The sequence below is a fragment of the Alexandromys fortis genome, unplaced genomic scaffold, assembly GCF_014885135.2.
Source record: "Alexandromys fortis isolate MF-2015 unplaced genomic scaffold, M_Fortis_MF-2015_v1.1 scaffold_68, whole genome shotgun sequence".
NCBI lineage: Eukaryota > Metazoa > Chordata > Mammalia > Rodentia > Cricetidae > Alexandromys > Alexandromys fortis.
This window is the reverse complement of record NW_026067948.1, coordinates 1182219-1254307: the sequence shown is the minus strand read 5'-3', so window position 1 is coordinate 1254307 and position 72089 is coordinate 1182219. Positions and strand designations below refer to the sequence as shown.

The 72089-nt window shown below is 43.6% G+C and overlaps 1 protein-coding gene across 1 annotated transcript; it reads right to left on the bottom strand.

Moving 5' to 3' along the window:
* Nucleotides 1-43405: 43405 nt before the first annotated feature.
* Nucleotides 43406-66206, bottom strand: Cth (cystathionine gamma-lyase). Its single transcript, XM_050149479.1, has 12 exons — nt 65986-66206; nt 62472-62553; nt 61801-61896; nt 60048-60157; nt 56554-56685; nt 55787-55844; nt 54815-54892; nt 53125-53277; nt 51881-52002; nt 49849-49901; nt 46870-47008; nt 43406-43982 (listed from the first exon to the last, which is right to left on the bottom strand). Exons 1-12 carry the CDS (start codon nt 66148-66150, stop codon nt 43974-43976), a joined length of 1197 nt encoding a protein of 398 aa, XP_050005436.1. The 5' UTR covers nt 66151-66206; the 3' UTR covers nt 43406-43973.
* Nucleotides 66207-72089: the final 5883 nt, after the last annotated feature.

The following is a 72089-nucleotide window of genomic DNA, read 5'->3' as shown; positions in this document are numbered from 1 at the left end:
CGGCCTCAGCTGCTTCTACCAAGCACATTTGAAATATTCCAAAGTCATGACTCACTACTAAATTAAAACATAAGTGCACAAGAAATGCATACAGTTATGGTGTCAATCAAAAAGAATACTAGCTATAAAAAATGATTTTTAGAAAGAATTACGAGTAAAAGTGTTGCCAAGAAAAGAGTCATGGAGTTTTTAAACATCTTATTTCAGTGTGCGTCCCTGGGTTGAAACCACTAATGGAAACAGATCACTTTAACCTTACTTTTTTGGAATTTTTCCCAGAGGTGATTCTACTCACCTGATTTGATTAATCACCAAATCAGAAGAGGAGTCTTGCTCATTTCATTCACCAGCCTTCACCACCTCACCGACAAACCATCTGACTGCCATATGTTTGAGCTCTGTAATGTATACGCCCCCATGCCTGCCGCCCACCACTGTGGTACAGCCATCAACAAGGCAGTACTAGTTGAGCATCGACTTTGTTACATGCTAGAGTGGCATATTATTTGTGTTTTAATAAATAAAGCAAAGCTTGCCTGATGATCAGAGGGCAAAGCAGCCATACTAGTCAGCATACAGGCCAGGCAGTGGTGGTACACACCTTTAATCCCAAATCACAAGAGTCAGAGGCAGCTGGATCTCTGTGAGTTCAAGGCCACCTTGGGCTACACAAGACTGAATCTTTCTAAAAGAGAAACCGAGCTCACACAAAAGTGATCCCAGCATTTGGGATCACACGCCTTTAATCCCAGACTAGGGAGGTGGGACAGGAGCAATATGGCTGGGGGAGAAAGGACTATAAAGGGGAAGAGAGAGGAGCTCAATGGAGTGTGGAGTTTGAGGATTCATAGAGACAGGATCTCACCCTTTCAGTCTGAAGATTTGGTAGAGGTAAAAGGTCTCTCTAGTGGTTCTTATCTTCATGTTGAATCCCAATATCTATCTCTGGGTTTTTACTATTCATGCTACAACATGAATAATAAAGGACTCCCAGTCTTTGAAAAACAAAAGGTTAACTGGATAGAGAGTGGGAAGTATATATGGGGATGTGTGAATACCAGGACAGGAAGTCAAGGAGACAGGTACAAATAAAGGGACCAATATCTCGGGCTTCCCATGGAAATGATGCCTACCAAGAGCATGGTAAAGTAAACATGAATTATCAACTGTCATCTTTTTAAGCATTTACCAGAAGTAGCCACAGATGAAGCTGATTCTCAGACTTCCTGCCATGAGCTAACATACCGTGGCAAAACCTTACCAATGTCTAGGAAAAACAAGAATGATGAAGGCAGCCCCAGGAAGGCTGCTTTAAGGCGGGTCTATTGGTAGATTCTGGACGGTACCAACTGATGACGACAAATGGTGACACTACAGAGGGCTAGTCTGACCAGTCCAGACGGTGAACATAAGACAACCCAAAATATAACTAGATCCTTCAACATCCAAGTGAGACTTTGCACAATAACAATGAGGCTAAGGGCCTGATTAAACATCCGGGGTCCTACCTTAGGAAGATTCTCTATTACCTTTAATTTCTCTGCTTCCTTGGACATCACCTTCATAGTTATTAGTGCTCAATAAAAACTAGCGTTTATTATACACTTTGCACTTGACATGGCACATGCCAGCCATGCCCATCACTTGTCTTGGGGGCCACCAGCAGGACTCTGCCTCAGAAAGGGCCCATGCAGCAAGCGTTTTCTCATACTTAACTCTGCTAGGCAGGGGTTTCATGAGAAATCGCACCTTGACATCTTAGCTAATTTGTGTGTGCCCTCAGATTCATTGCCCTCTGAAACCCAACCGTAAGCTTCAGTCAGTGGTCACATGCTAGTCAGTTTTACATATCATGCTGCTCAGATTGGTATTTTTTAATTTAACAGGATCACTTTGCTTTGTTAGATTTCTCTAGTCCATGAACTGTGTTGGGGATTACAGGAGACAGAAAGCAAAACAAAGTCCCTGTTATCAGGTTAAAAAAAAAAAAAAAGATACCTCTGACACATGCCCCGAAACTCAAGTGAACATGGTACACACAATAACATGTTTGTGTATGCCATGGCACTGGGAAAATTCTTAAGCAGAATTTTTAGCTTTATTGGGGAGACATTTCAGAGCAAGAGGGAGAGAGGACCTGATGTGTTTTTTTCTTCACAGGATATTTGATGAGCAACTGACAACAGCTGAAGCAAGCAGCCAGCTAAGAGCCCCAATAACTGTAAATGAGCATTACAGCTATAGGTAAACTGTCCACAGAAGTTCTGTTGAGAGCCCTTATACAACAGGCAGGATCCAAGGAAACTCAACAGAAAGCATGTCACTATAGACGCAGCCCTAGGACCAAACTCACAAGATGGAAAACTGGAGTAATGGCATTGCCCTTCTATATATGAAAGGCATCCTCTTGCTAAAAATTACTTAAAATTGCTCTACTCTTTCTGTACTCTTTCTACTTTTTATTCCCACAAGGCGCTGGAGAAAGCTATTGCTACAGGCCACTTTGCACAAATGGTTATCCAGAAGCTGTTGGCACAGCTCCACCAAAGATATGCAAAGCAAGTACTAACGCTAGGCAGCAAAGGGCCACTGAAGCACAGGAGTGACTCTGTTAAAAGGATGAGCACAGCCTAGACGTGAGGTTGTGCTGGCCACGGGGCACATAGAAGCCATCTCCACCAGACCTTCCAAACACACAACATATCTCAGACTTTCACTCTTCCCTCCCTTCAGTCATCACCATCACTGACGCCTGAGCTAAGGTCTGGTGCTCTGTGGTGCTCTTGCCTTATTGGAAGAAGTGTCACTGTGGAGGCAAGCTTTGAGATCTCATATACGCGCAAGCCACACCCAATGTCTCAGACCACTTCCTGTTGCCTGTGGGACAAAGAGGCAAAACTTTCAGCTACATCTCCAGCAGCATATCTGCCTGAAAGCTACCATGTCCCACTGTGATGATAATGAACTAAATCTCTGAAAATGTAAACCACCCCAATTAAATGCCTTTCTTTTATAAGAGTTGCCATGGTCATGGTGTCTCTTCACAGCAATAGAAACCCTAACTAAGACACCTAAGACACACACACTTTTTGTCAGAACAATTCCAAGTTCTTATTGTGATTCCCATTAAGCAACTGGAAAACACTCAGTCTTCAAAAGTTAACTTCCCTGAAAATACACAAAGAATGACACAAAAATTAGATGCCTGCCCACAGTCCCATCAGCTCATCTTCTTGTGTACGCACAGGACAATCTACTATTCCACAACCAGCTTATTCCACACAAGGGCCTATAGCAAAGAGAAATGGTGGATGGCAAACAAAAACCACTAAATAACATTGCAATAAAAGCCTCATGAATATGCATAAGCCATTTAGGAATGCTGGCTTAGCACAGGAGCGGCTGTGCATTATCTGCTGTCATCCCATTAGTGGCGAGCTGTTGACTCTTTGATCTCCACAAGGGAACTAACTGAGTCTCCAGCAAATCCCCATGAACACCACTCAGAAATCCAGCCTGAAAAAGATCAGTTTAGGGATAGACTGTCTTCCAAACAGTTATGCCATAGTCATTCTTATTTTATAGCTGATATTATTTTTCTAGTAGGTTATGAAAGGGAGAAGTTTCTATGCTTTTATTGAGCAATCTCAATATGCTTTTAAGCACTGGTTGAAGGTTAATGTCTAAACAAAGCATCTTCTGGTTTATCGGCTATTTCAGCTGCTGCAAACAAGAAAGATTTCTGGGCTTCCCTCAGGAACAAAAATGATAAAGTACGGCAAGAACTGTGGTTCAAAGAGACGCTCAAAGGACACACTGAGACAGAGAAACCCTGTCTCGAAAAACCAAAAAATAAAAGAAAAGAAAAGAAAAAAGAAAAAAAAAGGACACACTGAGAACAACATCCAGGAGTTGGGTCAGTTCTTCTGCAACTTTGAAGTCTCATTTGGGGAAACTAATAAGAAAGGCCAGGGGCAGCAAGAGAAATGAGAATCTGGGAGTTGGTGTTTGATGATCTACCTCAATCAATGCAGTTTAGAACAGTAGCTAACCTTTGCCAAAAGATAATCTAAAATCTTTATTCCGAGTGACAAGATACTCACAGCAGGTAGGTCGTTTTGTGTTACATGTGCTAGTGGTGCAGAAAAGGGAGTTATTTCATTGTATATTAATAAAGCCTCAAGGTTTCCTCTCATAAAATATGCCTGAAAGTAAACCTAGTTAGGCAGTAGGAAACTTCAATATGGTCAGCTCTCATGGCACCTCCCATTTATCAATGATCAGAAGGAATAAAATGCTCAATTCCTTGGCTTTTACTTGTTTTTGGATCTCTCTTCCTTGAGGGCATTCCACTTGCTTTTGTGCTTCTACCACATCCATTTCTCAGTTTCTGGAGGAACTACAAGGTTGCACCAGATATGATTGCCAGCGTGCTAGATTATCAAAAGTTAAGGCCCCTCGAGTTTTGTTCTACCTTCCTCTCCCAGAAGCTTATTAGTAAAATAATTCAAAAGTAGTGGGGGGCTGGAGAGATGGCTCAGAGGCTGAGAGCACTGGTGTTCTTCCAAGGGTCCTGAGTTCAACTTCCAGTAACCACATGGTGGCTCACAACCATCTATAATGAGATCTGGTGCCCTCTTCTGGCCTGCAGGCATACATGCAGGCAGAACACTATATACATAACAAAGAAATATTTTTTAAAAAACAGTGGACCTTGAAACCAGCAATTTCATGAACACCAGAATTATGCCACTAACAAAAAGCCTTGGAGGGAAATTACTGCATCTAGCTGTAATCTACTGTATCTAATTTCCAAGGCCCCAGCTTTCCCCTCACAGGTGGATAAAGAGAAGCCTTCCTTTCAGTGAGGCATTGCCTCCAAACACAGTCTCCAGAAGCCTCCGTCAGGATTTCATTCTCCACATGTCAGGAAGGCTTTCAACTGATCTGGGAAATTTTCCCATGCACTTTCATCATCCTGAATGTGTTATATATACATTCTGGATCGGCTCAAAGCTAAATTATTATTCCTAATTAATAATCACCTAATGAGGACAGTTACCAAAAATTAGCTCAGTGACTCATCCCTCACCTACTCATGATTTTGTTCAAATGCCACACTTTTCCAATAAGGCTCCCTGATGACACACTTTAACAACAGAACCACTCAGCACACACAATATCTCTTCCCGTATTTTCCCTCGTGACATTTGTCACATTCTAAGAGCATACTGTCATTTTTCCCTCCTCTCCGTCTGTGTCACTGAACTACAACACGACTCTGCCTGTTCACTGTTAAAATTCAAACCCAGAGCAGGGTTTGTCGCAAATCAGATGTCTGGTAGATATTTGCTTTGTCAAATAATAAGTGAAAAAAAGATTGACTTTCTATCCAGAAAGCTTGGTAGAAAAGGATAGGTTCTCGAGACCACATAGGTTCTCGATCAGCTTAACCACAGAAGCCCAGATGACCTGGCATGCTTCTCAGATCATTCCATACAAACCCCAACAGGAAGCAACCCAGATACCAGCAACGCTGGGCCGATAATACCAGAGAACTGCTTCTTGAGATGAGGAGAAATGGCAGGCTAGCCACAACCTCCTCGACACTGTATCTACTGAACACCAAGGAATCCCTACCCAGAATTTGACAAAGGACCCCAGTTTATAACGTGCAGTCCTTCTTTCTCAAAGAAAAAAAAATACATCAGGAATTTTCCTAGTCAGCAGTCGATGTAAATTCTTTGGCTAACTTTACCATGAGGTTAGTGTGTTAAAACTGCTGATCTATGGAGCTCTCAAAGAAATAAAAGAGGGGAATGAGGACGAGCAGACTTAAAATGACCTCCTTTGCGTGAGCAATCTCCCAGGGCCTGTTTAAGGTCACTGGCAAAAATCAATAAATTAGTATAAGACTTTGGTCTTCACCAACATTTAAATTATAATGGATTAGTTACATCTAATGATTAGTTTGTGTTACTGCTTTTAGAAACTAGAAGAAGGTGATTTAATTCAAGCCATTTATTCAGAATCGAAAGATTTAGGGTGAGCATAGAATTCAAACAACAAAGTCTAAATACATAAAAAAAACAAATAACATAAAAACCTAATATAGAAGCACTGCAATCTCAAGAAGGAAAATTGGAATTTATAAAACATATTTTAAAATCTCCATTCATGTATTCATTCGAGAAATATTTATGTAGTTCTTTCATGTTCTATATCCTGGCCATCTAGTAGGTAAGTCACCTGCTTCTTAGAAAATAATCCCAACAGATAATCGTAACTAGTGGTCAAGTTAAAAACCCCATAGGTAAGTCCCATAAGTGTCAGCCAATCCAAAAGCAGAAGTCAATATATCAGAAGGTAGTTTTATGATTCAAAGCAAAATGAATAATGGCAACCTTGTCCCTAAATTAAGTGAAAATGATTTAAAGCAAAGTAACTCAAATTATTAGTGCAAAAGTGCTATATAGAATAAGACTAAAAACAGTGCATATCTCCCACAAACACAATAACATGATTCCTTGTGAGTCATTACTAACATTTCTTGGCCTGTAGCTCTGTCATCAGTTCAAAACTCTCTTCACCATGTGTGAAGAGGCATTCCGAGAGGAGGGGTCAGCACGGAAAGCAGCACCGAAGTCCTCAGACCTTTCTGGCCCTTCTCCTCCCTACCTACACCCTGATCTATTCTGCACACGCCCTATGGGAGCAGGGAGCAGAATCCACGATTTCCAGTTCTGGACTACACTTAGTTCACTGCTAATTACCATTACAAACTGGCTGTGAACTGTGGCACTTAATACTTTGGCTTCCTAGTATGCAAAGTAGGATGACATCTGGCCAGCTATTATCTACATTTACATAAAGAAAAATGACCTAAGGTACGTGGTAATCACCCGCTGAATTACTACAGGAGCAATGTAAGTCCATTGCCCATGTTTTCCTTCCCGACAGTCAAAGGTGCCAGCAAGCGGAATGTTGTTAATGAAGTGTCACCAAATATAAATAGAATCTCAATTATTTTTACCTAATTATAGTGAATTTGAACAAAACAAATTTTCAGTTGGCATTGTGTCAAGACCTCTAGAAATTAAGGATTATTTAGAGCAGGGTTACTCAACTTGTAGGTCGTGACCCTTTTGAGGGTCAAACAACCCTTTCACGGGGATTTCATATCAGGTATCCTGCATATCAGGTATTTAAATTACAATTCATAACTAGCAAATTTGTAGTTATGAAATAGCAACAAAATAATTTTATGGTTGGGAGGGGTCACCACAACATGAGGAACTGTATTAAAGGTTCGCAGCCTTAGGAAGGTTAAGAACCACCAATTTAATGATCTGTAGAAAAATGCTTCATGGGTGGAGATAAAGCTCAGGGGCAGAACACTTGCCTAGCATGAATGAGGTCCTAGGTTCATTCCCAGCATCTAAAAAACTCTGTTCATACGCTACATTTTGTTTGCTATTTGAGCTGACACGGAGTAGACAACCTAACCCATGCCCGTTCTAGTCCATGTAACCTCTCCTTTGATTCAACACTGAATTTACATATGTGCAAAGCATGTCCATTGGCTTCGCAAGATCAGTGCATGCAATCTATGCATCGTGGTTTATAATTTGGTATCCACTTGGGGCTGGAGGGATGGCTCAATGTTCTGGTCTTCCTGAATTTGACTCCCAGCACCCACATCAGAAGGTTCACAACCAGCTCCAGGGGAAACTGACGCCTCTGTGGGTACCTGCACTCACGGACGGACACATACAGTTAAATATATATTATAATATATATATATAATATATATTTTAGATGATTTGGTATATCTTTTAAAAGTGCGTTTTGAGTCCCAACTAGTGGTGTGAGGCCAACTCACTCTACAACGCTTGTAGCATCTGAGGCAGGGAACCTGCTTACCCTTCAACAGCCTGCCATCATCTGAGGATGGGAATCCGCCAAGACTTCCGCTCGAACTCCTGGTGGCATCTGAGAGAGGGCGCCACCTCCGCGTCTGGCGTCAAGGATGGTGAGCCCGCCCAGCAACTGCAGCCAACTGAGGTAGGAGCGCCGAGATGCGCAGCAACTTCCGGTTGCTGGAAGGAACAACAAGACTTCCGGGTCAGCGGTCAGCGCCAGAGGCTTCGCCCCAAATCGCTATCCCTGTAGGGATTGCAGGAAGACTTCATGCCTAGCTCCTCCATCTCCATCTGAGGTAGGAACAATATCTAGATTTCCACCCCATCGGGAGGAAGCCTTTGGAGACTTGTTGCCCAGCTCCGACTATGATTCAGAAGGTGTCATACGTAGGTAAGTGGGTCCTACTTACATTTCCCATCATGGCCTCGGTTGTGCTGGAACTCACTCTATAGACTAGGCTGGCCTCAGACATCCCCCTGCCTCTGCATCCTGAGTGATGGAATTAAAGGTGTGTGCCACCACGCCCAGGTTAAAATAAACCTTAAATAAAATGAATTTAAAATGCCTCGTCTGCTTTAATGAAATGCAGACAAAAGCCAGAATAAATTCTTCCTTCTTTAAGCTGTTCTTGTCCAGTTGTAACGTCACAGCTGCATCAAGACAAGTCACTACTGCCTCTGTGTAATTGAAGTAAATTTGTGAGAAAGATGAACACCAGTGTCGATTGTGAACTGTGGACATCACGGGAAGCAACATTCACAGAGACCAGTTATAACCTGCAGAGTAGAACTTCTGGACTCTGATTATCTACCCACCAGGCAAGGGAAAACCCAAGTTCAGCTCTTCCCAAAGCCCTTCATTCTAAGATTACAGTGAGCAGATAAGGGAGGGTGAAAGCGTAAACAAATGATGTTCTCTACAAATCAGAGATGATTTTCTCAATTTAAAACAAAGGTAACTGTCAAACAAAAACCCGTGATTTTGAATGTAAAGCATTCCAGAAACTTCTACAAGATAACTTCATAGTGCAAGCCATTTAGACTCATCTCTGACAAAGAACACATAAATACAGCCTGTAATCTCTCTTCTTTATGAGCCTTCAAGATGTTTCTCCAAGTAAGTGCACTCCCTTGCTCCGATCCAACCTCCCCAGCTCTTTCCCAATTGCACATTTCTCAGGCTTAGCATCATGACATCTTGGTAACCAAACTCACAATAGAGAGAAATAAAAGTGGGGTTTTTTTCACTTCTCTAAATATTTTTTCTTTATTATTATTTTATAGATGTTTTGCCTGCATGTATATCATGTACTTGCAGTACCCTTGCAGGCTAGAAAAGGGTGTCAAATCCCCATGACTGGCGTTAAAACTGATTGTGAACTTCCATATGGATGTTTGGAATTGAACCCAAGTCCTCTGGAAGAGAAGTCAGTGCTCTTAACAGCTAAGCCATCTCTCGAACTTGAAGTAAAAGTTTTTAAAAAGATTTATATTCATTGCTTTGTAATTTCATTTCAACTGGAGTTCTCTACTGACAACCATGCATAGAAGCCAAGTGAAATACACTTAGTCATGTCTTGACTCTTGCTTTGGGGTTCAAAAAAAAAATGAAAAGATTGTGTTCTTTCTCACTTCTTATAACTTTCCATCCCAAATAAAAGCAAGAGTTCATGTGCATTGAAAGTTATGTTAAAGAGTTATTTATGACCAAGACTCGGCACTTACTAAAGTGGCAGAGGCAGGTGGATCTCTTGAGTTCACGGCCAGTTTGGGCAACATATCAGGATCAAGACCAGCCAGGGCTACCTAGTGAGATCATGTTTTAAAAAAGAAAAATACAAAAGCAACAACAGAAACAATGAATTATCCAGCAACAACAACAATGAATTATCTATATCTTCATTATCCACTTCTACCACAAAATGTTAATGAGCCAGAAGGAATGTCAGTCCCATAGTGAAAGCAATGTTTATTTGGGGTGTGGGAGTTCAAAGACTGGACTGAGAACCAAACTCCTCCATATAATGTACAGCCACATAACCTTAGGCTAAATTCTTAATTTCTGAGTCTTAAGTTCTCTATATTAAATATACTGTTGTGCAATTAAATAAAATGTGTGAAGCTTCTGAAAGAATTGCTGATAAATTTTTCCTACAGTGTCCATTAAAGAGTGTTGAGGTTTTGTCTTAACCCAACCACACTAGGTGTTTTTTCTTATAACAGCAAAGATGGAGGCACAAAGTCTGGGAATGCAGAACATGAGATATTTAGCTAAGAGCTAAGGAGTTTGCATGCTTAAGACCACAAGATGGCTTCTCTACTTCCAGACATTTTTGGTTTCCATTTCCTAAGGTCTATTTTTCTCTATCCCTTTATTCTTCATGAGTGTCTTTCCTTTTAAAGCTGGTTCTTTTTAGACAGCCTACAATTGAATCTTGTTGTTTTTTTTCATCTATTCAAAGCCATCAATCATCTCTTAACTGGTGTATCTGGAAGGTTGGTGTTTAAGGAGATTACTGATGTAGTTAGATTATGTACTGGTCAATCTTCATTGCCAACTTGGCTGTATTTGGAATCAACTAGAAGGTGGTATACCCTACATGGTACCCATGTGAGTACTTTTAGAGAGGTTTAACTGAGGAGAGAAGATACATCTTGAAGGTGAGTTGAACTATCATAGTGTCTGAGGTTCCAGATGGAATAAAAGGAAGGAAAGAAGGAAGCGAGCTGGGCACCAGCGTTCTCCTTCCTCCCCTTTCTGGCTACCTAAACTATAACCAACTGTCTCCTCAAGCTCTCACCACTATGGCTTCCCTATCAAGACTCACCATATTCCCTTGAACTGGGAGCCAAAAAAAAAAAAAAAATCTTTCTTTAAATTGCTTTTGCCAGGTTTTTTTTTTGTTTTTGGTTTTTTTGGTTTTTGTTTGTTTGTTTGTTTGTTTTGTTTGTTTGTTTGTTTGTTTTTTTCAGCAATGAGCTGTAAAAATCTGTAGCTAATACAGACTGCTATCTACCAGTATCTCTGTGATACTTTCTGTCACTGTGCTGGGTACTGCAGGTTTTGTTGTTTCTGTGATAGTTGTGTTTTTGTTTTGTACTGTTTTTGCTTCTCTTGCTAACTGAACATTTTATATGATTCTGTTTTTCTTCTTGGTTTACTATATTGATTATACTTTTTAAGAATTTTTTTTTACAACTGCTCTCCTTGAATCTTTAGGATACATTTACAGCTGGTCTGCACCCTTTTTCAAATAGTTCAAGTGACCTATAACATCTTAGCTCTTCCTTATGTCCCTTCCAACACTGTCATCCATGTACATATTTATAAACTATAATGTCTGAGCACACTATTGGATTACTCATTTCATCATCATCTGCTTGGTCAACTAAGAATAAGAAATTTGGGGATTGAAGAAATGGCTTGGTGCTTAAGAACTCTGACTGTTCTTTCAGAGGCCTTGAATTTAATTCCCACCAACCACATGGTGGCTCACAATATCTACAGTGGGATCCAATGACCTTTTCTGGCATGTAGATGTACATGTAGATAGAGCACTCATACATAAACAAATGAATCTTTTTTTAAAAAAAATTAAAACAAAAATTTTAAATTAAAAAAGAAATTTTCAAAATTATGCTATCTTCATTTATTCTCTAATACTTTTGTTTAATTATATCCAAGTTCCTTATCTAAATAATGTGCTGCTGATGGTTTTATTTTACCATTTCTTACAAAACAGATCTAATGTCCACAGTTACTCCCAGTTTGTCTGACAATGTCTTTTATTTGTCCTTTGATTTTTAAAGGGTAATTTCACCGCCTCCATCTCACCCCCAACACTTTATTTCTTTCAACTCCTTGTTTCTATAGTTTCTAAAGAGTGGGGCAACTAACTGGAAATAACTTAAGGTTATGAGGGAGTTTGGAGCTATTTATTTATTTATTTATAGTTCTTTTTGTTTTTCTTGTCTGACTTTGTTCAAGATGTTTTCTATCTTTGGTTTTCAGAGTCTTCTTTTTCCATTTGGATTTGAGATGCCTCAAAGGAGATATTTTTGGTATTTTTCCTGTTTCCTGTTCTCTGAGCTTCCTAGATCTATGGTTAAGTGCTTATATTTCACTTTGAAAAATTCTCAGTTCTTCTTTCTTCAGATCCTTGCCAGTATCTTTCTCCTTCTTATAGAAGCGTATCTCTGCTTGGTGCCAGTTCATGCACATCACAGGTGTTAATGTTTTTACGTGTTGAGGCAGACAAGTCTAGCAGTATCGTTTTCCCAACAGTGCATACTCTCTTCATATCCTGGTGTAGGATTTTTGTCGTTGTTATTCTAGCAAATGTGCTGATCTAAAACTAAATCTTTGATGTGACTACTGCAGTTGTTTTGGAGGCACCAAGCTCAGTGAGATTAGCTTTGTTTAGCTAATTAGCATGTCTGTAACCCAACAACGGATATTCCGCAGCCCAAGAGAAAGGAAGAAACTCTCACTGTCGAGAGTTACTTAAGTCTTTTGTAAGGTCATAGCTGCCAGAGGTTGTGATTCCTCTCCACTGAAACTCTTCTGGAAAGAATTTATCATTCTGAATGGTATTTAGAGCATTAATGATTCACGAGAGGTGGTCAAGATACCTATGATGATTTTGGAAAAAGCTGCCTTCAAATCGGATGCGTGGCCTGGGGGTTTCCAAACTTCAGTGGAGCAAACAGCTGCAGAGGTGGTGGAAATAACAAAAGAGTGAGAACTAGACGTGAAGCCTGGAGTTGACACTGAGTTGCCGGGAGACACTGCAGTCAATAAAGCTTCTTTAAGATTTAGTATTTTATTTTTATTTACATGTATGTGTCTATGTGGGTATTTTGCTCATGAGTATAGGTGCCTGCAGAGACCAAAAGAGGGCATCAGATACCCTGGAGCTGGTGTGATAGGAGATTGTGAGCCTTTTGACATGGGGACTGAAAAACGAACAGTCCTCTACCAAGGCATCATAAGGCTTTAACTCCGAGGCCATCCCTCCAGCCCCCACACATGTATCCATCCCGAGTCATAGGTGCTCCCCAAGCATTTGTCATGTGACTGAGTCAAATCCAGCCTTTCCATTGCTGACACTGTTGAAATGTCCATTGTGACTCTTGGCTTTTGCATCATCAGTCACTCATGATTTCAGTAGGCAAAATCACTTTTCTGGTTATATTTCCTTCACACAGGGAAACATACAGCCAGGTGGTGGTGGCACAGGCCTTTCATGTCAGCACTTAGGAAGCAGACACAGCAGAACTCCAAGTTTGACGCCAACTTGGTCTGCAAAGTGAGTTCCAGGCGTCTCCTCAGAGAAGTGCTGTCTAAAAAAAAAGAAAAGGAAATAGAAAAACAACATAGATGTTCAATAAATATTTACTAACTAAACATAAGTCTTGCCCACTTCTTTTTGACGAAGATCAGCAAAACCAATTTTACCCTATTGTGACTTAAATACTTGCCCTTGAAGACAAAAGGCCAACTCAAGGAGAGCAAAGCTAACTCTAAAAGGAAAAAAAAGCATATGCTTTTGAGTTGAAAAAGAACAAAAACATTACTATTCTACAGTCAAATTTTAAGACTATTTTTCCTTAACCACAAAGCATGGATGAGGAGACAGAGCCTATCTGATTTAGCATCTAAAACAGTTGCCTTAAATTAGGCCACAACATAATCAGACTGAAAAATTCTCTTCATTACTCATTTTACAGCATCTGAGAGCAACCTGTTTTGAGCAACTTGGACAAGGAAATTAGACCGTGGAGGATAAAAATAGTAGAAACTGCAGCTATATAAATGTAACTACTCAATAAAATACAGGCTTTTCTCTAGCCTTTGTTAGTGCTTCAAATAAAAAGTCTATGCAAACAGTTCACAAGTAACTAATAAAACAGGAGGCACCATCCTGAATAGGGACAGAGTCGACTATGAAAGAGTAGACACAGCTGCAGAATATTAAACCAAAACTAAACAAAGCCTGAACCCTGAAATTTTGAGAGAGACATACAACCCCCCCAGATCTCCTGTGTGTCTGAAGCAAGCCCCTCACTCACACTATTTAGGGACTCTGATTTTCCCACACATGCTGTCTACTCTGTTGTGGTATATTACTTTAACTATGTAAAGGTGTGCTACATTTGTTTAGGCTGCCTTTGTTTAACTAGATAAAGATGTGCTACATTTGTCTTTGCTGTATTTGGTTAATGATGTAAAAATGTGTTGCTGTTTTACCTTGCCTGCCTAGGAGACCTAATTGGTCTTATAAAAAGCTGAATGGCCAATAGCTAGGCAGAGGAGGGATAGGCATGACGGATGGGCAGAGAGAATAAAGTAGGAGGATGAATCTAGACTAGAAAGGAGAGACCGAGGGAGAAAGAGAGGGAGATGCTTGGGGCCAGCCGGTTACACAGAGTAGGACATACAGAATGAAAGAAAGGTAAAAAGTCCTGAGGCAAAATATAGATGAAGAGAAACAGGCTAATTTAAGTTATAACAGGTAGTAAGACAAGCATAGGCAGAGCATTCATAACTAATAATAAGTCTCCATGTCGGGATTTGAGAGCTGGTCAGCAGCCCAAAGAAAGCCTGCTACACTACTCCACTTTCCTGTGAGAAGTGAAGTTATTTCCGTCTTGAGTGTGCACTTGTGTTTAATTTTGCCTCAGATATTTCTGCTTTGAAGGCTGTGAGAGTGACCCCATGGTATGGTGCTGGCCTCGCATGCGTGAGGTCCTGGGTTTGATCTCTAGCACCATACAAACAAGAAAACTGCTTCACATGTATAACAGGACTGTCATGCTTTAGAACACATGTTAGGAAATTTATTATTATGTGAATTTTAAAAGACAATATTTTCTTGTTTCTCAGAATATAAGCAGGCAGTGAAAGCTAAAGAAAGTATGGCATCTATACATTGTAATAATATGGCAGACTACACATTCTAAAGAGTGTAAGTACATTTCTCTCCCTTTCTTATCTGGCAGAATTCAGGAGACAGAATTTCACATATACAAAAATTTATAGGTGCCTAAGATCTTAATAAGTAACCAGATTTTAGGGTTTCAGAGATAACTCAGTCACCTTATAAGCGTGAGAACCTGAGTTTAACCCCTAGGACCCACCTAAAAATCTAGGCTGAAGAGATGTCATCAGTTAAGAGCACTGGATGCTCTTCCAGGGGATCCCAGTCCAATTCCAAGCACGTGGTGGGTCATGGCATCTGTAGCTCCAGTCCCAGAAGATCTGACACCCTCTTTGATCTCCAAGAGTACTATATGTGCATGGTGCATAAATCCAAGCAGAACACCCACACATGTTAAATTAATTTAAAAAAATAGGCATGGTGGCACCTACTTACTTTTTATAATTAATTTTATTTTTTTTACATAACTGTCACACCACCTCCTGTGGAGTCTGCATGATCTCTCATGTAGGCTGTGGCACAAGCTTCAAGGAAGAGTGACCGCAGAGAAGGGGTGTGTGTGTGTGTGTGTGTGTGTGTGTGTGTGTGTGTGTGCTGTGCTTCCTGCATCGGAGCCCTCACACTTTTGGCATTACCTGCTTATGTTCTAGGGAATAGTTTCTTCTGGAAGGGAAGATAGTTTAAGTTTTCAGAGTCTACTGATGAGCCACTGCCATACCCAGGAGGATATGATGTTAGTGGGGGAAGATGGGTTAACATTCAAGGGAAAAAGATTCCAGGTTTAATCTGGTGCTTAGTAAATGAAGAACAAAAGGCAAACTTAATTATACAATTAAGACAGATTCAGCAAAGATGGGGTAAGGATAGAAGAGAGATAAATGCCTATAATGTCTTGAGATTGGTTTGGGGGGAGGTTTGAAAAGGAATTAGAAATATGGAGAAGAAAAGAAGAAGCTCTTCTCCATAGATTGCAGAAATATAAAAAGACTGTAGACTGTGTGACTGTTAACCACAACCACTTGCCCTTAGCTCAAAATGCCATGAACTCATAGCCTAGTTAAAAATTTCTATCAAAACTAATGCCAAGCCATGTCTAGCATGGTCAACCACAGTCTCACACCGAGGACATCTGTCTGATGAAATTCTATTCTCATGTATCTGATATAATGATTCTAAGAATAATCTGTACCTCATGAAAAAACAATACATGCTGTTAATCGATCTTTTCTGTATAAAGGATGAGCCTCGTGCCTAGCAAAGATGCATTCAGATGCAATTCCTTTGAGTCTTGTGTCTGTTTGTCATTCGCCTAGCCCACCTGTCCTGAGACCCTGTCCCATCGGTCTCAGTGCCCAGGCTGAGCTGCTCCATCCCACATAACAATCCCAGTTCCCCCTCCCTCCTCTCCTCCAACTCTCCCCTCCCTTCATCCTGCTCCCCAGAGAGGGTAAGGCCTCCCCCGAAAGTCAACTAAGTCTATCCCATCACCTCACTGAGACAGGACCCAGGACCTCCCCACCCCCAGGGGCCACCCACTTCTAATTGCAGCACTGTGGAGGTAGAGACTGGAATCCCTGGGGCTTATGGGCCAGCCTAGTCTGCTTGGTGAGTTCCAGGCAGGCAGCACCCAAGAAACTACACCCGATGTTGACCCCTGGGCCCCACACACATGTCCACATGTGTACCTGAATACACACACACACAATAAATTTCTAAAATTCTGATTTTTGCTTTCATTGATTTCTACTATTTCTATTTTATTCTTTTTTCCTGTCCTCAACCTTTCTTTCATCAATTTTATCAGCTCTGTGAGTTGGCACATAGCCCAATTATCTTCAAATTGACCTATGCTCATTTTTTCAGCAGTTTTGGTAAGTAGGGCTTCCATTATCATCCAGCTCTAAAGAGGTTGTTATCTCCATGGTGACCGCCTCTGGACACTTACGTAACCGTTTTTTTTCTTAATTTACAACTGCATGGAGTCTTTCCAAATGATTTCTGCTTTGATTTTTTTGTTTTATGTTCTACATTCGGATGATTCATTTTAGCCTTCATTGACTTCTTTGAGACCAAATACCTGGCCAGTGTTTATGTTCCCATACCCTTGAAAAAGAATACATGTTTTCTTACTTGGAATGCAGATCAAGGCATTCGTATCATTCAGAAGCATTTCATTATTCCTTGGTCTATCAAGTATGTTTATGAACTTACCAAATTTATCTAATTGGGAGAGTTTTGTATTTTTTATTGTTTTTATTGAGCTATACATTTTTCTCCTCTTTTCTCCCTTTCTCCCCTCCAGTTTGGTATTTTTTATATTTTAAAACAGCACTGGGTACATGAGAGCCCATCATTTCCTTTCCTATTAAAATACGTGGAAAAGCTGTGGACAATGGCCAAAGTATCATCAAGAAAAAGAGAAAGGTCTGGGCAGTGATGGCACAAGCCTTTAATCCCAGCACTTGGGAGACTGAGGCAGATGGATCTCTGTGAGTTCGAGACCAGCCTGGACTGTTATACAGAGAAACCCTATCTAAAAAGTGTGTGTGTGTGTGTGTGTGTGTGTGTGTGTGTGTGAGAGAGAGAGAGAGAGAGAGAGAGAGAGAGGGGGGGGGGAGGAGATAAGGAAAAGCACCATCCATTCAATTATCAGGTACAAAAATGGCAACTGGCCTTACAGTAACCACGCCTGCCACTCATATATAGGGATAATTGCAGGCTCCAGGTGGGAAGCGGCTGCTTACAAGAATCACATGAACATCTAAATGATTATTTCCATACATCTCTCTTAGTGTGATTTATACTTTCTACAATGTACATTAAATGTGCTGTCAGTTAAAAACATCACTAGTCATAAAAGTACAAAACCTTTGTGAGTCTCTATTTCATCAAAGGTTTTTATTTGTTTGTTTGTTTTCTTGAGTATTTACTAAGTCAAAACTTTAAGTGTTTCAGTGAGTATTTAGGCAATCGTGGTGGCACACCTTTGTCTCAACACTTAGGAGACAAGGGCAGGTCTCTGTGAGTTCGAGGCCAACCTGGTCTACAAGAGCTAGTTCCAGGGCAGGCTCCAAAGCCACAGAGAAAAACTGTCTTGAAAAACAAAACAAAACAAAAATCTAAATTAAAAATTTTTTTAGAATATTAGTAGATAACCGTTACAGGAATTTTGTCTTAAGTTGTGGTCTGACGTTCAATGGAGTCAGTCGTGGGTTTAAGAGCTGGGGTCCTCATTCAGCTGACTGGAATGGATCATGTTACCTGGCTGACTCCAGACAAGAAAAGGAAGAGGCAGGACCAGGAGGAAGAGTGGTCCTTTCTAGTCAGGAAAAGTGGTGTCATGGTCACTTGCAGTTGTCTCAGGTCTTTATCTTTAAATTTATTCCTGAGTTTTATTTTACAATAAATAGCAAAAGAAACTGCTATAGATAACCTTCAAATGTGGAGAACCTTGAGAATAAAGTATCTGACTTTTTCTGAACCAAACAAGGAGAAGAGGAAGGAAGACAGACAAACAATTAAGAAATATTCGAGGGGCTGGAGAGATGGCTCAGTGGTTAAGAGCATTGCCTGCTCTTCCAAAGGTCCTGAGTTCAATTCCCAGCAACCATATGGTGGCTCACAACCATCTGTAATGAGGTCTGGTGCCCTCTTCTGGCCTGCAGGCATACACACAGACACAATATTGTATACATAATAAATAAATATTTAAAAAAAAAAAGAAATATTCGAGCCGGGCAGTGGTGGCGCACGCCTTTAATCCCAGCACTAGGGAGGCAGAGGCAGGCAGATCCCTGTGAGTTCGAGGCCAGCCTGGTCTACAAGAGCTAGTTCCAGGACAGGAACCAAAAGCTACAGAGAAACCCTGTCTCGAAAATAAAAAAAAAAAGAAATATTCGATACTAAAATGTAATCAACCAAGAGATAAAACAAAAGTACTCATATAGAGAAATAATAAAAAAATGGAGAATAATGAGACTCATGGTTGGAAAGCAGAAATAAGTTGCTTCAATATTATCTTTTTTTCCTTTAAAATTATGGGATGGAGAGATTGCTCAGTACTTAAGAGCACTGGCTGCTCTTGCATAGTACCTGGTTTCAGTCCCCAGCATCCACAGGGTGGCTCACAACTATCAACTCCAAGACCAGAAGATCTGATGGCTTCTGACCTGTGTAGGCACCAGGCATGGCACACATACACACATATGGATAAAACACTCATACACATAAATTGAAATAAAAACAATAATTATGTAAACTCAGGCTGGGAGGGATGGCGCACACCTTTGATCCCAGCTTTCAGGAGGCATAGGCAAGTGGACCTCTGAGTTAGAGGCCAGCCTGGTCTACAGAGTGAGTTCCAGGACAGCCAGGGCTACACAAAGACCTCTCGAGACAACAACAACAACAACAATAATAATAAATTATGTGACCTAAATGTTAAACTTTTTGATTGAATGCAATCTTATAAAAACAGAGGAGCAGTGGATTGGAGGGTGGGCTAGGAAGAGTGAAGGAAGGGAGAGGCTGAGGTCAGGCTATATGAAAGAAGAAAAAATTAAAAGAAAAATAAAAAGAAATCTCTCAGTATGTGTGTGTGTTTAAAAAATCAAACCACTTCTGACTATCCTGTATCTAATCAATAAGAAATATTAGAAATAAGTTGATGTCTCCTTTTAAGAGCGAGCTGAGTTTAGTAATACATGCCTTTAATCCCAGGACTCCCTAAGTTTGAGGCCAGTCTGGTCTACATAGTGAGTTCCAGAACAGCCAGGGCTAGGTAGAGAGAGATTCTAAAAATGAAAGAAGAGAGAGAGAAAGCAAAGTTCTCTATGAACACTATATCCCAACGAATACTTTCCACGTTAAAAGAAAAAAAGGAGCACACATTCCCCATCTTGACTGACTCTAGGAAATGCTACAAACTCAAGCATATACTTTACTGCCTAAAAGTAAAGCTAATCTAGAAATTACTCTACGATCTATATAATTAGAAACATTTTTATTTAGAAAAAGGGAGCCCCAACCATCTTCACACATCTCACCCAGTATCTACATTACTATGATTTCATCATTCCATCCCTGCTATCAACATGACCTCATTCTTCCAGAAAATTCTTACCCAGGAATATAAAAACTGAAAATAAGTTTTCTGTTCATTTCAAGAATCTCATGAAAGACCATCAACTCATAAAAAGAAAAAGAAGAAAACACAAATACAAGTTCACATCTCACAACATTTGGCATCCCTCACCTCAAAAATCTGCAGACATAAAACTATCACAGCATACCCTGTCAATTAAGTGCCTGTTTAAAGGAGTCAATGTAACTCTGCTTCAAAGCACTCACGAGCACCCTGGCTCTGTGTTCTTCCATTAAGAAACTAAGACGCTGCCAACAATGGACTCTCCTGACCATGATACGCATAATTCAATTTTGTCTTATCATTATTTTGGGAAAACTTCTGAAGGATCTAGCCTTCAAGAGTCATGACAAGAAACAAGAAAACATCATAAATCAAGAAAACACAGCTAGAAAAACGCAGGGCTGGAGAGATGGCTCAGCAGTTAATCATTTGTCACTCTTTCAGAGGACCTGGGTTCAATTCTCAGAACTCCATTTCCAGGGGATCTTATGCCCTTTTCTGACCTATGCAGGCACTAACCACACATCTGGTGCACATAAATACATACTGGCAATACACTCACACATAAAATGGATTAATTTAATTTATTTTTTTAAAAAGAAAACCCAAACACAGCTCTAGTCAGAATCAAAGAGGAGGAAGCATGTGTTGGGCAATTGTACAGGCAGATAAAACAGAAGATCAAGGCTCCTTAAGGGATGTCCAAGGTGGGCCTGGAAAATCGGATCCTAGTAACAACTGTTGCATTCTTGAAGAACTGATGAAGGAGGACACTTTTGTCTTCTATATTAAGCAGTTATCAAAGTAAACACTATGAACTGCGTACTTCTGAATTATACAAGGAGCTTGATAGAATACACCTTTCTGGCTCCATCCTCAGCCAGAATCTCTGAGAAGAGGTCTAGAAACTGGTATGTTCACAAGTTATCCCTTAATAAGCCTTTAAAGCAATATTAGAGCATCACTGAGCACAGACTCTGATAATTGTATTAAAGTTGCCCTTTTCAACATCTGGAGCCTTGACTAATTAAAATATCTGAGATCTGGATGAAGTGCATAGTGGTAAGTTAATTCAATAAGCCAAAATCTAAAACTCTTCCTTTATCTAAGTTCTCTTCTGAACTCCGGATTACTAACCCTCCAATCCAGCTACCACAGAACACATATATTGGTTGTCTAGACAGGGGCAATATCAGGAATCCAAAACCGCCAAACTCTCAGTTATGACTCATGTCGCCCAGCGTTCAGTCGTGTGTAATCTTTGTAGCAGGCGGAACAAACTTGTCTTATGCACTAGCTGTAGCTCCAGTCTCCGCAAAGTGCTAGGATGTGGTGGCCGTTAGATAATGTTCGCTAAATTCATTCATGAAATAATGAAAAATTCAAACACCATGATTTCAGTTTCCTTGGAATCAACAGTGGTATAGCCTTCCTAGCAATAGCTGGTCATGTTAAGTTGTCTTCAAAGCCTCGCTCTTTGTGGAAATAAAACTATCAGCATCAAGGATCAACTCACGGAGACAGAACTAGAGCAATGGAAGGGGTTCAAGTTGGGCTGGGGATGTGGCCCAGTAGGCTGCACACTCACTCCGGAACAGTCACAGTGCCCCCAAGTTCTACCTCCAGCGCCACACAAACTGGGAAGACTGGAATCGCACAGGAATGTTTAAATCCAAATCACACAGCTCTTGTCTTACGACTCTAGCAAGTTGACATCACTATGACCACAGTATCCTTAAACTGGAGCTTGGTGGTAACCGTGGGCTGGAGGGGGCAGTGGCAAAACCTAGGCAACAACATGTTTTTATACAATCATGGGACTAAGAATGATTTACACACTTTTGAAGTGTTCCAAAGGACAAGAATAGAGGAAGAAGATGAGGGGGGGAGCTGCAAATCTGTCATTACAGGGCCTTTCACAGAGCAGTTTGCTGACCTCAGTCAGGATAAGAGAGAGGCTGGAGAGTTGGCCTGGAAGCTCACAGAGGAAGTGGAGGTGCTAACACAAAGGAAATTGCTTTCTATTGGTTCAATCAGCAATTGGGTGCCAAGTGGCAGAGGATGTTGTTTCTCCCCTGAAAGCAGTTGTGAATTTCAAACATTAAGTGAAGTTTGTGGTAATTGATTCAGCCTGATTCTCCAAACTCCTCCTGGCTTGTGAAGAAGCCAAAGATTTCAAGTGAGTCAGACTGTGGTGAGAAGCATCATCTCTCATCAGTGCCTGAGGGTAACAACTACGTAATCAATAAATACAGAATATTGGCTAGATTATACCTGCCTACCACAGCCTCTCACAGGAGCTTTTAGGGTGTCCTCAGTCGTGGGCAAACCAGGTCTCTCCCTCCTGTAAAGAGGATAAAGGACTGAGTAGACAGCTTCTAAATGATCCAAAGAGCCAGGCCTGATAGGATATAACCCATCATCCTAGTCATTCAAGAGGCTGAGGGAAGAGAATCACAGCTTCAAGTCCTGTCTAGACTACACAGTCAGTTCAGGGCCAGCTAGGGCAATTTAGAAACTCTGAGTCAAAGGGGGGAAAAGGTAAAAAAGAATACCAGGGTTGTAGATCAGTGTTAAAGCATTTGTCTTTCATGAAGAAAACTCTAGATTCAAACCCCAACACTAAAAAAATTCAGCAAACAAATAATGCTGTCTATCGCAAGCTTTCCAGAACTAGGTGAGAAACAAAATACTAACTAATTCTACATCCTTTTGCTACAACCCACTTCTTCTTTTTTTTTTTTTTTTTCGGTTTTTCAAGACAGGGTTTCTCTGTAGCTTTGGAGCCTGTCCTGGAACTCCCTTTGTAGACCAGGCTGGCCTCGATCTCACAGAGATCCGCCTGCCTCTGCCTCCCGAGTGCTGGGATTAAAGACGTGCGCAGCCACCACCACCCAGCTAACCCACTTCATTTTTAATTAATTATTCTAGACAGAATCTTTTGGTGTAGTTCTGGTTGTCTTGGAACTCACCATGTAGACCAGACTGGCCTCAAACTCAGAGATCCAGCTGTCTGTGCCTTCCAAGTGCTGAGATTAAAGGTGTGCACCACCATGCCAGGCTTTAACTAAAAACTTAATCCTCTAATTGTAAAACCAAGTCCTTGCTTTGCTGACTAGAGGGAGGAGGACACATGGGATTCTAGCAGCAACTGGAAAATGGTCATGTTTTCCTGGACTGTTAGTTACAATACAACCAGCTGCAGAGACCTCATGAGCTGTAACATAACCAAAGAACCTGCATGTAAAATTAATGTTCCCATGGGAGGGAGGCCTCAGGGTAGCACCTCAGAGGGAGCAGAGTGGAAACCCAGAATTTAAAGATATAAGAACAGGACTTTGATAGTTTGGCTTTCAATATGCATTCGGATCCATTTGCACAGAAAAACAGACGTTAGTTGCTAGGAACAAAATATGTGAGCTTCTTCCCAAGGAAGGAAAGGAATAAGTGTTTTTCTGGAGTGTTACGAAATGTCCCGAAAGCCTTAGAACGCATCCTCATGTTTACTTCACTACCTGTGTAGTGACGCCCAACCTTCCTCCCACACCATTCCCCTGACCCTACCTAGTCCCCTGTTAAGTCCTAGCCCCAAGCAAGGCCTGGAGAAGCTGGGTGCACAGGGCAGAAGGAAGCACTGGAGGAGCTTCCTTCATAGTTCTAATATCACTTAAGAATTGAGCATAATTTTTAAAGGGAGAACGGAAGTCACATGTGTTAGTGCTTCCCAACAGCATCCATCCTGGAACCTCAGAGCTCCGTCCTTTGTTCAGAGGCTCTCTGTGTCCTGACCTCTGCTGTGGTTCCCCTCTCGCTTCCTGTTATCCCCAACATTCCCTGCCGTGTTAAACCTGTTCCTCTTCAGTACCTCACCATTTCGGAAGGCTAGGTGATACTTTTATTGCTGTCATCTTCACTGGAACCCTCGAGGGAAGGCTGACAAAGCCATAGCCCCTCCATTTAAACAGTCCGTGTCTAAACTCAGCTAAGGTTTGTGAGTGAACAAGTCAACTGAAGGACACTGCTTATCATATACTGGCTTGATTTCAACTCTCCTAACACATAAATGTCATCCCGCTCCCTTCGCCACCCCGTCGAGGCCCTCATCCTCACCATTGCACCACGACTGCTTTAGGACAAGGATTTAAATAAATAGTGGACACGCCATTACTTTATGTTCCCTAAGGTGTGTGCCCCACCTCGCAGGACAGCAATATCGTTTCACTAAGCGCATAGTACTTCCTCTGGTTGGCATCTGGGGGCAAAGCAGACGGCATTCTCCTCCATGCGGCTTTGGCAAGCCACTTTCACCGTAAGCCCATCTCACAAGAACTACTTCCAAAGTTCCCTGTGACTTGTGACTCAGCACTCGACATCAAATATTGCAGAGATTTCAGGGCACTTTAAAATTGATTCGGCAATTGACTATTTCCCTGTTGCTCCTTGGAGAGGCTCTAGACATCCTTCCTCCTCACTCTATTTATTTCGGTTTCTAAACATTTTATATAAAATTGAAATAAGCCACGGAGACCAATCTTTGAGGCAATTTAAATGAATTAGAATTTATAAGAATTTTTCTTCTTCGGGCTCTAGGGAAAAATAAGGGCACACTTTGCTCTTTGAATCTGATTCATACTCTTTTTGTAAAGAAGCAACAGGGAGTCTAATATGCAGGCTCGTTATTTCAGCTTCCATAAGAGGCTGAACACATTGGGGAGGATGACTCACACAGCGAGGGATGAGATGGGAGGACCTGGAGATCCAAGACACGAGGTTGGAAATGAGGACCCGAATCTGGACATCCTTGTTGGACAAATGACTCAAGCTTTCCCAGGGACGGGGCCAATGAGCCCTTACACCCACAAGGATGGCTCAAAGCCACTGTTTTCCCCAGTCTTGTCAATAGTCTCACAGGTATCTGAAACATCGTAAAATTGTCCTTTTCTGAGACTGTCCCAAATCTCCTCAGGCCTCGGCTGTCATCAGTCAGTCGGGCCACTATTGCAGCAGTGGGCACACCTCACCTGGTGGGCTGGGATTGTAGGAGAAGGTAAATTCTTCATTTAGATTAGCATTTTAATACTACATGCAGAATAAATGTGATTTTATGAGTAGAAACCATTTGTTTCAAAAGAAAGAATTGTGAGGAGGGAAAAAACAAAACCGTCTTTACCTTGTCTGACCTAAAGGGGAAAGTCTCACGTAATTATAGAACCAAGTCCCACATATCATTACAAATTATGGTTTTCAAACAATGGGAAAACCAGATTATAAAATTCCATTAAAGAAATAGCATTAGAAGGATAAGTGAGCCAGGAGGGGGTGCTGCACACCTCTAATCCCAGCACTCAAGAGGCAGAGGCAGGCGGATCTCTGAGTTCGAGGCCATCCTGGTCTACAAATCCAGTTCCTGGACAGCCAGAGCTGTAACACTAAGAAATCCTGTCTTCAGAAACCAAAAAAAGAAAAGGAAGGAAGGAAGGAAGGAAGGAAGGAAGGAAGGAAGGAAGGAAGGGGGAGGGNAATGAACTGACTTCATTAGAGCACAAATCCACTGCCTTAAATTTAAAGTACATCACATTAAAAATGTTTTCATATTAAATGAAATATGAACACAGATTTTAAAATGCCACAAGGTAAGATCCGAGTGATGGCGGAAGTTTATACTATGACCTAACTGAAAGAAGAAAGAAATAGAGCAGTTGAGAGCCAGAAATTGTCTGAGTCGATGTGAAGTCCGGGGCAGGTGAGTCAGCGCCACAGAGAACCCTCATTAGAACCTTAAAGAGGGCTCAAAAGGGAGGAGGGAAATACAAAAGTTTGATTGCCCTTCTCAAGCAATCAGATTTAAAGATGTGTCTCCACTAGATTTTGGTTTCTTTTTCAGCTTTGCTTTAGTGGGTGGAAAAAAATTCTCACCTTGGGGACCGGAAAGCAAGGCCATACTATAAACCGACCCCCCAGCTCCTTCCCTGCCCCCACCTCCCTCAGAGACTCCACCTCCTAGAAGTCTCACTGCCTTCCAAACAGCACCACCAGATGGGGACCAAGTGTTAGACAGACGAGTCTGTGTGGAGACTTTTCACATTCAAACCACAGCAATGTAAATGAAGAAACCGAGAATGTAATACAAATGCCTAGTAAAGAAACCAGAAACCAGATTGAGGCAGCAGAAGAGAAATTGAAAATGCATCCGTGGGGAGAGTAACAGATAAAACTGAGGGATTCTAAAGGATTAGATGTAGGGGAAGAAGAAAGTTACAGGTCCAGGATCTTAAACCTTGAGTCTTCAGAGAATAAGGCAATCATTAGCAACACAGCACAGTGCTGGATTTCAAAGAGTTTGGAGCCTTCACGTCCTACACACAAGCAAGTGACATTCTTGGAGGTGTATTAGTGTCGCAGAATCAGATAAAAGCCAGGATGGAGGTCAACCAAAAGTCACAGCAATAAATACCAGAAAGAAGGAATTCAAGTCAGTTCCAGGCACACTTTCATCTACTTCATCTCCCTGGAAATTCTACTTGTAAAAAACCAGTATTGTTCTGGCAATGTAACTAGTTGGTGGAATGCTTGCCTGGTGTGCACAAAACCTTGGCTTTCATCCCCAGCAAGGTATAAACTGGGGAGGAGTGGAAATCTATAATCCCAGCATTCAGGAGGTAGAGGCAGAAGGGGCAGAAGGATCAGGAGTTCAAGGTCACTCTTAGATGCGTAGCAAGTCTGAGTGAGATACATGAGACCTTGTCAAAAACAAAAACGAAGGAAAAAAATAAACTAAAACAAAACAACAGACAGACAATAATGCTAACTCCGTCCCCCTCAGACACCACACACATCACAATAAGACATAAGGATGACAAGTCCTATGAACCCAAGTCTAGTAGTGAAAACCAGCTGTAGTCATTGTTACAAAACAGATCACATGGCAGCAATTCTTAAAGGAAAAGGCGTTTGCAGTATACACTAATTTAGCAAGAAAACAAACAAAACCAACAAAAATATCAGAAGTAGGTATCAATAGAATCAAAAGGTCAGGGGGAGACAGTGGAAGTATCAGTGTTAACAAAACAGAACAACAAGCGTCATGGAAGCAAAGGATAAAGAGAGCACATGGAAGAGGCATCTGGGTACACAGGGATCCACTTACGAATGCCTTTAACACTGCAGGGGGGAATGTGGGGATGTGGCACTCAATCACCTGGAACACCTACTATGGACTGAGTGTTTGTATCCCCAAATTTCACCTGTTGGAACCTCAGTGCGAAGGTATTTGAAGATGGCGGTCTTGGAGAGGTACCTGGGTCCTAAGGGCAGAACCTCATGATGAAATCCATGCATTTATAACAAAAACCAGCTCCTGCCTCCTCTCTGTGTGGCTGTCAAGAAAGCAGCTACAGGTGCCCTGGATCCTTCCCAGGTACCACACCACACCTTGCCAGCGTGTCTCTGGTGGTTTACCACAGCCAGAGCTAGGAACTTAGGAGTGTTCCCATCTGCAAGAGCTCAGCTGAGAGCTGTCTACATAAGCAGGGGCTATCAGGACACAGCCTCTGCCTCCTGAGCACAGCTTCAGTGTGACTAGCCAGCTTCCTGCTCCCGCAGCCATGTCTTCCCCACCATGATGCATTCATAAAAACTTTCTGTATTGTTTTTGTCGGGGCATTTCATCACGGCCACAGAAGAGCCACCTAGCACTCGGTTTTCTCATCACTGAAGCAGATACCATTTTAAATGTTCCAAAATGTCATTTGTACAATAATTATCCAGTATAATCAGCTGTGATGCTGTCTAAATCCTATTCACTTTCCAAGATTTCTGCATCCTTCCCCGGCCTTCTCAAAAGAGCTGTTGCTGCTATATGATATGCTTGGAATTCCACGCCTGCTGATTACTGCTTAGATACTGGCATATTATCTATGTTACCTGGAAATTTAATTACAGCCCACCTCATAAGTCACACCCCAGCTTGTTCCGTTGAGGTCTTGTGTCTGGCTCTAAGCTTAGCCAAAGCAGAAGAAATCTATGCAGGGATCCAACAGTTTATACCACATCACAACGAGAAGCCCTGTGGTTACAAGCAAGGAAATGACAAGTGAGAGTTGCCTCTTAGAAGACTGCCCGAGTCCAGAGACATCTGGAGAGTGTCTTTTTATTGTAAACATCAAACTAGCTATGAGAGGAAGGAAGAAAGAACCTCAGGGCAGGAAGGCCTAGGAAGACAAAGAGCAAAAGGTCTGATTTAGGGAGGCAATTGTGTAGATGGAGAGAAATGACAGGAAGTTTTATAGAGGAAGAATCAACAGATTGCCATGGTTATTTTAACACATCCTGGGGTAAGGGAAATGGAAAAAGGCTAATAAGTTCCCCATCCTCAGACAAGTGTTTCTGACCTTGTCGACCTGCTTCTCTACTTCTTGATTACGAGAACTGTCTCAAACATCTTTGATGTGGGAGTGATTTCTTATTAATAAAGAAACTGCCTAGGCCCCTTGATAAGGCCCACCCTTAGGTGGGTGGAGAAAAGAGGAGAATTCTGGGAGAAGGAGGCTTGGTGGAAGAGTCGCCATGATGCTCCCACTCCAGACAGACACAGGTTAAGATCCTCTCTGGTAAGCCAGCTCATGGGCTACACAGAATATTAGAAATGGGTTAGAACAATATGTAAGAGCTAGCCAATAAGAAACTGGACCTAGCCGGGCCAGGCAGTGTTTGAAAGAATACAGTTTCCATGTAATTATTTCTGGGTATAAGCTAGCCATGCGGGCGGCCGGGTGCCGGGGACGCAGCCCTGCCGCTCCTATTTCAACAGATGGCGCCCAACGTGGGGCTAAATCCACTTAAAAACCTGAGAAGCCTTAAAAATAAGGGAAACAGAGTTTAACACAGATTTTTGCTGTTTTGTTGGTGACATGCTGTAGAGAGATTCCTGATTCAGCAACAGCAGCAGAGAAAAAAAGCTGCGTCATTTTAAAGCGCGGCTTCCTGGTGCTATGCTGCCAGCGTGAACTCTGGCTTTAAAGCATTTCAAGGCTTTTATGGGACTGGATGTTTCTGTTCCCACTTGGGATCGGAGGAGATTGCTCTGAGACCTGCCGATGGCTCAGCGTTCCCTGCCTACACCTGGGCAGATGGCGGAATCAGGCTTAGGCAGGCGGAAGAGCATGGCGGATTCCTGCTGCCATACAGAGACGCGTTTTCAGACTGCGCAGTGCTCTGCGTGTCAGATTTGGCTGTAACTTGGATAAAAAGAGTTTCTGTGCTGCACACTCAGTCTCAAAATTAAATTGCTGATTGCGGCTCCAATGTAAACTGCTGTTTGCCTGTAACTGTGCTCAGCTCAAAAGCACCAAATGACTCTGAGGCAGGAGCGGCTGCTCCTTGCTGAACTGTGCTGATCTCAGGCAGGAACTACCGTAATTACCTTAAAACCGTGCAGTTAAGGTTTAGACTGGGCAGGACACAGGCAGTACCGTATTACCTATACATGGTGCAACTTAAGTTTTTAAGAAATGCTTAACATTTTAAGAAATGCTCCTGGAAAAAAAAAAAAAAATTACAGATTCACAGTAAAACAGATTCAGACACCGTTGGATGAATGTACGTAGGCTTGGGGAAAAAAAGAGAATATAAAGAATAAAGTTAATGTCTTAAAAAGAAAAAGGGTAAAGTCTTTAAAGAGACAGAGTACAGAAGTACAGATAGTTATAGATTAAGAGAAATAAAGAAAAATAAGCCACGTAAAAATGAAAAATTCACAGAGAGTCTGGATTATGTACATTGTGTTTTCTTTAAAATTTTTGACTGTGAAGGAGCTAAGTACAAAGAGACATTTTATTATATGGGCTGCTAAGCTGAACCTGCACATATGTTCTAAAGGTATCTTGACTTCAAAATTTGGATCTAAGGATATGATGCTTTGGAGAGGGTCTTCTTTTGTTTCCACAGAGGATGTGACCCTATGGATTGCATCTATCCCGGTATGGTATGATAGACCACGCCCTCCTGAAAGGTTGCTGTGAACACCCTCAAAAAATTACTTCACTCAACTGCCAACCGAGATGAACCTGACACACAGGTTACACCCTAAATGATCTGATTAACAGTGCCCCCATTCAGCAGGAAGCAGTTTGGAGAGAAAAAACTACGCCCATGTTCCCAAATATTGTTTATAAATGTTCTTTTACATTTAAAGGGGGATATGATATAGATATGAATAATTTGCATTGGTATGGATTTTAAGGTCAATTTTGTTATATGTATATGTATTTTTGAACTTGATTAAGGTATTGTGATTATGTAGTTCACTTAAAATGTAATGTATAATTAGGAAATATAGGTTGTTAATGGATAATCATTGCTAATAGTTAAGCTTGTAGTCATGTTAGTTAGATTTTCTAGATATATAGAGATATATTTCAATTAGATAGGCATTCTTCATATCTTTCAAAGACTGCAGAATATGGCATTTAAAATATTTTAATAACTTAGGACTTTTCATGACAAGGAGACACGTCTGCTCCTGGCAGCACCAGCTACTTCAAGAGGAAGATGGGCATCGAAGAGGATCCTTATGGAGTTGGATAGTCATTTGGGCAAGAAACTGCTCTTGCCTGGACTGTTGCATAAACTGGACACAGAGAACCCTCAGAGAGAGGACTGCTGAACTTGCCTAAAGGTGAGATGGTCTTTCGGGGTTCCTGATTCATGAAAGAGTCTACAAGACATTCTACAGAACACAGCAGAAAGTGACTGAACTGTCTTTAAAATTTCCTGCTTCATGGAAATGTATCTGGATACCATGGGCCTGTAGGCCGAAGATGGATGCCCCAACGGTACAGAGGAACTTTGGGTGACTGTCCAGGCAGCGAGATGTCTCTGTCATTTCTAGAGTTTTCTTATTTCTTGTTTACTTAGATAATATTATATCCTTCTGGAGTCTTTGATGGAGTTGAAGAATAAATAGTTATAGTTTTCCTTAGTTATGATAAGAGATAAAATAGATATAAATATTGTAACTGTAATTCTTACTTGATAACTGTTTTGTTATATGTAATTTTACTATGCTAAAGTTAAAGCCTTTCTTTTTTGTTTAAACGGAAAAAGGGGAAATGATGTGGGAATGATTTCTTACTAATAAAGAAACTGCCTTGGCCCATTTTATTGGATAGAAAATTAGGTAGGCGGAGTATACAGAAGAGAATTCTGGGAGAAAGAAGGTTAGAGGAAGAGTCGCCATGATGCTCCCACTCCAGACAGACGCAGGTTAAGATCCTCTCTGGTAAGCCAGCTCATGGGCTACACAGAATATTAGAAATGGGTTAGAACAATATGTAAGAGCTAGCCAATAAGAAACTGGACCTAGCCGGGCCAGGCAGTGTTTGAAAGAATACAGTTTCCGTGTAATTATTTCGGGCATAAGCTAGCCATGCGGGCGGCCGGGTGCCGGGGACGCAGCCCCGCCGCTCCTATTTCAACACATCTTGGTACCCTCAGATACATATCCAAAGCCCAATAGTGCCTAAATAAGGCTGCCACGTTACCTTATAAACACCTAGAACCCGAGATGTCTGTTTTTGCCATTCCCCTAACCCTACCCCTAACATGAGCAAACTGCAGAAAGGAGGCCAGGTAGATGGCTCCGTCAGCAAAGTGACTGACTTGTAAGGACAGGGACCTGGGTCTTTTGGGACCCATGTGCAAAAGATTCAGGCTTGGTGGTGCGCAGTTGTAATCCCAGCCCTGGGGAGGCAGAGACTGGCAAATTCCACCTTGGTCCAAGTGAGAACCTGACTCAAAAACAAAGGACGGACTGGAGCATCAGCTCAGTGGTTAAGAGCTCTTGCTGCTCTTGCAAAGGACCTGGGTTCAGTTCCCAGCACCCGTATGGTGGCTCACACCCCTCTATAACTTCAGTTTCAGTGGACACGGTGCTTTCTTCCGACTTCTGAGAATACCAGGCATGCATGTTGTATACACATGTACACACAGGCTAAACAACAATACTAATAAGATAAAATAAGTAAATCTAAAAAGAAACCACAAGGCTGAGGGATGACAACTGAGATCGAGCTCTGGCCTCCCTGTGTAAGATCACACACACCAGCACTTGCACACATGTGCCTCTGCATGCACATGAACATTCACAAAAAAATTTGAAGAAATGCCTGGAAACTAGAAACCCAATTCATTCACCAGTTTAGAAGTTGACAAACTGACTTAATCTTTCTGTGAAAATCAATAGTCATTAGAATTGTTTTAGATGGTTATTAACTAAGCATATCTAATTCATTACTGTTTCAGATTGGTTTCTTTTATGTGTATGTGTGCTTCCTCTGTGCAGTGCCAGAGGAGACCAGATGGGGCATCAGATTCTCTGGTACTGGAATTATAAACAGTTGGGAGCCAAGGTCCGCTGGAAGAGCAGCCATCGCTCTTCACCGCTGAGCAGACTCTGCAGTACCTACTTGTTTCTGTTGTTGTTGCTCCGAATTGTGTGTGGAATGTGCTTGTGAGTGGAGGTGCATACTTGCCACACTGCATTTGTGTAGGTCAGCAGCAACTTGTGGGAGTCAGTTCCCTTTTTCCACCATGGGATCCAGGGATCAAATTCAGGTTGTCGGGCTTACATGGCAAGTGCTTTTATTCGCCAGCTGAACCATCTCGACAGACCAATATATCTAATTTGATCCAAACATAGATTAAATAGTTTAAGACCTGTATCAATAGTTCTTTGGGAGGTAGGGAAAGATGGGGCTTCACGCAGCTAAGGACGAACTTGTCCCGATCCTCTTGCTTCTACCTACCAAGTGCTGGGATTATAAAGATGCCCTCCCTTCTAACAATGCACCCTAAACTGTAGTGCACTGCCCCCTTCTAAGAATGTGCCCTAAACTGTAGAGCACTCAGAATCATCCAGAGTGTTTTTAAAATTACAGGCTGCAGAGTTTTTTACTCAGTCGGTTACTTTTGAAGCCACTGTCTTTGAACAATATTTCCAAAGTTTCAGCTGATTGTAAATATCCCCGAGTGCTCTTGGAAAATGTGGAGTCCCTGGCCTCACCTCTGATCTCCTGAATGGGGCTCTAGCCTCCTCTTCAAGGGAGGTGTGGAGGCATCTGAATACCTTCATGTTTCACACAGTGTATAATCAGCCAGGATTTGTAAGTATTGCCTATGAGCAATCCTAAGGTATGGGTGCCATAGTTTTTCTGTTTTACAAAGGGACAGAGGCTTATCCGACCTTGGTTCTAGTAAATGTAGTTAGCCTTTCCCCTGCATGGTTTGTACCACATTCCAAATTAAATACGAAATATGTCTGATATTTGTGCTTAGCACCTTGGCAGCAAAGACATCAGAGGCACTGCCTTAGGTTCTTTAGAAGCTGCAGATAGACACCCCGAACAGCAAACAGGCTGCTTCTCAGATTCATCCTTCCTCCCTTCCATCTACTTGTGAGAGCATATTCTCATGGTTTTTCACTAGAAAATAAAAGCCATGAGGAAAAAAAAAAAAGCACACTTCACACACTCAAAACGAATTCCATCTGCCCCTTCATTCAAAATGCAAGTTGAAAGCTATTTGCCCTCAAACGTCTCATGATGACAATATATGAAGTTCCTCCTAAAACAATTTCTGGCACATATTTTTTCCCACATATTTACTAAAGTCTGCATGCCTGGATGAATGAATGAATGAGTGAGTGAGTGATAAATGAGATGTACTCCTGAATGTCTTCTGCTTAGCTCTGTCTGTGCCTCCACGCTGTTCTCGCTCTCCTTTCAGGGTTGCTCCTGTCTGGAAAGCTATCGAGTTTCTCAAAACACATTTCCTCAACTCACAGCCTTAGCTTTACCTGGGAAACTTGACCCACATGCAAAGATTGGCCTTCGTTCCAAGCTGAGCCCGAGTCCCTTCAAGGTGATGATAATGGACACAGGCTTTGAGGACCAGTGTTAGACTGACCCTGGCAAGCTTTACTTGGGGAAGATCTGGGTCTAGTGCCCAGAGGGCATATCCGCTGTCTGCTATGATGACCAGGCACGGCCGCGGTTAGACCACTGCTTTGGTTTCACGATACTACTTTCCACAAACTCCCAACACCTGAAGCTACATCTCCGTTAGTGCCGTCTGGACGAACCTGACAACGTAGAAGGAAATTACAAGGACTTTTGCGTGGTTCTCGGCGTTCGAGTAACTCAGCGCAAAACTAAATCAGTGTGACCCGCAAGAGCTTACAAAACAGCCCGTCACTTCCAGCTGTTGGCTCAATGGCCACTAGGTGTCACCCTCTGCTCTTTGATGTGGCTTTCCTAAGGTTGGTGGAGTGGAGTTTGTCTTTCTGTGAAACGGGACAAGGATGTTCTGAAGAAGAGATTGAGTTTTGAGAACTAGCTCAACTTGTTTTGCTCTTTTTTTTTTCTTAGCAAAGAGCCAAGTTGAGTCATCATTGCTATTCACTCTGTCAGAAGTTACATGCATTTTTATTTTGTCCTAAGGGAAGCCCGACAACTTTAGAATCAAGCCCAATTGTCTGTGAATAAGGTTCCAGTAGCTAACTACCACTCAAAGGACATTTGACTCTTCACAGTAAAGTTCAATAGAATGAACTAAACTTAGCAAGGTTCTTGAAAATAAACACCTAAAGGTCTCCACAGAGAAGCAATGATAACCATGCAAGCTTTGTCTTATAGAAATGTTGTTTTCACAGATTATCCAAATTAGCATTTCCTTGATCATCAGATAACCTTTTCCTATTGAGAAAGATTTTCTAAAGATTTGCCTTCAAAATGTCTTGTGTGTCTAACTTGTCCTTGCCCTTGGAGAGTCAGGTCCTGCATCACCACTCGGACAAAGCCTCAGAAACCCTTGTTCCCCTCTTCACTCTCTGAATTAGGAGATCCCCGGGCTCTGTCTTCACAGTGACCTTCCTGTAAGCTAGGAGAGGACTGTGCCAGTCATTTCTCAAGGTGAGGACTTCAGCATCAGATGGAAGAGATGCCGGTACAGTCAAGAAACAGCCAGCATGAATGCTCCATGACTGCGGAAGCTTTTTGTTACAGACTTGAGAGCGAGAACAGCCAGAGGCATGTGGCAGAGTCCAGAACCAGGAGAAAAGGTTATCGCCAGGCCTAGGGAAGCAGGAGAGAAGGGGAGAATCATGGAGATCGCAATGTAGTAGTAAGAGACAGAGAATAGAGCAGCAAGAGAGAATACAAGGATACGGGAGACAAAGTGTGGAAATAGTAGAGATTCACGGGTTATAAAGAGGATGAGCAGCTGTGGGGAGGGAAGCACCAAGAGACTAGCCTAGGAGTTTTGTGGTCCTGAGGGAGCCTGGAGGCTAGCATGAACCTTGATATGCAGCCACAGGTTTCTGTCAATGAAGCCATCTGTCCCTTCTGCCTGAGGTAAAGGAAACGACTCCTTTTGGCAGATGGGAACCAGTTCCACGAGCTCCTGAGTGAATGCTCACCAGGTATCCTCCTCTATAAACTTCTGCACACCGCAGACTGGCTGAAACACAGCAACAGATCTGCAATGAGCGCTTTCTGACCAAAGACTTTGGTCTTGTTTGTTTTCTCATTTTAAGTAAAAACAAATCAAAGTGTTTGTATCGGTCAGAGTTCTCTAAAGGAGCAGACCTGAGAGAATGAATATACATTAGAGAGGCTCACAGGCTATGGTCCAGGTCACCCAACAATGGCTGTCTCCCAACAGAAAGGTCAGGAATCCAGTTGTTCAATCCAAGAGACTCCATGTCTCAGCAGCCTCGATCTGGTGCTGAAGTCTTATGACTCCGGAACCCTGAAGAAGCAGACTCTAATCCTAGCAAAGGAACGCCTCAGCAGCAGGGTAGAGGAACTTTCCAAAGCACAGTGATGGCAAGCAAGCAGAAAGCGAAGTTCTTCTTTCTTCCACGTCCTTTGGTGTAGGCTGCCAGCAGAAGATGTGGCCCAGAATTAGGACAGGTCTTCCCACCTCAAAGGATCCAGTCAAGAAAACCCCTCAGCATCCAGCTGCTTGGGTTTTACTTCACTCCAGATGTGGTCAAGTTGACTACCTAGATTAACCATCGCATTATTTTAAGGAAAAATAATAAGGAACAGCTAAGAACACATGTTGCTCTTTCAGAGAACCTGGGTTTGATTCCCAGCACCCACATGGTGGCTCAAATCCATTGTAACTCCAGGTCTGACACCCTCTTCTGTGCCCCACAAACACTGAACATACATGGTATACATATATGCAGGCAAAATACCAATACACATAAAATGTAAATAAATAAAATTTAACAACAATAATAAAAGGTTTTTTTCCACTAAAAAATTCTGGACTCACTGCCTAGTGACACTGGGCCCAGGCGGTTAGAGGACACTCCGGGCACGTAGAGAACACTGAGAAGCCCCCACCCGTAGTCACGTGACATGGACTGGGCTGGGCATGAAAGATACTGGGGGTGCCACTACAATGAGCAAGTACAAGGTGTGGTGGAGAAAGACAGGTGGAATGGCTTGTGCGCTATGAAGAGAGGCAGAACTGGAGTTGCGGGGGTGGCGAGGAACAGCCTGTGCTGCCGCCTGAGGCCATCGAGATGCTCTGACTCCTGTTGCCACCCAGGGCCATGTCTGGGTCCTGGCCTTGCAGCAACGGCAGTCTGAGTCGATGTCTGTGGCCCATGAGACCACCAAAGGCCACGGGGATGTCCCTGATCTGGGCTACAGCTTGGGGCCATGTCCAAGGGCCGCAGAGCTGGGAGCTGCAGCGCTGGCCCCGCCCCTCACGGGCTGAGGTCACTCTGGAATATTGGTCCTGTCCCTCACCTGGGCAGTGGGGGAGAAAGCTGGCCCTGAGGGCTTGAGAGCAGGAGAGCTGGACCCGCACCAAGCCTTGGCACCATAGGCGAGCTGGCCCTGGCGGTGGGGCGTGGGTGAGCCAGCTCCAAGGGTGTGAGCTTCGAGATCTGGTCCCACCCCTTGATGGCCCAGGTGGTGGCATGGGTAGGGGAGAACCGGTCCTGCCCTTTGCCAGGATAGGAGATCCGGCTCCGCCTCTCACACAGGCAAAGCAGGAGAGCTGGCCCTGAAGGCACTTGGGTGTAGGAGAGTAGGCGGCCTGACCAACCCAGCTCCCATCCCAGGCCCAGATCCAAGGCTTTGAGTTGGCACTCCCCAACACCTAAGCCCTCTAAGAACTGCTGAAGCTTGCGAAAGAGCTCCCTCTGTAGAAGCAAACCTGCAGGATCTTCATGACACCGGGCAGCAACAGGATATCCCAGAGGAGTTATGGTGAGATTCCAGTATTGATAGTGTATGACTCATCGCAATGAACATTTGCAAGTAAAGCTGTTTAGGCAAAAGGGTATATAGCGTGACACGCCACGACACACTGCCACTTCCATGGCAAGATATTTGTTTCGTTTTTAATCTTTATTTTTTGTTTCCTTTGTGGGGGAGGTTGCAAGGATGAAGGGCAGATATCGAGGGACTGGGACATGAGTAGGATTGAGGTGCATGGTATGAAATTCACAAAGAATCAATAAAAAGTTAAAAATAAAATGAAATTCTGGATTCCACGATTCTGCTTTCATTATGTTAATTTATTCCTTTATTTTGTGTGTGTGTAAGGTATACATGTGGCGGTCAGAAGATAATTTGCTCCTACTGTGTATAGGTCCTGGGGCTCCAACCCTAGCTGTCGGGCGCATTAGAAAAACTCCTGTCTCTATGAAGATAGAGACAGAGACCCTCATCAGAGGAGCAAACTGAGCTCCCAAGGTCCAATTGAAAGGCAGAAGGAGGGAGAAGATGAGCAAAGAAGTCAGGGCCGCGAGGGGTTGGTCCACCAACTGAGGCAGTGTGCCTGTTCTAATGGGAGCTCACCAAATCCAGCTGAACCGGGTCTGAATGAGCATGCGACCAAACTGGACTCTCTGACTGTGGCTGACAATGGGAGCTGACTGAGAAGCCATTGATAAAGGCACTGGGACTTGTTTTTACGGCATGTTCTGGCTTTTTGGGACCCTAATCTATATGGATGCACAGCTCCCTAGGCCTGGATGTAGGGAGGAGGGCCTTGGAATTCCCACAGGGCAGGGTTCCCTGCCCTCTCTCAAGCAGGGTGGGAGAGAGAGGAGGGGGTGTGAGGGAGCGGGAGAGGATTGGGAGGAGGGAAGGAAGTGTAAATAATTGAATGGAAAAAGAAAGAAAAATTCATTTACCTGCAGTCTGGAGTCCAGCTCCATCATTCTTGAAGCTTTGGCTGTGAATCTTCATCTTTAACAGGTGAGCTATCGCTCCAGCCCATGATTATAATACTCTTAATTGCCAATTAATGGACTCCCATTAATAAAAACCATGGGGATAGAAGGTCGACTCTGGCTAGCACCTTAGAGTCCAAGGAAAAAGAAGACCCACAAATTCTGGGCTCAAGAGATTCTCCCATTGCCTTAGAAGCCCACTCATGTCTTTAGAGGGCCTTCCATTGCCTTTGGGACCTCCTGTGTCCTTAGAGAGCCTCTTATGGCCTCAGAGACCCTCCAAATATTTTTCTGTCTTGTATTTGGCTCATGAACGTGGCTTTTGCATAAACAATAAGTGGCCCGTGAATGTGGTTTTACAATTTGGGAAAATGTGGAGCCTCAACGTTTTCTATATTATTAACAAATATCAATACTCATTTAAATAAAGATAATGCTGAAAAGGCTCTGGATCTTCAAGTTACTGCCAATCATTTTATTTTTTCTTAACATAGAAACAAGTCTTTTAACAAAGGTTTTGGAGAAGAAAATACCCTGTACTTAAGTGAGAATAGGAAGAGCAGCAAACCTGGGCCCTGGAGGGGCTGGAGGCATGACTCAGAGGTTAGAATCACCTGCTGTTCTTCTAAAGGACCCAGGTTCAATTCCCAGCCCCCAGGTGTGACTCACAGCCATCTGTTGCTCCAGCCCGAGGGTATCTGACATCCCTTCTGACAGTCTTGGACATGGTGCACAGATGTAGATGCAGGAAGACAACTCACTTCACAATAAGATAAATTAAATAAATACGGTTTTTAAATGCTAAGAAATGTGAATAACTGTGTTTGTTTGTTGTTTACCTGAAGAGCCTGGCACGGTGCTGCCTAGGTTGCACGGGGATCCTTCTAGAGTTCGTGTGCTGGAAATGTAAGCCCCAAATTCATACATACTGGATGACTATCTTAGTGAACTTCTGAAAAGAAGGATTAGCATGTTCGCGAAGCTTGCTCCAACCCTCTACTGGGTACTATCCACCATATTCTGATGCAGGAAAAGGGCCTTCATCTGATGTCAGCCCCATGCTCTTGAACTGCCTTCAAACACATGGACTAAGAAAGTCTCTATGCTTTGTAAAGTACCCAGACTGTAGTACTGAGGAGTTACAGGAACAGGAAACAGACTAAGGCGGACACCAAACCAATTTGGCTGAATTAATGGGTTTACAGTTACCAGCAATCATTTGGCCACCCTTTTTGTATGAGCGATCTGCGTGAATGGTTGTCCATCTAGTGGACAAAGACAAGTACTTGATTCCCGTCATCTGGTAGAGATGCTGGGGTGGTCAGATCTGTTGTGGGAAGGTAGGAAGCTGGTATGGGTGGACAAATCAGCTCCATTTAAAAATCTGGGGGTGGAACTTCTAACTCCACAGATTCAAACACCTTTCTATTAAAACAACAACAACTTTCCAGGAAAAGATTTTCCCTGGAGTTGATTTGTGAAAGGCTGCCCACAGCCTGGAAGTTTCTTTTGGACTGTGCTGCTCTAGAGGTTTGACCGGGTGCAAACTTGAGCGGTTTTCTCTTTGTAAAATTGGTGATAATCATTTCTATTTCTGAAGGGTGGCTGTGGGAGGAGATTCACCACGCCCGTGGTAGAGAAGCGTGACAGCCTGTGGTGGGCATGCTGGGAGCACAGCCATTTCCTGTTTCCCATGCTGCCTCTTAGGGTGAGCAAAGGGAAGGCTCATGGGAGGGGTGGCGCACGTGAACAGAAGCAAACAAGCCTTGGGTTTGCTGAGCTCCAGACAAGTGACTTCTTAAAGAACAGGAGAAGTGAGTCTTCTCTTCCGAGCAGTCGGTCAACAGAGACGATACGACCTTCCAGCATGCTGGCGGGGAGCCTAGGTGCAAACGCCCGAGAGGACCTGATCACTGGAAAGGGTTCTGGGAAAGCACAGCAAAGAGAAACTCCTTGAGGCAGGGATAAGTTTGGCATGTGTAGTGAATTAAAAACATCTCGTGTTGGCCAGTAAATAATGAGTCACGGGGAGTAAGATGAGCTGGAGCAGAAGGAATACCCACAATGCAAGGCTGGGCCCATGTGAGCCAGAGCTCCACATTGTTTGTCACTCTACCCCTACGTGACCCCTGTGAGGGGTGGGAGGGGTTTTGGTTTGGTTTTTGTTTTGCTGTTGTTGCATTTGGGTTTCTTTTAGTTTGTTGTTTTGTTTGTCAGGTTTTCTGTTTGTTGTTGTTGGGTTTTTTTTTTTTTTGGTTTTTTTTTTTTTTTTTTGAGACAGACCCTATGGAGTACTGGCTGTCCCTGAATTCACTAAGTAGACCAGGCTGGCCTTAACTCACAGATAAAGGCCTTCCTCTCCCACTGAGCGACTGAGTGCAGGGATTGAAGGCGTGGGCCACCACTGTAGGACCAGACTTTGGAGTTTTGCTGATGGGTTGGATGGGAGAGTGAAGCTGGGTATTACACACGGGTGTCCCTCCTCACAGGCCAACCTTATACATCGGTTGTTGGCACCCATCTCTGCCCTTCCTTAGGTTTTGCAACTGGGTTCGCAGCATGGTGAACTACGCCCATGGACATCCTTCCTTATCATAAATCCCGCAGTATGAAAAGGTCTGGGACACCATGCCCATTGCATTGTACAATGCTCTGCCCACCGCAGCCTCATATGGTAACATACAAACGTGTTTGCTTTGGACTTAAACAAGTTACGCCTTACCGAATGCCACTGATTTTTATTTTTTAGGGAAATACGTGAAGAAATGGATATTTTTGCAATGAATAACTTTCAGCATGTTAAAGGATGAACTGTTTTTTAAAAAGTGACCAGATATCTAAGTATAAAGAGATATTATTAATAATTCCATGTGGGTTGTGGTGGGTGAAAAATGCCAAGGGAGTCTAAAGTGGAGCCAAAAGGAAGATAAGACAGGACCCAGTGTTCTTACTCAGTCTTACGCATATAAAAATTTGTAAAAGCAGCCCAAACAGTCTGTTGGCCTAGAACCAAGTCCAGCTTTCTGCCTGTGCAGTGACTTCTGGACAAGTGGACAATTAAACAGACAAGAAGTAGAATTAAGCTGGGGCCACGGGACATTCGTGGTCCCAACTCTCCTTCCCTGTGATGGGTTCCCCCAAGCAGTTTGTCTGGGAGGAACCTATGAAGAGTAAAACTGTAAAATAAATAAGCCTTATCTGGTTCCAGTCATTGCCTCTTTCCCCTATGGTGATGTAGGAGTTTGTATCCCAGCAGCTCTGAGCTGTGGTGCCCCATTGATAGGACAGTTTGTTACCGACACCTCAGAAAGCCCATACACGGTACCGGGGTCAAGTCCCAGAGCTGATGTGGCCTGGCGATGGAGCACGTCATTCAGAGTTTCCTGTCTCTGAAGCAGGATTGATGGAAAGTCTGCTCCACGGAACTGAGTCAGAAACGTGAAAGTCAGAGACCCAGCCTAAGAATAAACACCCAAGAGAGCGGGAATTGTGCCTGGTCCAGGTGAGCTAGACAAGAGATCTGACAACTGCTCTCCCTTCAGAGTATGAGAAGAAACAAGCAAAGAAGGAAAAGGTTGAACTGAGTTCAGGCACACACATAGCTAAATTTCACCTCTGAAGAGGTAGCACAGCCTGGAGATCAAAGTGGCCAACTCCTCATAGAATAGGAAAACTACATACAGATGTGTGTTCCTGAACCCCGGCTTAAAGACTGTCTTCAAAAACTCTCAACCCTCTTCGTTCACTCTGCTCACTTCAGCCAAAGTGGAGCCTGCCCTTTGCCTTAAATAGGATATCAATAGCAGCTCTAAAGCTGGGTGTGGCGGTGTCTGCCTGGGATCCCAGCACCAGGGAAGTGGAAGCAGGAGGATTGCTGCAGGTTCCGTATCAGTCTGGGTAGGCAGGGGAGGGAGGGCAGGGAGGACTTAAAAACAGAGCCATCACTTCAGTGTGAACTGCTCTTGAAGGGGGACATGGTTACAGTCACGCAAAGCTGCAGATAAAAGGTATCTCTAGTGAAGGCAGACTGAGGAACAGCATCCACAGCATGGCTGTGGTGGTTACTGAAGTGTTGACCGTGGTTCTCAGTTGTTTGATGGAGACCAAGCTAGATGCTGTTATTAACATAAAGGATATTAACCCCTGCATACAGAGGCCTTCCCCAACTGGTGGACTTTTTGACCAAAAATTGGTTTCCTTAAAGAAAAATGATTTTGCCTCAAATCCTCAACACCTAAACTCTGCCTGTTTCCCGCTTGCCGGAATGTGCTGCAGACTCAATCTCTGTGATCCTATGAACCACACAGACACACAGGCAGAGGAAATGCACACACACACACACACACACACACACACACACCTCTCAGTCTGTGCGACCCCTAACAATCACAATAATAGTCATTTAATTCTCCCAGAAGTTCTGAGACACTGAACACACGATGGCTGGGCCCTAATCCGCCAGGAAATCAGCCCCATTTACCTGCACTCTACAACGCAGGAAGCCATCCTATCAGCTGGACGTGCAGGGAGTCAGACTGCTCTCTCAGAGATCACCCAGAAGGTGAAGAGCTCAGTTATCACTCAGTCCCCAATGCTCAGGACTTGGTCAGTAACTAACGGCTGGTTACCTACCATACCACAAAGAAAGCCTGCTTCCAGCGAGAGCCTCCAGCTGCTGCAGCCAAGAGGCTGTGCTGTGCACACGTGATCCACAGCAACTTGTAATATGCCTGATAAGACAGAAAGCTTTTCGCCAAAACCGTTTAAAAATTCTGCTTGCTGGACTCACGGCCTGCTCATGATGTAATGTGCCTAACTATGAAAATCTGCGGTTTGCTTTGTCTTATAGCAGGGTGCATGTAGATTTATTAAGGAAAAATTAGAAAGAACTCCTGTGGAGGGAGAAATACCCAAAATATTCTGGTTTTAAGTACAACTTCCTTTACCTCAATAAACTTACTATTTCAGATAAAAATAAGAAAAGTATAAAAAGCACCATACATATGATTTATACTTACTATACAAATATTAAACTTTAAGAATAAACATTACTCAGTTACATTTATAAAAAATAATAGAGTTTGAGGCCTCTAGAGCAATCACTGGAAATGAAAAAGAATCCAGAAATAGCAAAGCAGTATCAGGGAGGGGTACATTTGATAATTAGGTTTATTTAAGAAAAACAACAAATATCAAGTACAATCTTTAATTACTAGAATTTCACAGTAGGCATTTCAAATATTTGAGTTTTGGCTCATAGTAATTAAATAAAAAATATCACTTTCAATAATTTTTTCAACAGGATGGGAAAAAAAACACGATTTAAGATCATTCATTTAATAATTTAACTTCAGAAAACATCAATACTGAATTATGACATTGTAAACATGATTAAAATATATCTTAGGCTACAAAAAAAAGAAAAAGCCCAGCAACATAATTCCCCAAACAGCCACAATTCTTGCTCCTGGGATACAAATGTAGCAAAATTACCAAAATGATACTAACAGAACCAACCTGTCAGGAGAAGATAAACAGAAGACAGTTTTTAACAGGGAAGATCCGGGGAAGGTTATAGCCGTAAAAGTCATTAGGTGCCTTAAAATGTTCTCTGGGAAATTCTGCAAATGCTCCTTTATGATCTGTCCAGTTATTTGGAAGATGCAGCTCCTGAAGGCAGCGCTGGAATGCCAGCTTCAGCTCAGACTTCAAGGGTGCTGAAATAAAGCACAGGAAAAGGATGTCAGTGACCTCCACATTCCTCCCCGAGAGCTCGTTCTGAGGTTCCTGCACATTCATTCACCCACGTCAACTGTCTGCAAGTAACACCTTTAGAGGTGACAGGCCATTTCTCTTTAATTTTGGTGATCAGATTGAAACTGGGGTGGCTCTAGACTGGGTTTGTGTGGGTGGAGGGAGGAGTTGGAGTCAGATGCCAAGGCTGTGAGATCCCGAGGTGATGGAGATGACACCAAATAAAGCTCAGAAGCCTGAATCATCAAATGTGCCCAACGAAGCTGATATTGTGCTAGGAGATACTGGGTGACTTGGGGGCTTTTTTTTTTTCCTTAGAGGGGTAAGGACCAGATGGTAAGTCGACTCTAGACTGAGGGACCAATGGGACATGACAAGGTCACAGATGTCCGGGCGAGGATCAGGCACTCTATAAATACGATGACACCTACCCTCAAGATTAGACACATGCTGGCAAAGAAGCATTTAAAAGAAATGTTCAGCTGGGTGGTGGTGCACACCTTTAATCCCAGCACTTGGGAGGCAGAGGCAGGTGGCCCTCTGAGTCTGAGGCCAACCTGATCTACAGAGCGAGTTCCAGGACAGCCAGAGTTACACAGAGAAACCGTGTCTTGAATAACCAAAAGAAAAAAGAAATGTTCAGCATTCTTAGTCATCACGGAAATGTAAATCAAAACTACTTTGAGATTGCATCCTACACCAGTCAGTAGCCAATATCAATAAAAACAAACGACAGCTCGTGCTGGCAAGGGTGTGTAATAGGGAAACACTCATCCACTGCTAGTGGGAGTGTAGATTTGTACAGTCGCTATGGAAATCGGTGCAGGTGTTCCTCAAAGATGAGAATTAATCTTCATCAAGATCCAGTTACACCACTCTTGCGCATATACCCAACCATGTTCATTGCTGCTCTATTCACAATAGCCAGAAACTGGAAACAACCCAGCTATCCCGCAACAGAAAAAGGGACATGAAGAAAATGGTACATTTACTCAATAGAGTATTACTCAGCCATTTAAAAAAATGAAGTCATGAAATTCACAGGTAAATCTACGGAACTGGAAAAAAATTCATCTGAGTACAGTAACTTAGACCCAGCTATGGTATGTATTCACTTAAGTGTGCATGCTCACTGTGAAGTCACAGACAAGCAGGCTACAAACTGTATAAGCAGATATTAGATAGATGTAAGGGACTAGAGGAAGGGACCGATCACCTAGGGTCTCTTCTAGGAGGGGCAAACAGTATAGGTAGTTACGAATGGGTGAGGGGAGGGGCTGCACTGGGAGGACCAAACAGGCAGAGCGAAGCAAGGAAGATAATATGAGGAGGGACAGGAAAACTAGAGCCATCTGAGGGGCTGTACTGAAACCTAACACAGTAGAAGCTTCCTATAACACACAATCGCCTAATAACAGGGTAGACAGAGCCCCAGCTGGACATGTCTCATTATCAAATGGAGCTTCTAGCCTCGGGAATGGGCTGCTTCTAATTGAATATATTTTAGGGCCAAATGGGTTCCGGGAGTGCCGGGAGCCATGTGACTTCTTTGGGGGACAAGGCATGAGAACCCCCAAATCACCAAGGCTATTGGTAGCTCTCTGCAAACTGACAATGAGGTCCCGTTACTGAAGACAACACGTAGACAACTTACTGAATGTGGGGAAGTCCTAGAGCCCTCACCCCTACAGACCAGCATTCCTAGTACTGGCAGGGTCTCTGCGTGCTACCAAAGGAGAAGGAAACACCAGCCCAGCTACAAATCTTCTCATCTGTGAGAGTGGCCTGCTCACAAGATGCGCTGGGGCAACAGTGGCACACAATTTGTGGGAGTCACCAACTGACACCTGATTTGTGTAAGGCCCCCTCCGTGAGATGGAACTCATGCCCAGAGTTGCTTGGGTGGCGAAGAACCTGAGACTAGCAAAGGTAGGGTCCTGGGGGAACTAACTACTCCTATTCTGATAAAGGAACTTAGCTGTAAAAGACTCCTAGTGATGTTCTATACTCATAGACCAGCGTCTTGCTCAGCCATCAGAGAAGCCACCTCCTAAGGCAGGTAAAAACATACACAGAGATCCACGGGCAGACCATAGGCATAGGCAGGGTGAGAGATCTGAATGGATGCTCAAGTCTCCCGTCAGCGCTCAGGGAAACTGGAAAAGCAGGCAGAAAGAGTGTAAGCGTAGGGAATGGAGGACAGCCAGGAAGCAAGGGCTTTTTAGACACAGCAGGGCGGGCACACACATGAACTCATAGAGACTGTGGCAACAAGCGCAGGGCCTGCATGGGTGTGCGCCAAAGGGGGTCCTAGAGCTGAGAAGAGTGGACACACGCCCCTATCCTTAACCTGGAAACTAACTCCAGTTCATAACCACTTCCAAGTAAAAAGTAATCTTCTCCAAGTGCATCTCATTGGGGGAAACAAACCACTCCATTTTTATAGGTCCTTTGTGTTTATATTATGGCTCCAGTTTGAAGGTCTTATGTGACTCCTGCACATGCAAACAGTGTGTCTGTGCCTATATGCATTTCCTATGCCTCTTCCTTGCCCTCTTTGTTCAGTTGGTTGTTTTGCCACATTCCAATTTGTTTCTTTCTATTTATTTTATTTTTTTTTTATTACTAATCCTTAAATGACCATTTGTTTTATAACAAGAGACAGAAAGGGTGTGGATCCGAATAGGAGGGGAGGTGGGGAGGAACGGGAAAGTGTAGAGGGAGGGGAAACCTACCAGAATATATTGTGCAAAAAATCTATTTTCAATAAAAGAAAAAAAAGAGGGCATATGTAGACAGGCATGCACACACACACACACACACACACACACACACACACACACAACTCACCGCTGCCTTCAAAGCTTGATCCAGGTCTTCAATAAGGTCCTTTTCATCCTCCAGGCCCACGGAGAGTCGAATCAATGTGTCGCTGATCCCCAGGGTAGCTCTGTCCTTCTCAGGCACAGATGCATGGGTCATGATTGCTCTGGAAGTAAATGTGCACAGATTTCATCGTTGGATTGTGCCAATGGAGGCATAGTTCTAGCGTAAATATTGGCATTTATCGTCAGGTCTCTTTAGGCTGCTATTTTTAAACCTTTATGATTTTTCAAAGGCAAACAGAAAATAAGCAATTATCAAGCTTATCTCTTCTTATCATGATTTTAAATTAAAACCAGGACTGCTTATGCCATTACTGATAAGTCATAAGAATGGGTTAAAGTTAGCAGTTTAGTACCCAGGTAGAGAGAGACCACGTGCCAGTGGACTCAACCACCTGCCCTAATGAGGATTTAGTGGAAACCAAATTGCTCCTACACTGCTCTTTCCAAGAAATACACTTCTGAGGCAGATCCATGAAACACAACGCCAGGCCTCTACCACTCAGCAGCAGGCAACAGAAATTCTAGTGCAGAACACATGAAAGAACGGCCTGAAAGATTTTCCAGACCAGAAGCTGATCATCCTCAGCAGGTGTAAAGCCAGGCTTCCATCGCATTGTGCGCTATGGGGAGAACTTGGAAGAGAGGACGCATTCTCCCTGTAACAGGATGAGGGAAGCCCTGAGGGAAAGCAGACCAACCTACCCAGGCAAGACGGTTATGGGAGCTCAAGGGAGGGTCTGTGAGGACCACACAGGAGAGACTGACACTCAGATCCAATGTGTGTTCTGCTGCCAGTATGCTTCTTCCCCTGTGCTCTGTGATTGAACCAACAACCCTCACACCCACAGAAAAAAGCACTCGAGTTGTCCGGTACACAAACAGGATCTTCTTTTGTTGCTCTAAGAAAGGTTTTTTTTTTTTAAATTTTTTATGTATGTGTATATAATTGGTGGTGCCTTTGCATCCTCCTCTCTCCTCCCCAGCACCGGTACTACAGGCATGCCCCACCATGCCTAGCTTTTTACATGGGTACTGGAAAGCCAAATTCAAGTCCTCACGGTTGTGTGGCAAGCACTTGAACTTCTGACCCACTTTCCCAGTCACAACCCACACTATTCCTGGTGCAAAGCCTCAAGAATGAAGTTGGCATGTATTCCTGAGTATATCAGCCAAGCTCGCTGGGTGGGTCTCCCAGTCTTTGTAATGTGAACTGCTGGATGCTTCCCTAAAATCCTCCTGCTTGTAGTTGGTTTATGAAGGGTGTGGAGTACCAGGCAGAGCTTGAATGTCTATTCAGATAGCATACCATCAAAGATGCAACACACTAAGAGAGTACGCAGGTTTACCTGCACAGTCAGGCTCTCCCTGAAAACCAAGGGCATGGCACATATTTTCTGTTCCCCAGGGGATCCAGACAGCTTTTCTGGGATAAAGTCTCCCTTCCAAGGCTGGTGGGGACAACAGCAGCACAGCACATAGTTACTGCTGTGGAGTCACCATATGTGAAGGGCATAGCTCGCTCCTTTGCCGAGGCACCACAGGTTTGGCACCTGAACACTGGCGGATGGCACGGGCCTGTGGTGCCTCAGGAAGCTGAGGTGTGTGAGTGAGAACCATGAAACCAAGTTGTGTCCGTCTGTAAACAAAAAACTGGAAGGGTGGGCTGGTGAGATGGCTCAGCGGTTAAGAGCGCTGACTGCTCTTCCAGAGGTCCTGAGTTCAAGTCCCAGCAACCACATGGTGGCTCACAACCATCCATGAGATCTGGTGCCCTCTTCTGGCCTGCAGGTGTACATGCAGGCAGAACAGTACATAATAAAATCTTTATAAAAAAACTAGAAGGGTGCTGTGGAATATTAATCTAAGGTGTTACATTCATTTATGCTGTGGAATATTTGTTTAATGTTGTAAAGAAATCCTGCATCTTTTATGTTGCATTTGTCTAACTCTGTGAAGCTGTGTTATTTCATCTGTCTAAAAAAAAACTATTAGTCTAATAAAGAGTTGAACAGCCAATTACAAGGCTGGAGAAAGGATAGGCAGGGCTGGCAGGCAGAGAGAATAAATAGGAGAAAGGAGAAGGAAAGGAGGACATCAGGGCCCAGCTACCCAACCAGCACTGGAGTAAGACAGGAAGAAAGATACATAGACTAGAGAAAGGCCATAGCCCAGAAGCAAAGGTAGATGGGATAATTTAAGTTAAGAAAAGCTGGCTAGAATCAAGCCAAGCGAAGGCAGGCATTCATAAGTAAGAATGAGTCTCTGTGTATTTATGTGGCTCTTTGGGTTTCCAAAGAGCCAAAGCGTAAAAAGGAAACCAGCAAACTACAAAGGAGCCCATGTCTGCAGAGACTGATGGAGTGAACTCCAGTTCCACTCCGTGGAGAGACTGGAATCTGTTTTAGCTTCAGAGGCTAATTGCTTTATCTTAGACAAGTATTAGCCTTCTGGAAGAGCCATTTCTTGTCCTACTCTATCTGAACTAACGTCCTGAGATAATAAATAAAAATATCTTAAGAGCTATTAGCAGAACACTAGCTTCCACCAATCCAAGAGCTAAGAATGCAATCAACCATCTTGGGACTATAAACCTGCTCTCACCCGACTCTCTGAGGCACCCACCAATGTATTTTAAACTTGTCTTGACTTATGACTTTCTTTGTTCTGTAAAACTATAAAAACCCCGTGAAACTGCTTCCACACTGGAACACGGAATTTGGGTTAACTCTATCTGTGTTCCTGGGTCCTTGTTCTTACTCTATTTAAGTGAGAACTGTGGTTTTTATGTGAACAGAAGAGAGAGGTACTCAGGACAGATGCGGCAGCTCAACATGGGACACAACACAAAGAGATCAAGATAAAATAATCAACTATTAAAAATAAAGACTAAATAAATGAGATGCAATAATAACCAAGAAAAAAAAAAAAACAGCATACTTACGGAAGCTCGGCCAGACTCTCGTAACCTCCCAGGCTCTCAGCCAGAATAAACAGCTAGCAAAGAAAACAGGAATTTAGATTGTCTGAAAACATAGTGCTAAATTCTGAAAATAAATGTTTTTGATGAAACTTCTCTGGCTCAGGAGGGATGAAGAGTGATAGTAACTATGAATAAACCAAGAATCAGGCAAAGACACTAACAAAAAGTCAGAGTAAAGTCTAAGACAATTAGATGTACTGCCTTACACCTTTAAAACATGAAAAGTTGGAGTTGCCTGGGACTGTCACCGTGGTATTCAGAAGACAGAGGCAGGAGGATCTCTGTGAGTCCGGGGCTAGCCCAAGCAACATAGCACCCTTGTCTCAGTGGGCTATACAAAAATCTGCGGGTTGTAGCCCAGTGGTAGGGAATTCACCTGGCAAGCACAAGACCCTGAGTCTCATCCCCAGAACTGCGAAATCAATCAGTCAGTCAGTCAGTCAGTCAATCCTTCAATCAATCAGCAGTAAACCGACCAAAGTCAGTTTCCTACATCACCCTGGTTTGGATGATAATTACACAATCTGCAAGTATTAAATATTCTGCTTAAGACAGATGAAGGCTATATACCACTCAGGAGGCAGAGACAGAAGGGTAGCACATGTTCAAGGCCAGCCTGGTCTGTAGAGCCAGAGCTAGGGTTCTAGACTATCGAATGAGTAAGGCCCTGTCTTAAAAACAAAAACAACAACAAATATATACACATCATACTTCAATATTATTTACATGGGCTCTGAAACCTAAAATGTTTACCTTTAGACCGACCTCTGATGTTTCCTTTTAAACAAATACCTCTGAATGTCTACCATTATCTGCACTAATCCATATGTAGCACTTTCTTTTTTCAAGACAGGGCCTCTCTGTACAATAGTTCTGGAACTCCTTTTGTAGACCAGGCTGGCCTTGAACTAGTACTACCTGCCTGCCTTTGCCTCCTGAAAGCTAGGATTAAAGGTGGTGCCACCACACCCAATGATGGGGCACCTCTTAACACCCCCTTTAACTGCCACAGAGAAGGGAAACTTCCTAGTCCAAAGGTTGCTTTAGTTTGCATGTAGTCTGTCCTGGGTTCCCTGTGCAGTTGGTGATGATGTCCTGCAGAGAAGCATCTCTTGGAGGGTAACGGTCGGTGGTGCCACTTTGATTCACACTCACGGGATGAGCGGCACCCAAAACTCCCGGACTTGCTCCTGTCTTCTTGCTCCCACACGCACTTTCTATCTTTGTCACGAGGATACCAACAGGTAGCTGGATCCCTTCAGCCTCCAGAACTGTGTGCTGAGTGACCAGCCTAGTTTGGGTGAGGTGGGTCCCACCAAAGTTCATGGGTTGGAGTCGAGGTCCTCAGTGTGACGTGCTTTTAAGAAGTGAGGCTTGGAGGGAGACTTGAGGCCACGGAGGGGAGAACTAACCAAGATACTGTCAATTACCATCAGAGCAAGCCTGCCCCCAGCTGCCCTTCCTAGCTGGTGATTACTCTTACTCCTACAAGGGATGCCTTTTGACACGAGGCCCTCGGTAGAGGGCACAAGGAAGGGCCAACTAACTCTGACCTTACGCTTTTGACCTCGAACAGCCAATGAAGTAAACCTTTACTTGTAAAGCAGCCTGTCTCTAGCATTTCGTGATAGTGATGAAAAACAGGCGAATATATCCAGTCCTGGGTCTTATAGCAGCAATAAGGACTAAGACTGTATTACAGTGCCATGAAATTTATTCCTTTTTTTTTTTTTTGAGACAGATTCTTATTATGTTGCCTAGCCTCGTCTCAGACTTAAAGGATCACATGATCCTCCTGCCTCAGTGTGCCAGGTAGCTAGAACTGCCTGGCTTAATTTTACTACATGTCTGAGGTTAATACTATCCTGCAAATCTTATAGATATAGTTGCGCCAGGAGAGCTTTGTTCTGTCTTATGGGAGTGGCCTGCAAGCCCAAAGCTGGGCGTGAGTAGAAGCCACAAGGAAATCTCGGGGGATGAATGCTGAGCTCACCTTTAGACTCTTGAGGAAAGTCTCGGCGTGCCGCAGAGCACCCTTGATGTAGAAGCTGACCATCCCCGGGCAGCCTGTGCACTGGCGCTTGGCCAGCTCATGCTGAGGGTGAGAGGGTAGCCCTGGAAACACAAAGCACAGAAGCATACATACTTCAAGGGGACAAGTCCACTGTCCCTGAAGTTAGCTTCAGGTGAGCCCGACAGCAGGGTTACAGACATCTCTCCCACATCCTCCCGTGCCCTGGCCACATCTCCCTTCTCGACTCCATCAGTATGAGCTCTTTCATTCAGGACCTCTGCATGTCTGGACTCCCTTGTTAACTGAGTCCTTCTGGGACTCCTTGATTAATGTATTTTAGGAACAAGACTGTCTCCATGAGGGCAAATCCATTTATTTTATTAATATTGGACTCATATTCCTAGAGAAAACCCAGGCCTAGGAGTTGTTGGACGTCTCTGGAAATACTCAACTGTGAGCGTTTAACAAGTGCCACCCACTCCCTGGGGCATAGATCAGAGCCTTTCCCTCTCCCTGGATCTAAAATGCATTCTAGCAAGCACACAGGTGGAGATCTGAGTTCATACATTTCAACTTCAGCTTATCCAGTTTTCTTGAAGACAAATCTTAACCACCCTACACGCATGATCCCATAGCACAGGCTCTAAGAACAAGGCCGCAGGAGCCCATGACGGCTCAGCTGGTAACTGGTAGCATAAACAAGGGGCGAGGATGACTCTGCTCATCTTCCTGAAAAGGGGGGTGGACTGAAAAGAGGCTGAGGGGGATCCTGCTACATGAACTTTCGGTGGGAAGAAGTTAGGTCCGATTATCGTGTTGAAAAGGCGACAGTAGGGTCTCATCCGCCAACCAACCAAGAATTATCCTGTGACTGAAGTATACGCAGCCTCAGAGCTAAAACCACAGAGGCATCTAGCGTGTGAGGCTGTTCTCAGCACCTGACCTCCACTGCCCCAGGTTATCTTGTCTGTTCACTCTCCACCATGCTGACTCCAGGGCCTGACACACAAGGACAATAACCAATGAACAACGTAAAATTACATAAAAACAGAAACTCACAAAGAATAACCTACATAAAGCCTTTTTTTTTTTTTTTTTTTTTTTTTTTTTTTTTTTGGTTTTTCGAGACAGGGTTTCTCTGTGGTTTTGGAGCCTGTCCTGGAACTAGCTCCTACATAAAGTCTTAACCTGGACAGAACTGCTTAGAACTCAGGTTGACATACCAGGATAAAGAACCTTCTCTACCCGAGGATTCGACTCCAGGAAAGTAGCCACTGCCATCCCATTCTTGAAGTGTTTCTCCATTCGGACCTGCAGAGTCTTCAGGCCACGACAGCAGAGGTAGCAATCGAAGGGGGAAGGAATCGCCCCAATTGCTGGAAGAGAACAAATGTTGGGTTAGCTTGAAGGTACCAGGGGACTCAAGGAATCCTCTGGTTCTTCTTTTTCAACATAGTGACTCAGAAACATCTAGCTGTAAACTCAGTGTTTGTGTTTTAGGGAGAAATCGCTGTCAAATGGGAACCATGGAATGAAAACAAAAATGCAGTTAGAGAAATGTGCTCTGAAGAAGAGGCATGTCTGTCTTATAACTAGGAAACCAAGATGAGACTTTAGCTGTGAGGAGATAGACACACAACACAGTGCGGGCTGCTGTGAGCAGACTGTCCTGTACGATTCCACGACCCGGCACGTCACACAGCGTGGGCCATCATGTCTTTGAGATGCACCACAGAGAAAATCTGCAGTGTGGTCATGATTGTTGCCGCACAGTCAACTAACACACACCTTATTTCTGTTTTTAAAGGTTTTATTTTAATCCTAAATTATGTGTATATGTGTATGTGTGTGAGGGGGAGGGTGCACATGAGTATAGTGCCTGCAGAGTGAGTCAGATCCTGGGAGTAATTGCTGCTATACAAGTGGTTGTGAACCCTAACATGTGGGTGCTGGGAACTGAACTGAGGTTCTCTGCAAGAGCAGCTCCAGCCATCTCATTCCTTCTTATTTATCAAGCACTCAATCAACTCCACCTCCTCAACCCCTTTGCTTACTTTAAGAGCCATTTCTAGAAGGGTATTTTAATTTTTAATTATGTCTGTCTCTTATCTGTCAGAGTATAGTGATCACCTGTAGTTGAGACAAACTGAGCAAGCTACCAGGAAAGGAATTTAATGTATAGAGAGGCATATGTTTAGGGCTCCAGCGCTACTCAAATCCAATCACCAGTCCAGGAACTTATGGACATGGAAGCCAACACTTCAGGCTTAAAACACCCCACTGAGTCTTAAAAACTCACTACAGTTTTAACAATTTTGTTAAGCAAAAAAACAAAACTCATGAAGTCATAAAATCGTGTTATACTATAACTCTATTATTTGTCTGAGACAGGGTCACTCACTCTGTAGCGCTAACTGGCTTGAACCTCACTGTGTAGACCAGGCTGGCCTGGAACTCAGAGATCTTCCCGCCTATCTGCTTATCTAACGCTGGGGTATAACTATGTTTTTATAACCTTTTTTCCTTATCTTTCCCTAAATGTTTCACAATATTCTGTCAAAGGACAAATATCAAGCATAATCTCTAGTGGCATAACAAGAATCCAGTCTTAAGGGGCTGGAGAGATGGGTCGATGCAAAATGTTTGCTGGACAAGAATGAGGACCTCACTTAGGAGCCCAGCACCCACGTAGAAAGCTGGGCATGGCTATGTAACCCCAGTGCTGTGCTAGACAGAGGCAGAGGATCACTGGTACTTAGCTACGGGTGTGAGTGGTAACCCTGTCTCAAGGACTAAGGTGGAGAGTGCCCTCTTCTAGACTGCACACACACACACACACACACACACACACACACACACACACACACACACACACACTGCACACACAAAGCAACCAGGCTTCTGACCACTTACAATTCTGCAGGAAACGAAGCCGATTATTGAGCTCATCAGAATTAACAGACACTAAGCCCATGACAACATCACTGTGACCTAAAACAAAACAAAAACATCACCATCAACAACAACTGGTGTTTATTCTTCAATTCATAATTGCCAAACCGTGATTTTTCTCTTGAAAAAAATCCTAAGGGGAGAAAGTCTTCTCTTTTTTGAACTTTACCCAGTTTTATTGCAGTGACCATACTTAAAGCAGTAAAGTAACGCCTTTAATCCCAGCACTTGGGAGGCAGAGGCAGGCGGATCTCTGTGAGTTTGAGACCAGCCTGGTCTACAGAGCTAGTTCCAGGACAGGCTCCAAAGCCACAGAGAAACCCTGTCTCGAAAAACCAAAACAAACAAACAAACAAACAAACAAAAAAGCAGTAAAGTAAAAGCCATATCAAGAGTCAGAGTCTCCAGGCTGCCAGCAAAATGAAAGTGTAACCCCTTACAGTAAACCCTATGAGCCATGAATGCAGTTTAATTTATGAGAAATGAGATTCTGAGTGTGGTAATGTACCCCCAGTGCCTGGGACATAGGGAGATCAGAAATTCCCAGCTAGCCTTGGCAAGGAGTGAGTTCCAGACTAGCCTCAGCTACATTAACATCTTTTTTTTTTAGATTTATTTACTTATTATATATACAACATTCTGCCTCCATGTATGCCCACACACCAGAGGAGGGCGCCAGATCTCATTACAGATGGTTGTGAGCCACCATGTGGTTGTTGGGAATTGAACTCAGGACCTCTGGAAGAGCGGACAGTGCTCTTAACCTCTGAGCCATCTCTCCAGCCCCTGCATTAACATCTTTTTATTTTACTTTTTAACACAAGTCACAAATAAATCCTACATAATAGCAGAGGGATCCAACATGCCTAACCCTGGCCACCATCATTTATCTGCGGGGACGAATATTTAAGATGCAAGCTATATTTATCTTACCATTCATGTATTTTGTGGCAGAACACATACAAATATCAGCACCCAGAGCCAAAGGTCGCTGAAAGAAAAAAAAAAAAAGAAATTTTTACTTAAAATGAGAAACCATCTGAAAGGCGCCATTATATCCACTTGAATCTGTTGCCTCAGATCCCAGTGGAATCCATCTCAACCCTGCTGTGTGAGAATCCACACATTTTCAGTTTTTCTAAGACCTTGAGTCTGCCCGTCCATATCCTTTTACCAAAGAAGCATCCCAAAGAAAAAAAGAAAACAAAATCAAACAAAAATAGACTAGGCTCAGACTCTGAAGGTGCAGCTTGCATTGAAACAGGAAGCAGGCTCAGGCCAAGTCTCCCTACTCCTTCCTTTATATGGTCAAAGAGGCAAGGAAGCCAGGTAACCTCTCTTCACTGCTACAAAGGATCCCATTACTTCTGAGATGCATAGACTCTGAGAATCCATCCACTATGTTCCTGTCATAGGGTCTGTTCTTATCAATATGGCCTGGTAAATGTGTTAATGCCTATGTTTGGGGTTCACTGTTCCCAACAAAGCTCCAAGGACATAGTAACACAGTTTTAAAATTATATTAACTAATGTAAAAACAGGTCCAAATATGATTCTTTTTCTAATCAATAATAGTTATATTTTGATATGTAACTATTTTGAGTTTGATAATGATTTTATTATAAAGTAGTCCTTTCTTTTCTAATTACAAATAACTATGTGGGTTTTTGATGACAGCAAAAACCCTTCCTTTCATTTACCTGAAAATATGCAGACATGAAAGTGTTATCTACAACCAAAATGATGTCTCCATGCTTGTGGACGATGTGTGCACAGGCTTCGATGTCAGTCATCTTCAAGGTTGGGTTTGTGGGTGTTTCCATCCAAACAAGCTACAGTAATTTAGCAAACAACAGTTTGTAAAAATATACCACACATTTATACATCTCACATACCATAACGTAGAAGGTTACTACTTCCCGTGCTGGAAAGAGATAATGAAGGTGGAATTGTCAGGTTCGAATCCTAGCTAAATTTCTGATGGGCCATTGTTCGTAAATTCCCTTGTCTTCCGCAAGTCCTCTTCTGCCTAAAATGGCTGGTAATATTTACCTTACAAAACAAAGACATGGTGTCCGAAGCTTCTGTTCTCAAAGACAAATAATATAAATTGTTGCTGTGGGACAATGGTCTTGTACCCTGTAAAGATTTGTCACTTGTATTGTTTTAATAAAATGCTGATTGGCCAGTAGGAACAGGAGAATTCTAGGGTCAGTCTGCAGTGGTCTCCCAGACACAGAGGAAGCAAGATGAGAAGGCCTCACTGATAAAAGGTAACAAGCCACGTGGTTAACACAGACAAGAATTATGAGCCGGGCGGTGGTGGCGCACGCCTTTAATCCCAGCACTCGGAGGCAGAGGCAGGCGGATCTCTGAGTGAGTTCGAGGCCAGCCTGGTCTACAGAGCTAGTTCCAGGACAGGCTTCAAAGCTACAGAGAAACCCTGTCTAGAAAAACCAAAAAAAAAAAAAAAAAAAAAGAATTATGGGCTAACTTAAGATGTAAGCATTAGTAAATAAGAAAGCCTGAGCTATTAGGTCAACCAGTTTATAACTAATGTAGACCTCTGTGTGTTTCTTTGGGACTGAATGGCTGCGGGACCAGGTGGGACAGTAATTCTGTCAACAGATTGTATAAAAATATATCCTTGCTCTGGGGAAGTAGCTCAGTAAAGATCTTTCCTAGTGTTCATGAAACCTAGGATCAATCCCTAGTATTTGATAAACCAGCACTTTGGGGGCTGATGGGTGATATCCACATTAAAACATTCAAGTAACAGAGGCAGGTGGATCACAAGTCCCAGGTTACCATCAGCTACCCAAGAGTCTGGATTACAAGCAACTCTACTCTAAACATCCTAGGATTTTAATTAATGAGAATTATGACCAGGATGCCAGGGACACCTTCAGAGTTGAATTAACAACAAATGCAGTAGAAACTCAAGACTTGAGGAAGTGCATTAGGCTGGGGAAAGAAGTGGCAGTCATGCAGAAAGTTAGGTTCACTGACAGAGCTTTGATCTATCCCAATCCAGTCATGATGTGCACCCTCAACAGGTCCTACAAATACCAAGTGAGAACTCTGTTAATAAGGTAATATTATTACCGATTGTAATAATCTGCATTGAAATGTACTACTTATAACTTTCTTTTATAAGAACGAATGACTTTTACATAGCTGGATAGACAAGATGTCTAGTTAAATACAGTCCCTATCTGGAAGTTCACTACTAACAAACAAGCAGTTTGAACATCTTGATTTACTTAAAGAACTGTAAAAAATGACTTCTGGGTAAGAATAATAAATTCTAATCAAGATAATTCAAAAATGAAAAAAGTAATTAAGTACAAAACAGGTTTTATATGGACTTTAAAATTTGACAACAGGGTCTGGAGAGATGGGTCAGTAAAGAGCATTTATCCATGAGAAGACCGGTGTTTGGTTCCCAGTACCTACATGGTGATTCCCAACCATCTGCAATTCCAGTTTTAAAGGATCCATTGCCCTCCACAGGTAGCAGATATATACATGGTACACATGTGTGCATGGAGACAAAATGCCCATACACATAAAATAAATAAACATAATATATATTACTTCAAAAGCAGAGCCTTATTGCAGGAGAAAATATTTTAATTCAAGAGACTAAAGGGCCAGCAAATAAAACTGTATTGACAAAATTTATCATACTCATTTCTGCTTTCTTCTCTTAGGAAGTCTCAGACCAGCTATTTGAATATATCCCTTTCTCTCAAGCAAACTTTACTTAGTAAAAGCTGTCCCAGTGCTGATCTAGAAAGAATCCTTTGTGTGAAGGACTTCTACCTTTTAGCATTCACTGCCACATGAGCTGGGGTACAAGTTTAACATTTTAATCCTTAACAGAGTTAGAAAGGTTCACTCATAAAAGACACTGGCCTTTCGCTCCTGCAGAATTTAAATGAGGTCTCCAAATACCACATCTGCTATTCAGGCACAAATACCTTCCAAGGCACACAAGCTTCTCAGAGCTGAGATCAAAGTCTGTGGACTGGGGAGGTCTATGCTCTTTGAACGATGCTATGCTTTGGTAGCTTGGTATGTTTGAGAACTATGTACTTTTGAATTTTAATTTTATACAAAAAATAATGAGTGGAACTGAGAGATTAAATCCACAGTAGCTTCTAATATAATGGACATAAAAAATTTAAACTTATAGTTAGAACACTGATCTGCCCCTAAAGGACAGGGGCCCCTTTAAAAAGCCCATGCCTCTCTTGCTGGGTGGTGGTGGCGCACGCCTTTAATCCCAGCACTCAGGAGGCAGAGGCAGGCGGATCTTTGTGAGTTCGAACCCAGCCTGGTCTACAAGTGCTAGTTCCAGGACAGGCTCCAAAGCTACGGAGAAACCCTGTCTCGAAAAACAAAACAAAACAAAAGTCCACACCTCTCAACAACTCTCTGGGACAGTGTTAAGAAGCAGGCTGTGCCGTGACTAACTGCAGTCCCTAGTTTACGGTGTCGGGATCATTCCAGCTCTCTGTTGTGTGTACAACATTGAACTAAATCAGCTGGTGTGAAACTTCCTGAAAACCCCACCACACTTATAAAAGTCTGGTATTTCCTTTGTTCTTGGGATTGCTGTGGGGACTGACTTCAAAGAGGCTCCCCTGGCGCCACCCCACACCCCTCTCCTGGTGGTCATCTATCCCTGTGTGTCTCTGTCTGCCTCTATCCACGAAAACACAGGTGCCAAGGGAGAACAAAGGCATCAGATATCCTGGAGCTGAAGTTACAGGCAGTTATGGGTCAACCAGTGTAGGTGCTGGGAACCAAATTCAAGTCCCTCCTCTCAAAGAGCTCTTAACCACTGAACCATCTTTCCAACTCGGCCCACTCCAAGTTTTAAAGGGAAATCTCTCCTTCCTTTTGCAGCCCTGTAATGAGGTTTTTAATGTATTTACCATTTTCTGTCTAATACGCTTTTCTTCCCACCTACCTCAAGAACCAGTTGGAATTCCACCTCAAAATTTGTGTGTGCACTCTAGATACTTATGCTCTCAACCCACAGAGACTCTAACCCATGTCAATCTTGGTGTTTCCAACAGTTTCAATAAAATGTCACTTGGATTTAAATTACATCCTCTAGTGAACAGAAAGGACATAAGTAAAACATCATTGGGAAAACAGACAAAATCAAAAGTCAGCTGGTTACCTTGGTTTGTGGTGTGATTGCTGCCTCTAGCAATTTGATTTGGGTACAATCCACAAAAGAAACCTTCAGTCCAAATTCAGATGCCACCCTCCTGAAGTACCTGTTGGTGCCTGAGGCAGAAGACAGTCAGATATTAAAGACAGCCAGCATAGAACATGACGTCAGGAAGTGTCCTCTCTCTGCAGACCGGTTCACTCCCAAAACGAAAAGAACCCTCTAAAAAATGCAGCTGAAAGCAAGCTCAGCATAACTAAGCAGCATGGTTCTTTGACACACCCCAGAGTCAAATAAAACATACTTGATGCCCACAAGTGGCAAGAAGCAGAACCATTTCCAAACCTTCCCTTTCTCTACTCTTCCAACAAGGAGCAGCTTCCTGACAGAGCATCTTCTGCAGAGATCTCTGCATGTACAAGCATGTATGTTTATGTTCAAGACAGGGACTTGGAGCCAGCGGTCCCAACTGATACATCTACAACACAATTCCTGCCCTCAGGGCTCAGGGATCACTACAGAAGGGTGGGGGTAGTAAGACTCAGGGGAGCGGGAAAGAGCTGTGAGATTCCTAGAAATGTTGAGAGCATACACTCATGGAGTCTCATCCATGTGGCTCCCTAACCAATGCCTGAACAACAATGGACACGTTAACACCGGAAGGGGAAAACCAAAGAGGCCTCAGCCTTAGACAAAGAACTACGGACAACTGGAGAATTCTGAGGATGGGAGAAATGGTCTCCCCCAGAGAAGAGCCCCCGGCTGGTTTGCCAGTACCTGGAACCATAAACATACACTTAACATTATCTGGACTGAGCAATATGTATTTACGTATTTAGGAATATACACACATACACATATACATGCATATACATGTAACAATGAGCAAAGAAAAAGAGACCATGAATTTGAGAGAGTACAGGCGAAGGGTTGTATGTGTGCATGAAGGGAGGAAAAAGAAAATGATGTAATTATAATTTTTTTTAAAATGTATGAAAAAAAGACGGAGTCTCCCTGTAGCCCGGTTGACATGAAACTGCTTGCTATGCAGCCCAACCTGGCCAATTCATGGCAATTCTGCCTTAGCCTCCTGAGTGCTAGGATCACGGGCACGAGCAACTGTTAGCAGTTTCTTCAAAGCACTCAAGTCTAAAGACATCACTAGAGAGACGCACAGGTTAAAGACTCTGGCCACTGAGCACGGCAGCCTGAATTTGATATTAGGACCCACATAGTGAAAGGAGAGGACTGGCTCTCAGGAATTGTTCTGTGATGCTCATTGGTAGCATGTGGCATTACAACATGCCTGGTCCAGAGAGTATATGTTGTGTGTTCAGAACCAAGACTGTTGTGTGCCTGAAGCTGATCAAGTCCTATATCCTTGTTTCAACCCTTTTTTTATTTTTGGTTTTTCAAGACAGGGTTTCTCTGTGGCTTTGGAGCCTGTCCTGGAACTCACTCTGTAGACCAGGCTGGCCTCGAACTCACAGAGCTCTTCCTGCCTCTGCCTCCCAAGTGCTGGGATTGAAGGCGTACACTACCACCCAGTCCCCTTGTTCTAACTCTTAAACACATTTCTTATCAAATAAGCTCTTATAGTAAGGGCACTTCTGGAACATGGAATCTGAAACCCACGGAGGTGCCTGCCGCACCTTAAAAAGAACACAGTCCCCAAAACTGGCAACGGCGCCCACGAAGTTCAAGGCTCATTGCTATATCTGTACCAGCTGGCACACACTGGGCACGAGAGGGCGCCTACCTCCATATACTTCATCAATGCAAATGACTTCATCTCCGGCTTTTAACAGATGGGTAATCGTCGTGGTGGCAGCTAGGCCCGAAGCAAAGGCCAGACCTACCGTAACAAAACAAATTAACATAGGCTAAAATAAAACAAAACAAAAAAAAAACCCAAATCTTAGCAACAAACTAGTGCCACCTGCATGCACCACGTTCCCCAGGCTGACTGAGCCACTGCTGCTCATGAGAAGTTCTCTACCCATTTCTGTTTTCACACACACACACACACACACACACACACACACACACACACACAGCGAAACTTTCTCTCTTCACTATTCTGATCATTCAGCATCATTTATACTGAAAACACAAAGATGACTTAACCGGAACTCACTCCCAGGAAGAGGTCCTGGGAGTGACTTCCTTTCCCCTGAGCGCGTATTATCAAGGGTTTCAATCTGGCGGCCGAGACAGAGGGATGGCCTGAGGTGAAGGGAGTAATAAGCTCTGCCTTGCTGCTCTATCCCTATTTACTGCTCACCGGTGAGAACACACGTCTATATAAAGCTGGAAAACAAAGCCAAAGGATGTGCTGTTTGAGGAAAACGGGAGTTTGGGATGAGACTATCTCTGTTTCCTATGTTCTGTGCTTCTGTGTTCCCTACACCGTAGAAGCGAGTCTCTTACAGTGTTTAGCCCCGTCCAGAGCAGCCACTGCTTTTTCCAAGGAGTTCCTTGTGGGATTTCCAGATCGGCCATATACGAAACCCTGAAAATAAGAAGAGGAGGAGGATTTATTTATCATCTTAGAGCTCTTGGTTAGTATCAGAGCCTGATAAAAACATGGTCACAACCGCAGGTCAATCCCACCATAGTGACTTGCTATGACCTAGCCATGGCGTATTTTGACATAAGACGTAAGTGTGGCATTGTTGTGACTATAGATCTGCTGACTGGATCTGGAACTCCAGTTCCAAGGGATCTGATGCCCTCTTCTGGCCTCCACAGGCAATGTGCTACACAAACATGCAAGCGGGCAAAACACCTACACACATGAAATAAAAATGAGCAAAAATGACGTACCTGCACAGGTTAGAAGGATGTGCCTGTCACTTCTTAGCTTAGTACTAGTAGGTAAATGCCCTGATATTCTATCAGGCAACATCTAGTTGCAAAACTGTGAGGATGAAATGGAGTGAGGCATGAATTCCCTGTCTATCCCTTGAGGTGTGCTAACCACACAATATCAGCCCTTAACGTGGGCATGGCATTGCAATTATGTCAGCCTCACCCTTCCCTTACAAGGAGGGACATATTAGGAAAAGGAAACTGCATGACTCTAACCTGTGCTTCTCTTCCCAAGATGTAAGTGATGCAGCTTCATTTAGCACGCAAGAGGGTTAGACGAGTCATTCAGGTGCTCAGGGTTCAGATCTTAACCCCATAAAAATGACCCAAAACAAAAGGAGGAAGCAATTCTCAGTGAACATCCTCCATGAGTTGCTTCATAAAACCTTGTGTCAGGCTTCCTTTATATTTAAGATTAGTCTAATCCCTTTATTTAGCCTGATGACCTACTTGAAGAAAAGCAAAGCCAAATGTAAGACCCAGGGAATGTGACTCAAGAGGCAATCGTACGAGCCAGTGAGATCACACACGCCTGCAATCCCAGCAAAGGCAAAGTCAGATCCATGAGTTCAAGGCCAGCCTGGGCTACTTAGAGTCAGGCTGTCCCGAACAAGCAGAAACTTTTCTCCCCTTGGCTCATACAGCACGTCACTACTTACAATCTTGTTTTGGACCCAGAAACTTCTAGTATTAGTAATAATAATTTTAAAAGTTTTCTCCTGTATAGATAAACTGGGCACACAGAGTTCACAGGGCTCCAGCTGGCTTCAACACCTACCACTGTCCCTGCTTCATAAAAAACTCACCAAACCTCTAAAATTCTTGGCTCCTAGAACAGCCCCAGGCTTCCATAAATATTCATGAGCAGGCAGATGTCCACTGTGGGGTAGGAGAGCTAATTTCATCAGCAGATTACCTTGTGCATTCCACGGCTTTTTAAAAGGAACTAAAGATTTCTGATAATTCTCAAGGTTGCAGTGCTATTATCTTTTGGAGATTCTGAGCACAGACTGGATTTAACCTTCCCTGCTTGCTCTCCGAACCATTTAAACATCAGTACCATACCTGAATACACACTGTTCCATACAGGCAGCCAGCAGGCCTACAGAAGAGACCCCACCACTTGTTTGGAGAGGGTGGTGCATGCGTTTTGAATGCAAATCACCAGTTAGGAATATCATTGCCTGCTACAGTGATGCCCTTGGAACACTGACTCACAGAACAAGGGCCATTTGTAAGAACTTTACCTGACTTACAACACACAGAGGTAGTTTCCAGAGCAGTCAAGACCTAGGAACATGCAGCAATTGCTTTACTAACTGTTGTCCTCTGAACCTTGGGTGACTTTTAATACACCAAGAAGGAAGATGCCATGAGATTTTGCATCTTACAGGCTTTACTGGTGGCTTGTGTTTGAGTCTGGGTCAGTTTCCTTTTCTATAAAAAGGGTTTAGCACCTACCCTCTCTGACCTGGCTGTGGTAGTCAAATGGAAATACCAAGACATGAGGATTGCAAACAAAGTACTTCTGAGTAATGAGTGAGTACCACACAGTTTATAACTGCAGCAGCTCCTGTGCTGTGTTCTGTCATTATCCCCATTTACAGGGTCAGCTCAAGGCTAGGGTGGCTTAAATAGCTTCCTCCAGGTAACCTAGCAGAAGAGCTGATGCAAGAATCAAACCCCCTGTACTCATAATCACAGCCTAGATGAGTGGTTCTCAGCTTGGTGTGGTGACCCCCCCAACCGTTAAATTATTTTTGTTGCTATTTCATAACTGCAATTTTGCTAATGTTATGAACTTCGATGTAAGCACCTGATATGCAATCCTTGTGAAAGGCTCACTGTGCCTCACGTGTTGAGAACCCCTCTCCTGGATGATGAAATGGTTTGAACTATTGCTCAGCACAGCTAGAACGCAGCCCCATGCAGCCATGTGCAGAAGAGATAAATTAAAGCCTAGCTTCACTGCTCAGGAGCCTTGGTAACCCTAGGTTACCATAGAGCTGGTAATCCTATATCTCAGTTATCTCAATTTAAACACTGAGACCTTAGCTCGGGCTAGATTCCTTCTTGTTAACACTGGATGAAACTACATATAACACACAGACTCTAGGTATGCATTTGGTGTGTAAGTATTCAAGAGCTATTAACTGAACACTTATTGGAACTGATCTTAACTCTCTAGGACTTCCATTAGTGTGTGCATTTGAGTGCGAGTGTGTTTAAGTGTGAGTGTGTGGGTATAGCTCAGAGAACAACTACTACAGGAGCTGGTTCTCTCCTTCCACCATATGGATTACGGAATTGAACTAAGGTGGTCACGTTTGGTGACAAGCACCTTTACCTGCTCTGATAAAACACCATGACCAAAAGCAATTTGGGGAAGAAAGGGTTCATCATGGAAAGCCCTTAGGGCAGGAACCTGGAGGCAAGAGCTGACGGAGACGTGCTGCTTACTGGCTTGCTCAAGGGGCTTTCTAATAGAACTCAGGATCACCAGTTTGGGAGTGGAGAGGGGTCCCCCACTCACAATGTGCTGAGCCCTCCCTTGTCAATCACTAAGAAAATGCCCTACTGGTCTGCCTGCGTACAGCCTTATCTTCTGGAGGTACTTTCTCAGTTGATGTCCCCTCCTCTCATATTGACTATAGCTTGTGTCAAATTAATATAAAACTAGTCAGCACGTCGCCGGGCGATGGTGGCACACGCCTTTAATCCCAGCACTCGGGAGGCAGAGGCAGGCGGATCTCTGGGAGTTCGAGACCAGCCTGGTCTACAAGAGCTAGTTCCAGGACAGGAACCAAAGCCACAGAGAAACCCTGTCTCTAAAAACCAAAAAAAAAAAAAAAAAAAAAAAAACAACTAGTCAGCACACCTGCTGAGCCTCCTCAGGAGCCCAGGGCCTTCATTTTTCAAAGGAGGACTGGCTACAGGCAGCTTTATTGCTACAGAATTTACCAAATTACAACTCTGATTTTTAACTTAAAATCGCAGAGACCACCCACGAGTCCCGAGTGTTCCCGCAGTCCGCCCAGCCCGCCCAGCCCGTTCGGCCCGCCCTGCCACTCACAGAGGACTGGCCCGGCGAGTCCTGCTTGAAAGTGGTGGCCAGCGAGATGGGCAGCACCACGTCGCGTGAATTCCACTGCTCGGGCTCCTGTCCCACGTGGATGGCCTGCGTGGCAAAGTGCTGGAAGCTGGGCAGGAAGCCGTTCGGGGATGTGTTCTTTTGCATGCTGGGGGCTGAGAGAGGAGGACTTTGCTCAGTATGAGATCTCCAGGAGCCTTTCGGAGATTCGCGTTTATATCCAGGGCGGGGCGGGCCCGACGCGGCCAACTAGCGCGGGTCCCGAGGCAAAGCCATTGCCCATTGGCCGACACGGAGGTGTTGCCCGGAGTGTCCCTGCCCCGCCTCCCAGTGGGCAGCGTCCACGTAGTGAGCAAACTGGAACCACCCGCTGCAGCAGAGTCCAGCTCTAGCACCCTTTGTCCGCAGGGCAGGTGCGGGGCTCTTCCGGCCACCAGCCACCATGCGGGACCCTGAGTGCTGGAGTCGTGCAGGGATGAGCTTCAGTCGTCCGGTCTACTCGGATTCGGGGACCTCTGGAGCTGCTTCCCCAGCGACTGCGACCCTACCCTCGCCAAAATCAGGCTTCAAGGCGGAAGTTTTGCTCCCAAAAGTCACAGCCTTAACCTAATTTTACACCTTGTCAGAGAGCTGGGGAGTTTAAGGCGTTTCCGTCTTGGAACTCTAACCCAAACTCTGAAACACTGTAGAACAAATTTAAAAGGCATTAAGGAATGAACAATATTTTTTTAAAAAGCAAACGGTTTACTCTATGAAGAGCAAACACAGTCGATTTGCTTTTCAAATTAGCTTCAGAGACACCCTCCAGCACTCAGTGTGAGCAGCTGGAGGCCAAGTGAAACCGTGCCCACAGGGAAGGGGATTGTCTCGGAAACACAAATGGGTAGCAATGCTATTTGATTACTATTTCTCCTCTTAGAATGTTCTCAGCCTGAAGACGTGTCAACGATTATGCATATATGTGTGTATATTTTAACTTATTTTGAGTTTTATATGTCTGCACTGTGTCTACAGAGTTCAGAAAGGATATTAAATCCCCTGGCTGCAGTTATAAACAGATGTGATTGACAGGTGAGTGTTGGGAACCAAACCCTGGTCTTCCGGAAGAGCAGCCAGCATTCTTAACGTCTGAGCCATCTGTACAGCCTTGTGCTACATCTTGATTTGACCGCTCAGAACAGGTGAAGGCAGAAGATCCTGAAACAGTTCAGATTCCAGTTCTAGGTAGAGTTGATAAACCCTGGGTTGCACAAAATGAACGTTTTCTATTTATTTGTGTACACTCTGTTGAGTGTGCAAGTGCAGAGGAATGTGTGGTCAGGGAGAGCTTTTTGGAGTCAGTCACTACCGCCCTGAGGAGGCAAAGTCTCTGTACTGCTTGCTCAGGCTAACCCACCCGGGAGCTTCGACTGACTCTCCTATCTCTGCCTCCAACAGTGGTAGGTAGTGCTGTGATTTCAGATGCACAGCGCCGCAAAGGTGGATGGAAGGGATTGGACAGAGGGTCAGGCTGTGCTGCAAGCAGTTACCCACTGAGCCATCTTCCCACCTGATTTTCTCTAGTTTACCTGTCATAGAGTTCTTTCAAGAGTGGCCCCTATACAGACCCTCTAGATAAGCCCTCTGATAAGAGGGGGCTGTGGGTGGTAGCACAAGATCTCCTGGTTTTTGGTTAAAATACAAAGGATCGTGAATCTTGGAAGTATTTTACTTATTCAATATTGAACTCAGACCCAACTAATGAAAGTTTAGTAAGGTGTGGAAGTTAGGTAAATTTAAATTGGCAGGGGGCTGTAGAGATGGCTCAGAGGTTAAGAGCATTGCCTGCTCTTCCAAAGGTCCTGAGTTCAATTCCCAGCAACCACATGGTGGCTCACAACCATCTGTAATGGGGTCTGGTGCCAGGAATCCGTTCCTCATTCCCTGCTTGCCATCTTTACAGAAAAGGTGATCCCAGCAGCATCCAAGCTTCCCCAGCTCCCTGGGTGCTTTTCTTCTAAGGACAGACAGGTATATGTTCACAGCTGTAATTACATCATGGAAGCCATTGCTGGGGCTCTAGAATTAGTGTGGCTTCCAAAGACACCTGTGGTAGAAGGTTGTTTCCTTGAATGATGGGCCCTTTAAGAGGCAGGACTGAATGGGAGGTAACTGGATCACTCGGGGGAGAGGGATGCTGCCCAGAAGGGAAGCAAAGAGGCTTTCTTCTTTGTCCCTTGGTCTTGGGCTTGCTCTTGGCCTTGATGTGACATTTCTCACACAAATGCTGCCTACCTATGCAATGCAGTCTGCTTTTAGCAGACTGGTCAATGCCCCTGCTGAGCCCATGAGGTCAATAAGTACCCAGCCTCAGGTATTCCATTACAGCCTTAGAAAACAGACCATCCTAGCTGCCTTATATGGAGACTAGTCTGAGAATTCTGCAAAAAATATTTCACCAGGAACACAGCCTGAGGGGAGTGTCTGACCTTCATACCCTGTCCTTCCCAGTCCCTTCCTGAGCTTCTGATCTGTTCTTTGCCAGAAGTTAAAGTGTGCTCAGGACTGATCCTTTTTTTTTTTTTTTTGGCTCATTTTGCATGTAGGGTCAGAATAATTTTCCAATTTTTTGTGTGTGTGCCTTTTGTGTGTTGTTGTTGTTGTTGTTGTTGTAATGGATCTGCAACAGGCCATGAGGAAAGACAGACAGATGGCCAAAGAAGACAGAAGACAAATGGGCACGCCACAAAACCACGAAGTCTCCGAAGGCAGCTGTGGGCAGTCAGTCCCAAGCAGTGACAGTGCAGTTCCCTGAGTGGCTGCAGCAGGCCACCAGCTGGTCATGGGCAGGGAACCACACCACAGGTGAGAGACAGACAGACAGGCACGCCATACAGAGTGAGGTTGGATATTTATTTAGTGGGTTACGGAAGGGAAGGGGAGAAGGAGAAGAGGAGAGAGAGAGAGGGAAAGAGAGAGAGAAACAGAAGGGCAGAAGGGGAGAATGGAGAAAGGCTGCTACCTCTTGGGGGAGAGATGGAAAAGCGGGAACTCAGGCTGGAAGCTAAAGATCAGCTTGCCTCGGTAGACAGGGGTGCAGGGGTGGGCGTGGCTTGTCTCTTAAAGGGACAGGACAGATCATTATAGTTGTTTTTTATCATAAAAATACTCTCAAGTCTGTCAAACAAAGAAAGAAATTCTGTGAGAGCTCTGTCCCCAGCACTTTACATATACGTGGGGTGTGCCAAAAATGACAGGGCTGAGCTGTCTTCATCTATGCTCACTCATCCATCACTTACTCGCTTGCTCACCAACAACAATCATTCAGTCCCAAGTATGGGCAAGTATGAAGGCACGCCCTGAGTCAGGGCCATCACCATGTCCATTCTCCTAGCAGAGAGGGCTTTGAAAAGGAACCCACAGAACCACAGTGGGATCCTGCCATAAGCATCAGGCTCCACCCAGGTGAGCTCATACTCCTTCACCTCTAATTCCTCTAATTCCGAGTTCTTCCTGGTCCGCCGTTTCATCTCCTCCCCAGACTGGGCTGCACTCCTTCCCTTGCAGATGCCCACATCTGTTCACAGCTGTATGCGTATTATTATCCTCAAATATCCTTCCAAATGTCTCCCCAGCTGCCCTCTGGTTCTCTATATCTTAGCTCAAGCTTCTCTGCTGGTAAAATGTGTCTGAAGCCTCTGTCCCCAGACTTATATGGCCTCCATAATGCTTATTGTACTTGATTGTTTGAATGTGCCTTGCTTGGTTATATGTTCTGGAAAAAAAAAAGATATAAAGTTTATCTTCATGTCACTCACACCTAGCTCTGACTCCAGCACAAGTACACTGATCAATAATATTTCCTACGGGCCAGGATAAACTTTACGAAACTGAGGAGGTGCTATGACTTGGTCTCTGTCCTTGGGAAGGCTGGAAGACAAATAGCAGAAGTGTACTGTGTTTCCCCATTGTTGACTTTTCTGCTTGTTTTAAGTGGCCCTGAACTTTTAGTGAGAAAATGGTGTCACCCACTGAACAATTTATGAGAATATTAGAGACTGAAGATACATCAGAGACCTGGCCAAGTCCAGAAAATGACTTTTTTGAACTAAAAATTGGATCACAGAAGCTAACAGATGTGGCCAGCATAGTGGTGAATGCCTTCGATCCAATCACTAAGGAGGCAGAGGTAGGCAGATCTCTGTGAGTTTGAGATCAGCCTAGTCTACAGTAAGGACCATGTAGGGAGATCATATAACAGAAAAAAACAAGCAAACAAAAAGAACAAAACAACAACAAAACCAGAAAGAGAAAGTAACAGATAAGGAAACCCTATAGACTGCCCATGGTCAGAAGCCAAGGGAGAGCAGGCACAACACAGCTGCTCCTGGTTCTGTCCCTTCTAATTGTCACTCACAATACACAAGACTGTTCCTTCCCGTGAATGAGGCAGGACAGAAAGGCAAAGAAAACTAAGGGACCTGGGGGAGAGAGCAGAGTCCTCACCTCCAGAGTCTGGCTGGAGTCTCTGTCTCACCAGCTAAGAGTTAAGAACTCCAACAAAGGAAAAATTGGCTGTGGCATTTGACTGTATAGAGAAAACACGGCTCTTAGTAGTGGTGTTCTTGTGAGAATGTCGACAGCGCAGAAAAGAATGCTCAAGGCCCGAGTGTATTTTACCAACCACGGCCATTTCCTTTCCCAGTGGCACACCTGAAGTTGTCTTGGGCTTTTACAGTAAGTCCCACGTGGTAAAGGCAGGTCCTCACCCGTGTGCAATGTTAAGATAAAATCACCTAATTGTAGTGAACTCAGAATTAAAAACAGCATCCAATTAAATTAAGGGAGAAAAATACTTGTCCAGCTACAAACTCTGTACAGCTCAGGAAATTTCTGTATAGTTAAAAAAGCCATGCTGAAGTCATGAAACTTTGCTTAGTATTTTACATTTTTTTAAAGATTTATTTATTTATTATATATACAATGTTCTGACTGAATGTGTGCCTGCAGGCCAGAAGAGGGCATGAGATCTCATTACAATTGACTGTGAGCCAACATTTGGTTGCTGGGAATTGAACTCAGGACCTCTGGAAGAGCAGCCAGTGCTCTTAACCTCTGAGCCACCTCTCCAGCCCCAGTATTTTACATTTTTACAGTCAATCACTTTTTTTTTTTGAAACAGGGTCTCTAATGTTGTCTAGGCTGACCTTTAGCTCACAGAGGTCCACTGGCCTCTGCCTCCCGAGTGCTGGGATCAAAGGGTGTGCACCACCACACCTACCTCAATTACATTTTATTCATTTACGTACCACAAACAGTTGTGGTAAAGTTGAAACTAGAGAAATGTTAGGTTAAATCCTCTTTTGACTCCTGTACGTGTCCTTTTGCCTGCACGCTGCCTTTCCTTATCAGCCAATATTGCCATTTCTAGGTCTACTGTTATACTATACCCACACTTCATCTTACAGACTGTAAACCCATCTAAGGTACCTCCAGAGCCCACTACAGTCTCACTTATCACAAGAAGTAAAAAGGGTTTCTGGTGACCTTTTTTTTTTTTTTTTTTTTTTTTTTTTTTTTTTTTTGGTTTTTTGAGACAGGGTTTCTCTGTGGCTTTAGAGCCTGTCCTGGAACTAGCTCTGTAGACCAGGCTGGTCTCGAACTCACAGAGATCCGCCTGCCTCTGCCTCCCGAGTGCTGGGATTAAAGGCGTGTGCCACCATCGCCCGGCTTCTGGTGACCTTTTATATAAAACTTTAGAGCCACCAAAATGACACGTGGTGATTGCTAAGATATCTAAGTGGGCGTTTCCTCTAGGAGGCTGACGTCCATCCACATCCTCAGTATGTGTGATTCTTTCCCTGGGTGCCTCTTCCTATGAACTCCAGTGTTTAAATCTACATTAAAAATCTTCTTAATGAACTCCAGCACTGCCTCATTCTCGCTGCTCCTGAACCTCTTTTCTGCAGCAAAATAAAGGATTGATTATCTATCTCCCAGATGGAGGACCCTCCGAGGGAAGGGAACTTTCCAGGCTGTGGGGGTAGGGATGGGAAGGTAGGAGAATGAGAGGGTGGGGGCTGCAGGGCTGCTTCCTGCTGTGCCTC

Bases quoted from the DNA above. Each gene is read 5' to 3' on its own strand.
- Cth (XM_050149479.1), bottom strand. From the start codon at position 66,150: ATGCAAAAGAACACATCCCCGAACGGCTTCCTGCCCAGCTTCCAGCAC. The intron at 55,845-56,553 runs GTAAATGAAAGG...TTTTTCTTTCAG, and splicing joins TCATGTCTGCATATTTTCAG to CGACCTTTGGCTCTGGGTGC. The intron at 54,893-55,786 runs GTAAGATAAATA...GTTTTGTTTTAG, and splicing joins TGCCACAAAATACATGAATG to GTCACAGTGATGTTGTCATG.